The sequence below is a fragment of the Haliotis rubra genome, unplaced genomic scaffold (genome assembly GCF_003918875.1).
Source record: "Haliotis rubra isolate DU_JTF1 unplaced genomic scaffold, ASM391887v1 Scf693, whole genome shotgun sequence".
Taxonomy (NCBI): domain Eukaryota; kingdom Metazoa; phylum Mollusca; class Gastropoda; order Lepetellida; family Haliotidae; genus Haliotis; species Haliotis rubra.
Window position 1 is genome coordinate 403,475 of NW_025767405.1, and position 60,948 is coordinate 464,422.

The 60,948-nt window shown below is 39.8% G+C and overlaps 2 protein-coding genes across 3 annotated transcripts; both read left to right on the forward strand.

Moving 5' to 3' along the window:
• The first annotated feature begins 22,831 nt into the window (after positions 1-22,831).
• LOC124258430 (solute carrier family 23 member 2-like) lies at positions 22,832-33,865 on the forward strand. Its single transcript, XM_046692527.1, has 11 exons — positions 22,832-22,979; positions 24,623-24,780; positions 26,252-26,331; positions 27,504-27,571; positions 27,929-28,110; positions 28,833-28,953; positions 29,198-29,354; positions 30,033-30,286; positions 31,013-31,286; positions 31,767-31,862; positions 33,359-33,865. Exons 1-11 carry the CDS (start codon positions 22,842-22,844, stop codon positions 33,565-33,567), a joined length of 1,737 nt encoding a protein of 578 aa, XP_046548483.1. The 5' UTR covers positions 22,832-22,841; the 3' UTR covers positions 33,568-33,865.
• Positions 33,866-38,630: 4,765 nt separating this feature from the next.
• LOC124258447 (solute carrier family 23 member 2-like) lies at positions 38,631-59,332 on the forward strand. 2 transcript variants are annotated; one of them, XM_046692544.1, is made up of 12 exons: positions 38,631-38,723; positions 39,091-39,231; positions 41,605-41,762; positions 43,574-43,653; positions 45,720-45,787; positions 46,093-46,274; positions 53,859-53,979; positions 54,170-54,326; positions 55,100-55,353; positions 56,026-56,299; positions 56,792-56,887; positions 57,519-59,332. In XM_046692544.1, exons 2-12 carry the CDS (start codon positions 39,094-39,096, stop codon positions 57,716-57,718), a joined length of 1,728 nt encoding a protein of 575 aa, XP_046548500.1. In that variant the 5' UTR covers positions 38,631-38,723; positions 39,091-39,093; the 3' UTR covers positions 57,719-59,332. The 2 variants fall into 2 exon arrangements, with proteins under 2 accessions (XP_046548500.1, XP_046548499.1); XM_046692543.1 differs by lacking the exon at positions 38,631-38,723 and having other exon boundaries at positions 38,984-39,231.
• The last annotated feature ends 1,616 nt before the right edge of the window (positions 59,333-60,948 follow it).

The following is a 60,948-nucleotide window of genomic DNA, read 5'->3' on the forward strand; positions in this document are numbered from 1 at the left end:
CGGCACGCTGATATATTATTGCAATAGGACCGTGCAACCTTGCAACGCCTCGCTTCCACAAACTATCTAGCGTGTAAGTCTTCAGCGTTATAAATCCAATCGTTTAATATTTATGGTGACAACCATCCTCTTTATATACTCTCGTAGTCTTCTCGGCAAAGGTGTTACTGAATTTTTTGGATAGTGTAAAGGGCAGACACAGATCTGGAACACGTCTTGACACGGTTTCGACGCGGTTGTATCCCATCCAGGAGGTTTGGAAAGTAAGTCAATATAACATCACTATTCAAAACTAGGTAAAAGTTATAAAAAACATGTTTCCCAGTTTAATTCCTTCGAAAATCCTGTTGCTGCATACACGTCTTAATCAATCAATCAGTCAGTCAGTTAGTCAGTCTCTATTCACTCAAAAACCACCTACGGTGGTACAAGAGCAAGACACAAAACAGATATATTACACATAATGCATAGTCTTAGGAACTATTTCTTAACAGGCATTGTCAAATATTTATGAATTTAGACAGGCATTTCAGTTCTTTTGTGCATTTAGGTGTCAAAATGTTACAAATGTTATATATAATTTGGGAATATACAACAATCTGCTTGTGAGAAGAGCCTCTAAAGATGTAATGAAACTCCAAAGCGTGTCTCAAGAATCACCTTGTTTCGCGTGTATAGCATACAGCACTATATTTTCACATGTCTTCCTCAGGTATGCCCTAGATATACTAACGTTTTACATGGAGCACAACGACCCCAAGAATGACCTGTTAGTTGTGTGTGTATAGCAGATGTTAATTCTGTGTCTACTAGCGTCGGTTTACAAGCCTTTCGAAGCATTTGAGACGTATAAACCTGTTTTCACGTAATTTACGGGCCCAATAAGTCTACATTAATTAATGTGTCTTCCGCAGATATACATCCCTCGTACGTGTTATCTTTAAGTATACCTCCAGTAAAACGACCTTAAGGCTCCCTTTTGTGCGGTTGCCATTGCTGACAGGTACTGCGATACTGAGAGCGACTGTACCGTGACCAACACAAAGTTAGAATTTCCAGAATACCCATTCACTGCAGTCTCGCTAAAAGCGTCTCTGACTTCTTGGGGAAAACATTTGCCTGGTGGCACCACTGACCCTGGTGGGCACCATACATATATAGTGTATTATGTCCGCGTATGTTTTGGGAGTTGGCCGACCCGATTTTGCTGAGATCTTTTCTCTTCCTTGACGTCGTTCTCTCCGGGAAGCCACCAGCAAGGCCTACTTACCCGTGTGAAACTTCCTGTTAGAACGGGAATACTTTTCAGGAATTACACATACCGACCTGCGCAAGGCACGTTGCACTACACCGCGGGTATATATGAAAAAACGTGACCGATATTTCCTATTCAGTATACTCTTCGGTATCAGGATTACCGGTTGCGACGTATATCTTCTTCTTCCGAGACGAACGTGATAGAAGGACGTCTTCTTTGGCGTCTTCTGGCGGGTATGTCATCCCCTGTATTGTAGCTACAGCATCCGGGTAATACGACATTAAGCCTTTCTTTCCCGATACACCCCCCGTATGGTAGTGACAATCCAGATAAATAACTTTTTAGACTGGTACAGATCGATGTCTGTGTGTTACCTGTCAAACTGATTGCCGCGCACTCTAAAGTCATCATACGTGTGCTTTTAAGGATTTAAATCGGATGCATTCCCCTTGAATCATGGTGTAGGTCAAGGTAGAGTAAAGTCCGCCTGGCTCTTCACATTATTTATTAATGACGCCCGATATGAACTTGGGAATTCAGATTCTGGCTTAATTTTGCCATGGGATAAATGCCATGGGATACTTCTTGCTGATGACATTACTTTGATGAGTACCTCTACCAAAGGCCTGCAAAATGTTCTCCATGTCGTTAAAAACTATGCTCATATGCGGCAGCTATAATATATGCAAGAGTGCGGTTCTACACAATGCACAAACAATAACGTTAAAACCAGTAATGCATCAATTAGTGATGTGCACGTGCCACAAAGGTAATCTATTAAATATGTATTTGTATATCTCAGTACAGATAAATCATGACTTGAACGTAATAAATCTGCATGTGAAAAGTTACGTGTACCCATGAACACTAATCATAATAATGGGTTCAACTTGTATTTTGGTGGTCTTAACCCGATATCTGCAGCACGTATCTGGGAGAGGGTAATCTTATCATGTGGCCTCTATTGATGTAACGTATGGGCAAACCTCCTCTTAAAGAGTATGAAATGCTTGAAGTTGTACAACGACAATTTTGTAAAAAAATTCAGGGACAACACAGGCGCACTAGCAGTATTGTTGTATTGGATGCCATCGGTATCAAGCCATTACAGTATTACATAGATAAAAGAGGAAGGTTGTGTACTGTAAATTATAACTGTGTTTTTAAAGTAATGTTTCCAGTTCGCCTCGGTCAATTTATGAGTACAGATAGTTCTACATGCAACGTATGTTGTAGAAAATCTCCGACATATAATATGCTGCAACTTGTACAGCAGTATAACCTAAACAATATACTTGCTAGCTATGTCAATAGTAACTTATTGATAAGAAATGCTGGTCCAAGGCCGTAAGTGATGCTATTAAATCTATTTTATGTTCATCTTAATTCAAAACATAGATCCAGTAATGAACGCTATCTGTGGATGCTAGCCGCAGAGAAGATATTGCTTGTATTCTATGGATCAGCTGAAATTGTTTCAAGAGAATGTTATTGTAAAACTGTCGCCAATGATGTTGTAAAGCATGTGTTTATGTCATGTACGATCAAAATGAATGACCGAAATGAAGTGTTTAACACCAAATGTGATATTGTTGATGTAAATATTTTTGTTAAGATCTGGGAGAAAGATGATGATGTTTCCTTGGTGGATGTCCAATAGAATTTTCCGGACCACCTGAGTCATCACTCTGTGAGGTCGAATACATGCAGTCAACCCTGGTAGGTATTTTATGATTATGCAAAAGACTTTGTCGCTTTTGTTAAAGGCACTATTTACCACCATACTTCTCTAAAAATGAATAATGCATTTCTCTCAATAATACTAACTATCAACCCTCAGGGAAGCTACCATATAATTCATTCCCAAAATAACTACGCATTTAGATTACAAAATTAATTAAAAAGTTCGAATGAATTAATGCAACGATGCGTTAAATCGACTCTTGTGCCCTCTACCGGCCAAACAATATTTCAAGCGAATCGCACCGAGTCGTCTCACCTAGACTATCGTGGCGATCCTATTCATTACATTTCAGCTTCATGAAGAACAAAAACAGCGACACAAACACCACCCTAGATTATATGGAAAGGTCACATGTACACATACTCGCATACCTAGATATGATAATTAAAAACACGATGAGAAACAGGACAAACTGTCAGCTCACATGCGGCTGCTATAAGAGGCTTAAACAAAGACAGTACTTGTGCAGGTATGTTTACGAGACGTTGCGTCGTTGCTTCAAAGCTTCAGCACCCAGTCCCAGGGGGGATGCTGACACAATCTGAATGTAAGAAAAATAGATAGTTTGCACTTCTAACATTGTCATCGCATAGATGACAAAACCATGTATATATGTCATGATTGATAGATTAAGGAAAATGACTTATTAATATTATATGATTTGCAAACGCCTGTTTACTGCAGTAATTTAAATGTGATTGTTGATAATGTAATCTACATTAACCTGCATATAAACTCGGACAGTATGACACAAGTGTACACGTAACCTGACATTACGCATGTGTTCCCGGGTCCCATGACTTCGGAAACAGTCCACTGAAAAACGGCTTTGATCAGCTAACGTTCTGTGTGTACTTGCTGTGGAATTGCGCAGTCATTGCTGTTATCTCCAGCTGACCTGAACAAGCGATCGCACTGATGCTGATGGCATTGTAACTAAAGTGTCGTCACTGTTTGTGCTACTCTTCAGAGACACTAAACTAACAATCTGTTCTTGTATGTGACATATGTGACGAAACACTGAAGTGCCTGAGTGAGTGAGTGAGTATGGTTTTACGCCGCTTTAGCAATATTCCACAACATCACGGCGGAGGACACAAGTCTGAAGTGCCTGAAGTGAAACAACCCTGTTACGTAAATTGTAATAAAAACGCAAATTGTAATACTTGCAGCAAATTGTAATAAACTTGACGTAAATTGTAATAAAAACGTAAATTGTAATAAAAATTGACGTAAATTGTAATACGCAAATTGTAATAGAAATTGACGTAAATTGTAATAATTTTCGTTGCGGTAAAATGTAATAAATATTTACGTAAATTGTAATAACAGTTTTAATCACTCGTAAATACGCGGGTGTTTGTTTTTCGTTGCATTTCATACATCAAATAAGCTTGTTAGAAAGAAGAAAGAAAAGATGGATTTTGTTCAAATTTGGTACCAAGGTATATTAGCGAGATTCACCGACACCACTTGAATTTAGTGACCTTGAGGTCATTTTAAAGGTCACAGCGAAGGTGTAACAGTTTTGCACATGCCAAGCTTGGTAACCGCGAACTTAGGAAAGAATTAATAGATTTTGATCCAATTTTATATCAAGGTGTATTGGCGGGAATCCCCCTACACCAATTGAAACAAAATATGCAAAAAACATGTTGCATGTTGGTAAAAGTCAAACATAGATATTAAACTGCACAAAAAAATTTAAACTATAATCGCTTGTTCAAGTGACTCCCCCTTCATGTTTACTGAAAGGGCTTGTTTTGGAGACAGTACCCACCCCCTTTCAGTTGACGTCATCATAAGGATATAACTCATCCTAAAGTTTTCACTTATTCATACATGGTGTCAAGGGTTCAAACTAAATACTGAATGGTCACACAAGTGTCAGCTCTCAATATGTTGTATATCTGGACACAATGTTTTTGAAAATTTATAATGAGGGTGTCCTAAAAAAAACAGTCGCCGTCTAAATGTAAATCAAGCAATCCAAATCTTTGAATGTTGATGATGACGGGAAGTCATCCAATACTATGCTGAACATATTTTATATGATACCATCTGAGGGTATACCATTATCCAAGAGATAGCGCAATAGTGCAGTTGTAAGGCGTCTGCCTATCATGCTGAAGGCCCTGTTTCGAGGAGGCACCGAGGTTCGGTTCCCGAGATGGGCACATTTGCGTAGTATCCTTGGACATGATACTTAGATCTACACTGTCTCAGGTCACCCAGCTGTAAAATTGGTACCCGTGAGTATGTGCTGGCAATGTGAGTGTTTAGTTCATTGCGCCTAACATGCAGCATGGCTGTACAGTCCCCAGGGAGTTGAAAAAGTATCGGAAACTACGATAATGTCCTATGATCGGGGATAGTAATGTACGTAGCGCCGTGAGCAGGCAATGTGCCTGGATGTGAGCGCCATATAAGCGGACTATTACTATTACTAGATACCAAATGTGAGATCGTTTTCCATTTTCTGCAAATTTGCAAGAAACATAATACCCCAATGTTGTGATGACTAATATCTCGTTAACCACATTACCCACATGAAATTTTGGATATGACTTTGCTAATGATTCCTTCAAAATAAAATGGAAGCTTCTTTTCAAACATTGGACATCGAGAATATAGTTAGTTTGACTACTTTTTCAACGCCCCTGGTAACATACTTAAAAGAAATGAGAACGTCTAAGGAAAAAAGCATTTCGATCTCTGAATACTTCTGAGCTATTTAAATACAAAAAGCAAAGGAATAAAGTAAATAATCTGAAAAGAATAGCCAAGGGAAACTTTTATTCTAATTTTGCTAACTATTTATCACCTCAGTCTACTCAATCAGGTGGTTAGTACTTCATCTGGGCCCACTCACCTTCTTGTCACTGATGATTCTGGGATACCTTCAGTTTTTACAGATTTGGATAAAGCTCAAACATTAAATGAATATTTTGTATCTGTTTCAAATGTTACTGATGGCGGCAAGACTTTGCCACCTGTTAGCCATGCTGTGTTAACAGTATAACAAATGTCATTAAGACGTCACAATTTAATTCTGGACTCACAAAAGTCCAGAAACTCTCCGCACTGTGGGTACTTTCTGACAAGTGATTTGACCAAATTAAACATGCAGTTGTTATGAATATATGCCAAGGATGAAAAAATGAAAAACATTTTTTGCAAAAACTTTAGATTTAAACTCGCTCGCCCATGGGCCGGCGAACAGTGGCCCATGGGCGAGAATGTTTAAGTTTGCTCAGAATTCATGTGTTGGAGGTTGTAAATGAATGAGTGTATGTTTATAAGCATCATGACACAAAATCCAACTCATTTTGACTTAATTCGACTAACTTAGGGCGATATTAAACAATCTCGCCCATGGGCGAAAAATATGTTGGCCCATGGGCGAGAATATTTAATTTCGCTCAGAATTCATGTTATGGAGGTTGTAAATGAATGAGTGTATGTTTATAAGCATCATGACACAAATTTCAGCTCATTTTGACTTAATTCGACTAAGTTAGAACGATATTAAAAACTCTCGCCTATCAAATTATATATTCTGTGAGACATGAAAAGAAAAATAGTGAAAAAAAAGATTTTCGTAATGTTGCATTGCTGTACCTTTACCCGTCGGAGAAGTCCTTCTCAAAGGATATATATTCCGTTGTTTGGAGCAGGCCTATATGACTTTTATGCCCCAGTGCTGCTAAACAACTCGTAGACCTTTAGTCTGACATAGACGCAGACCTTGCATGTTCAAGTTCACATCTGATAGGGGCCGAAAAAATTGAATCCGACATGAATGCAATATCTCATTGGGTTATTGTTTTCCTAAATAAGTGGAGTGTCTTCTACAACATTGGAGACAAGTGTATCGCTGTCCTTCTGATATTCCCCCGAACGGAAGCTCTACCCATTTTAAGTACAATGTGCATGTTACAGAATAGTAGGGAATAGTCTTAAGACGTTTCAACTTTGACCAGGATTCTCCGAACTTGTAACAGTCGTTTGAGAGATCAAAAGAGAAAGGGGTAGTGCGCGATGTATCTGACGGACGTATGTGGAGAACGTTTGAAGAATGTTACTGTATAAATACAATAATTGAAATACCAGTTATGTTTAAAAAGTACCCTCAATCTGATAACCAGAGAGATTAATTTGAAAGATCGCAGTATTTATCTTCATAAACGAGCCAAGATAAAAGTACATGCCATTCATCCCCATATTATATCCCTTCTATAGACACGGGATATATCGTTGTTACAGGTAGGGCAAACACTTTCTTCTAAAGGTATCTGCCGGTTTCACGCTACATACATGTATACAGATAATTGAGAAAACTAGCGACGCAACATCTCCTCCATCACACATATAATTGTATACATACCCAGTGATTAGTGATAGCGTTGAAGCAACTTATTCAAATTTACGACAGACACTATCAGCTGCAATAGTACTGCCATACCCAGCATCGTATTTATTACTCTCTTACATACGGTGAAATATCACAGGGTTGTCATGGTAACGATAATTTGGCATACTATTTATTGTCTTATTCTTTAATCAGCGATTAGAATTTAAATCGGTTTTGAGGCCAGCATGTTAAGAGAAAAGAAGTTGTAAAACGAAAAGTATTGTGATCGAATCTATTGGCCTTTGTAAAAGCAAGTTTCAAGCCACTTACATAAAAACCTGTTTTCATGATAAATATCTGCTAATCCGTGGCATGATTCCGACCATATCATGAGCATGTGTTTGTGAATCATAATCAAATAGTGATGTTACAAGGCGTCCATGCCGCGTCAACAACACATGCAAACGCACGAGGATTGCAATACGATCCCCTACACCAATGATTCTCCGTGACCTGGAGACACTTGTGATTGAGCGTATGTATATTTTCCAGTTTCAACCAAATGTACATTCGAGGATATATAAAAATCTAGGTTAAGCTATTTGAATCATATTTACAATTAAAAGACCCAAACAATGGTCTGTTGTCCAAATTGTTGGTTTTCCATACCTTGTCCCAGTCTGTATCACAGTCATAGACCGATATTATTTGCCCTTCTGTCCAGCCCTTACTGTAATATGTATACTGCAATACTGTATATATGTTGCACATATACTACACAACGTATTATGCATGTAGTCAATGCTATGCTAAGCAACGTCCACTCGTATTCAAGATTACACCTGGTTAGAGATGCAAACAATTGTGTATTCGTATGTGCATTTTAATGAAATGAGGAACCAAGCAAGCAAAATCATAGTATGCATAAAAATCAAGTTGGTACACTGGGACTCGTTATCATCACTTGTATGGACGATCTATTATAAGTACGTGTTGTCTGTCTGTAGTAGACAGAACCGTTACATAGCATGTAGAGCACGGATACACTGCTCGTGCATCCCACACACTCACGTGCACATGCTTCACAACATTCGCAGCGCGTTCATCGTTGATCATGGAGGGTCGGTTTGCTTGGCTTGTGGTTAAAGCGTTCGCTCGTGGATCCCGGTTCAATTTCCCATATTTGCATAATGTGTGAGGCCACCCCCGAGATATTGCTGGAATATAACAAAAAGCGGCGCAAACCACACTCACTCGCTCACTCGTTGAGTAACAGCATGCTACGAGATTCCTTCTTATCGTTTATTTGCATATCTCCTTAAAGGCATTGTAACTCTTTAATCTTGCATGAAAACGCATTTAGATGATATCAGCTTTTACTGACATTATTGTAACATGCAATTTGTATGTGTCTCTGTATGGTTCATACACGGACATGGGCGACGGCAAAATAGTCGGGGCTGCATGAAATACATGGACAGTGTCGGTTATAATGAAGTGAGTGGGTGAGTTTAGTTTTACCCGCTTTTAGCAATATTCCGGCAATATCACGGCGGGGCACACCTAAAATGGGCTTCACACATAGCAACCATTTGGGGAATCGAACCCGGGTCTTCGGCGTGACGAGTGAACGCTTTAACCACTTGGCTACCCCACAGCCCAAATAATGGCTGAACGTTTGTCAAGTTATATTTATCAATAATACCATTTGCAAGGCATTACATGTACTTGACTTCATACTCATAGGCATATAGGGAGAGATTATTCATATTGGTCAACCCATTTCGATCGTTATTAAAAAGTCATTACTGCAAAATTTACACTAGTCTTTCATGTTAAATACCTGTCTTTGAAACACAGCTTCTATTCCGAGCTGATTTGCTTTTCAGTCACTTCACGTCCCACGCCCAGCGATGACATTGGCATTATGTGATTTACACCAGCCATTAATGTTAAATAGCTGTCTTTGAAACACAGAAAGTATTCCGAGCTGATTTGCTTTTCAGTCACTACCCGTCCCACGCCCAGCGATGACATTGGCATTATGTGATCTGACAACGGAAAACAAATGGAAGTTCTTGTGCTTATTTACTCTTTGAAGTGTAGCGTTTCTACAACTTAACACATGCTAAATGATACATAGTAGTGGATAAAAAGAAACCTTGCTTTTGTAAACTACTGACTGTCTTTTGCTATTGAACACTCACTGAGTACATGTTGTGACAACAACCATCTGTCGTCGTATATCTCATAAAGCGAGAGCGTGTAGTGAACGCCTGTGTTTGTTCGTGCTGGTCTTTCCTTTGGGAACATGAATCTAATCAATGCCCTGTATGGTGTTTATGCATAAATCCATGTTGAGTCACTCACTCAACAACGCTGGGAGTTTTAAAAAACTCTTGTTACCTTTGATCGCGCAGTGAATATCGAAGATATTCAGTCGCAGATGATACTGTGAAGCTAATTCGTGTTGAACATGTAACGGATATTACTTCATACGTTTACACGCGCACCACCCCCTGTACAAACTTGACAGAGAACGGTTCTCTATGAACGGTTCTATGTTCATGATAACTGTCTCTTACAGTAATATGTAGAGTTTCAAGTTTGGGTTTAGTACTACGGAAGCGTAGTAGGGCCACGGTGAAAAAAATGTTTGGTCTCACTATCTCCTACGTAGGACCTAATATCTCCTACGTAAGGCATATTTTCTCCTTCGTAGGACAAATTATCCCCTACGTAGTACTTAATATCTCGTATATACGTAGGAGATGAGCGATATATTAATATATATATATATGTCTGCGGATCTAAGTCGACCATATCAGATTAATGTCTATTAATATATCCGCAGACATATATATATATATATATAAAATATATATATATATAATATATAATTATATGAGTTATATATATATATATATATATATATATAGTTATAGTTATATAGTTATATGATTTTTCTACTGGAGTATATCATCCGAGTATTCAATGTGCTGCACGTCCACGTGAACTCATTATTCTTATCACCAAAAGAGCCTGACAAATAAAGCAGTATTACGCAAGCTAACACGCCTTATCAAGCTGCACTGGCTCTTGCTACCAGTATCAGTTACGTCTTGTCTGCGGTGTTGGCAGATCTTGTGAGGTGCTTGTTTCGAGGGATTAAAAGGTTCAGTGGTGAACAAAGGGCGATGAGGTGCCTCTTTGTCCTCTCAAGTGTCCCTAGGTGTCCCAATAGAATATCACTTTATCTCTCTTACACCCTCGACAATCTCCAGGGTATACGTTACGATCACTATCCACTATACCCTGGATGCATCCACGGCTTAGGGCGATGATTTTATTACCTCAATTGGCTGGCTTTTTATCCAATCAGGTGCCTTCGCTGGGAAGTTGAGCGTACCAATCACAACTCACTTTCGCTTCTTAAATTATCTAACCGTTAAAACTTTGCAACACAATTGATGCAGAGGTACTCTGAAAGAAGTAGAAGGAGTTCTGTCATATATTTTTTAAAGTTTCAGATCTGTCAATTTGTCTTTATTATTTCCCAAAAATCTGAGTGGCACTGCGAACAAACCTTCGCGACTGCGACCGCTATCCTTGTTGACACTGGCAAGCTCGGTTGTAACGGCGGCTTAGCTGATTGGCTACTGTGAGATTGCGGAGCCAGCCAAGGAAGGTAATAAAATCATCGCCCTAAGCCGTGGATGCATCCAGGGTATAGTGGAGAGTTATCGTAACGTATACCCTGGAGATTATCGAGGATGTCTCTCTTAGAGCACAGCCAAATATGCCACACGTACCAACTCGTAATTCTGAAGTCTATTCAGCTCACTACTGTAAAATATTTTTTGGCAGTACATAATTGGAATATTATTGCGCTGCATGTGACCTTTCTTAATAGTCTCACAGTGCCGGAACCATGTTATTTCTCCTTCCGCTCAGCCTTTGCTGTAATAACGCCATACATCAGCTTTAAGTTGTCCACATTTGTTTCAATAACGCAAAAGTATGCGACAACAAAAAAGGAGGTATCTGATAAGACCTTACCAGCAAACAAATCTAGTGGACCTGATGGCATTAACATGAGAGGGGTAAAACGAATTTGTACATCTATAGCTGAACCTCTTTGTTTGTTGTATAATATATCACTGAGTGACTGTATTTCCTACATTGTGGAAAACGGGTAATGTTACTCCTATTTTGAAAGAAGGAAATGCATCCCTCCCAACTAATTACAGACCTATTAGTTTAATACCTATCCTTTGGAAAATCCTTGAAAGAATAATGGTAAAGCATGTGCACGACCATTTCCATGAACATAACATTTTAAGTAAATTCCAGTCAGGTTTTACTGCTAGTCATTCTACTACATCTCAACATAGACATTTATCATAATATATGCTCAGTCCTAGATAATCACCACCTTTACTGTATGCAGTTTTGTGATATTTCAAAAGCTTTTTACAGGGCAGGGCATAAAGGTTTATTGCACAAATTAGAAAATGATGGTGTTCGTGGAAACGTACTCAGTTGGTTAACTAACTAGACGACAGTGTGTCTCTGTTAATGGAACATTATGAAAAACTAAATGTTACTGCAGGGGTTCCTCAAGGATCTGCCCTTGGTTAATTTGTGTTCCTTGTATATATCAATGATTACCTGGAAATTTACAAAATATCACAATAATGTTGGCCGATGACACATCAATCGGTGTTGCGGGAAAATATGTAAAATCCATAGAAGCAACTCTCAACTATGATTTAGCCCAATTGAATAAATGGGCAGAAAAGTGGTGTGGTGTGTTCTAACGGTTATATCTAGCATACTTTAAGACATAGAGGGGGTGGTGGTGGTTCTAACGGTTATATCTCAAATACATGTAGAGGCGGGAGGCCTAACGGGTATGAACAACAATAAAAACTTTCATGCATTTATGACCCACATTTTCGAACCTTTTATCAGTCTCTAAAAGGGAACTGGCAATAGATTTAAATGAGCTTCGTCCTTCAAGCCTGAAAACCTTTTAATATGGTTGATTAATCCTTTGTCATTTATCAAAAAAAGTAGTGAGGTTGTGCTTTATTGTTATAGATTTCTAAAATATATGGACACTATTGGGACGTTGGTAACTGTCTTGGTATTTTCGGAACCAGAGAAGGGATATGCCGATATTTAGGTCGTTAACCTAGCATATTATGGTCACGAATATAATTTTCTATTTATTACCGAAGTCTTTAATTGCGGAAATTACGCGATAATCTACTTTCCAACAAAGGCAGGCTCCCCGTCATCGTTGTATTTAGAAGGCGGCTTCTTAGAAGCAACGTGACGTCATAACATTGTTCATGATGTCATGTCACCATGACAAAGTGATATTTCACCCGGTGCATATCGCATGAAAACAAATTATCCCCGATATGTTTGCCCTCGTATGTTATAAGCATTGTTATGATCATTCTTTGAGGTTAATGCCACCCGTTGAATTCTTTGTTGTATTTTGAGCGGTGAAACTAAATAAATGATTTCTTTGGTCTACCCATAACAATTAAGGTGTCAACTTCCACTGTATACCTTACAGAAAGAAGTTTTGACTTTACTTTGATAACGAGCACATCTGATCGATTCCTTGAAGCAAATGATGCAATTCAATATCATTTCTACATTTTATTTTATATGCATCAATCAAATACAACAAATGAGTAGACAGATTGACTGTTATGTGACAAGCAATAACCAGGCGCCAGCGATTAATGATATCCTTAGTAAATGTAACTTAAAATTCCCTCTCATAAAAATACAATAATATGTAGTAATATGATGAAGAAAATAATACGAACCAGGTTAAACTATGACAACGCAATATATGAATGTATGATCGAAACATAAATCATAATAAATCACATATGATTAAAACATTAAATTAACTTTAAATATGTCATTGCGTCAACATTGAAAATAATTCGAAAATGAAGAAAAAGAAACGTACATTTCAAAGCGTAAACAAACAATATCCTGTTATTTTTGGATATGCTATGAAGAACTTCAAAATGTAATAGAAATAACATTAAATTATTGAAAGCTATTGCTCGTAAAATATGTCCTTGCGTCAACATCGAAAATAACTCCATAATGAAAAACAATTAACTTAAAACATACACAAATTATCTCTGGCTTTTTAAGACGTGTCACGAATAATTTCACAGCTGGTAGAATTAACATGAAATTATAGAAACCATATGCTAACAAAAATTTGAAAATTAGTTATGACAAAGCGTTTGTCACAAACATAGCTATTAACCCCGCCACATGTCGATATCTGAATGTCGCAATTATCCTCTGTCTAACCCTGAAAATTATGTAAACGTTACCGAAACTGTCATCTGATGCCTTGATACAAAATGCGAACAAATTCCATCCATTAGGTTGGGAGATATCGCAAGAATACTCGCTGTGACCTTGAAAATAATCCGAAGGTCACTGAATTCGACTGGCGTTAGATGATACTCCCAACGCATCTTGGCACTACCTTTAAGCAAAACATATTAACTCTGTCTTGTATTTTCGCACTAAAAAGTTAGACATGTGCAAAACACTTTTCACTGTGAATTTAAAATGAGCACAAGTTTCCCAATCAATTGGTGTTGGGGGAATCCCGCCAATACACCTTGATATAAAATTGGATCAAAATCTATTAATACTTTCCTGAGTTCGCGGCTACCAAGCTTGGCATGTACAAAACTGTTACACCTTCGCTGTGACCTTTAAAATGACCTCAAGGTCACTAAATTCAAGTGGTGTCGGTAAATCTCCAATCTCCAAATTTAAACAAAATCCATCATTTCTCTCTCGAGTTCTTTCAGTAAACAGAATGGGGAGTCATTTGAACAAGCGATTGTAGTTTTGAAATTGCGTTTTCGTGAAGTTTAATATCTATGTTTGATTCTAGCCGACTTCTTACAATCTCAAACATAGCATATTTTGTTTCCTGAAGTTTGTGATGCATTTTATTGCAGATTTTACGTTTTTTGGGAGTACCAAGCCAGGATACAAAGTCTCACAAAATGGGGATCGTCAGGCTGCAACATAGCAAAACCAATTTGCTTGAGGCTGACAGATAATATGTAGAAAAATAAAACATAAAAACAGCTGCATTTGTATCATATTCTAGGTGAGGGTGATTACTATTTGAACGTCCCTCGTGGTTATACCCGAACACCCACCCACCTCTCCGACTCTACATGCATGCAAGTGTGTTAGATATACCCGTTAGAAACCCACCCCTACTTTATATGTATACATATCAAAACCTCAAAAGATATTTGCGAAAAGACATGATACAGAGGACAGTTTATTTCGATTATATATCAGGACGAATATCATTTTCGTCATTTAGCTAAGATTTGTCAATTCATTCTTGGGTTATCGCACTAACAATCTTTATATTGGCAAAACCCTTAGATTTTTGCTGTGACCTTGAAAATTATCTCAAGGTCACTCCATTTCACTTGTGTCTGTGAATCTCGCTAATATACCTTCGTACCAAATTTGAACAATATCCATCTTTTCTTTCTTGAGTTATCGCCCTAACAAGCTTATTTGATGTATGAAATGCAACGAAAAACAAACACCCGCGTATTTACGAGTGATTAAAACTGTTATTACAATTTACGTAAACAGTTATTACATTTTACCGCAACGAAAATTATTACAATTTACGTCAATTTTTATTACAATTTGCGTATTACAATTTACGTCAATTTTCATTACAATTTACGTCTTTATTACAATTTACGTCAAGTTTATTACAATTTGCTGCAAGTATTACAATTTGCGTTTTTATTACAATTTACGTCGTAACAAACCCGTTTATTTACTATTCATCTGACTGGACAGGGTTAGTGTCAAGTACGCACATGTTTGTTGTATGAACAGAATCAAACGGGAGTGATTGTGTTGCCTGCAGCTGCCTGAATGTATGCGTGTGCAGCACCATAGTCGCTCATAACATCAACCACTAAAATGAACACTGATGGAATACCACAGATGAGACTGACTGACTGAGTTTGGTTTTACGCCGCTTTTAGCAATATTCCAACGGCGAGGGACACCAGAAATGGGCTTCACACATTGTGCCCATGTGGGGATTCGAACCTGGGTCATCGGCGTGACGAGCCAACGCTTTAACCATTAGGCTACCCCGCCGCCCCACCACAGATGAGAAAAGAAACTGTGTGTGCATGTGTTTGTGAGAGGGTGTGTGTTACTGATGGCATATTATGACATATTGACATACAGAAAATTCATCTTGACGGTATCTAGAGATGGAAAACGTTTTAAATGAGGAACGGAAGTGTGCCACCTGGTAGATTGTGTTGCATCATACCGGACTGTGCTCCTTTTGGACTTGTATTTGAATTTAATCCCTATCAATAATGTTTCTGTTGAACGTGTGATATTTTTGTAAAGATTGTAAACATTCACCCAATATTTACAGTGAATATTTTAAGTGAACTGTAGCTTTGTTGAAATTATAACATTATCTCTATTATTTACTGTTAGTAAACCAGCTAGTAACAGTTGCAGCTTGCAGATGTGTGGACGATTAACGTATCCACTAAATCGGCTGAGTGTGTACTGCGTCAAGCTCATGACGGATAAAATAGAAGACATATACAACAAATCTTACGAACAGCTTCCGACATAACTCTCGATTGTATCTCTCTCCGAACAGTCATATAAATACTTGCTTTAAGAAGAAGCGTTCCAACAATCATAACTATATTTACATTCTGTAGGTATATTCGTCTTGAAAGAAAATTGGTAGTTATGTGCTAAATCCATCTAAACACCATTGCCTGGAATAGTAGCAAACACAACACTGTCGATCCTAGTTGCAACTCACTAAATAGGAGCGAACGTTCATCGTTTCATGTTTGGGTTAAACGGGCAGCCACATGTGCCTGGTTATCAACTGAAGGCTTTAACGCCATGCTGTGGTCCTTACTTGAGTCTCTGCACTGAAAATTCTATCTGGAGTGAGCGAGTGAGCTTAGTTTTACGCCGCACCCAGCAATATTCCAGCTATATGGCGGCGGTCTGTAAATAATCGAGACTGGACCAGACAATCCAGTGATCAACAACAGTCTGAACATCACTCCACGCAATTGGGAAACGAAGACATGTGTCAACCCAGTTTGCGATCCTGTTAGTCGCCTCTTATACGACAAGCATGGGTTACTGAAGATCAATTCTAACCCGGATCTTCACGGGTCAGTTCTATCTGGATTCTCTTGAAATGTGATTGAAGCCAGGAGTTTGACGTAACTGAAGACATCTACACCGGCTGAACTATCATAGCCTTGCATATGATATTTTCTTCGTCGTTATAATTTTGCTTCATGGCTGTATGAAAACAAAGTCAGTCGCTAGCTTCGATTTATAACAATACTGTCGTAACTGGCGCTGGGGTGTTAGTAAACCAGTTACCTATAACGATGGCCGTTCCACATTGTCAGGAGTGATGTAAGCTCAAGTTAAACACTCGCTTGGTCCATGGGGAATGTTAAGTCTAGGAGTGAGAAGTCAGACGACTGTAACTCCTCAAAAACCACATTTCATTCATGAGCTGGCACTCTGGCATACAATGAATAACTCAACACCAGGTTCTATATATATGTTTACTCAATCCCTCTCTTCATTACAAGGTGACTTGGACTGGACAGGACAGGACAGGGCAAGCTCTATACCAGACATGATCGCGATGCGAACGTTCTGCTGACTTTGTAACCCACACCCTTTCTAGTGCTGACGGTATCTTTTTAAGGTGTTCGAGTTTGCTCCACCCTTGTCACATGACCAAATACAATGTTTTTGGTTCGTTTAAAGTTACATCATTCCATGGTCTCATGTCGTACCTCATGATCGGAAATTGCTGTTCACTCTCATCGATAATTCACCGTTAATTGCTACTTTAAGGGACTTTTATGTTCTGTTACCGACACTTATTATGTTCTCTATCCCTTCGTTTATTACTCAAGCCGTGATAGCATTAATTCTATCACGAAATAACCGTAATTCTCAATAATGGATTTGTGATAAGTTTCTTGTATAACAGATGCATTTTAACCTTATAACAATATCTATGTTCCGAAACAGCCCTCGGCCTGAAATCCTATTTTGGTGGAATTGCAGATTAGATGTCAACTACGTCTTCAAGAACTGTCCTAAGGCAATTTGTGGGAATTGGGTTGGGGGGCATCAGCGCAGTGTCCTTGTTATCGTCGCTGGTGTGTTGTTACGACGCTGGTGTTAGTCCTATTAGACATATCTCGTCTACAGATGCCACCTCACCTCAACACACTGACGAGGAGGAACACATATAGAACGCACCCGGGAAGTCTGGTGGGAGTGCCCACAAGGTAGCATGGAACGAGAACAGCACCCCTCTCTCCTTTCCACCCTCTCTGGTAAAGCAACCTCTTGCTCGAGTCGTAGCGCGATCTGTTTTATAATTTGCCCTTGAACCACTTGTGGTGTTTTTATGGGAAAATGCACATTAGTTAGATTAGTCTAATATCATGTAACACCCGGGTCAGTTTCATCAGCAGGTAAATCTGGAGCTTATATTTAGAGCACAGAGACGAAATCTACACTGTCAGTCATGGTTCCACCAGATCTTGTACAGATTATACTACATGAGGGCTGTTTGTATCAATCAATCTTTATTCAGAACTGAAGGCCACAGGCCCGCCCATAGTACAGGTATATACAAAGTTCAAAAGCAGAGTGGGTTTCTCTTCAATATCGCATGGTATATGAACAAAGCTATATTTTCAATCAATATACGATTAGAAGTTGACAACAGTTTGATGAATTTATGTTTTGACGGTTGTTTCGTAAAGTAACTGGGTATATATTTGCTTCTAATGTTTCTATAATAATCACAAATTAGCAGAACATGGTATTCATCTTCCAAGACATTCATTTTACAGTATCTGCACACAGTAGATTTCTTATGAAATTTTCCCTTATAACAACTTAAATCATAATAAACGGAACGAAACTGTGATAAGGCTAGTCTTACTTTCTTGATATTGATACAACGTACATATGGTTCACACAAGAAGTCTTCTTTTAACAGGGAATAAGTAAATGTACAGGGACTATTTTGGAGTTTTGCATGCCACTCCTGTATAAAGCAATCTTTGCTTCTTCTTACAAGTAAATTTAAGAATTGGTGCTTATTTCCAACACCCTGCCATATCCACGCATAACCTAGTCCAAATCTAAATAAAACTGTTTTTACATGTGTAGCCCAATTAAACCTATTACGCTCGGCGCTTGCGTTTAAATCTAGATTACATAACATTTTGTAAGCTTTTAATGGGTAGCGTGAAGAGGGCATGGAGAGGAGCTTTAGCCAGTAAGCAATAAGACAATTGTATTTGGTGTAGACATTCGCACACCAAGGAATCGTTTACATGCATAAAGCAATACCCTTTCCAGACAATCATGTTTGTGAAAGCCCCATAATTCTGACCCATACAATAATATGGGTAGTATCTTACAGTCGAATATTTTCAAATAGACATCATATGACAAGTCTTTAAAGCTACAAAGGCATTTTGTAATAGACACTAAAGCTTTCTTTGCCTTAAGTGAAATGTTTTTGGCAGAGAGGGACCAATTTAGAGTTCTATTAAATGATACTCCAAGGTACTGGTACGATGTAACAACTTCAAGCATAGCTGATTTATATGTCCATTTTTCTGATTTTGATAGTTTAGGTCCTTTTTTAAAAATCATAATTTTAGTTTTATCAAGGTTAACATTTAAGGACCATTTATTACAGTAGGTTTCTAAAGCATTAATTTGCCTCTGTAGACCAATTACTGACTCTGAGAAAAACACCACATCATCGGCAAACATCAAAATAAATATTTCAATAAGATCTGGATATAATTGGACGCCAATGGAACATGAATGGTTAATGAGGGCTGTTGTCAATATTTACCCTACTCCATTTTGCACAAGATGCGGTTACATATGATGCAAGTACACATCACTATTACCGCAGATCATGGCAGACACAACGTCATCACCACGCAGGTTGGTGAATATAAATCATAGATTCAGACATAAAGATAATCTATGAAAAATAGGGAACTCAAATCGTTAAAATAAAATCTTGATATATGGCCACACGTGCGTGAAATACGAAACGTAGACAAATGATTGATCACTATGTTATAGGGAATTATGATGTAAGTAACACTTTGCCAGCATGGATTAAAACGATATTACATAATAGTCAGTCAACCTGCAACACAACAAGGCTGTTTTCTCAGGCAGGCGTGGTTCTACATGATCAATTAGAACAAGAATTTTCAAATTCAGAAAATTTAATAATTTTATTGATGTAAACACAGAAGATTGTGAATGTGAAACTCTTTCAGTTGCACATATATTTCAGAATGTGTGTGTTGATGCCAGGCTCCGTGTATACTTTATACTTGATTACCGTCATCAATGACGGTAGTGTATTAATGATCTAATTAATGCACACTATTGGTTATTGTTCAGTCAAAATGCTAGAAATCTTAAGTAACTGACGTAGCTTAACCAACTGACGCAGGTCGTTTTGGGGAACCGTTGTCTCATTTGGACCATCAGGTTAAAACAGAAGAATTTGCTGAGTGCCTTTGAGTCTTTATTCGTGGCAGTGAGTGAGTGAGTGAATATTGCTTAAAGGAGAATACTAACGTGATTTCTGTTTTCATAGGGTGTGAAAGTATTCTAAAAGTCACCTTCTATTATTAACATTGAACCAAAAATTTGTAAAATCGCAATGAACACGTAAAAAACGAACTCGAATCTCAGCCTATTACGGAAACACCCGATAGTTAATGAGCAGTACCGCGTATCACGGGACATGACGTCATATGTGCCTCGCGCCGATGGCTTCCTCTTTGATTTTACCTGACGCTCCCGATGTCATTTTTGACATGGATGTTAGACTGATTTTACATCTTGCAAGAAAAACTTCCAGTGATGATGAGAAGAAGAATCAAGCGAACGGAGGCACCGTTTGATGTCATAAGAATTTTTAAACTAGACGATTTGATTTATCAGCAATTTTATTTGTCAGCAAAATATGATACAGTTCCAACCAACATACCCGGCCCTATAATAAATGACCAGTCCCTAAGAAAATATTTTAAAAGTTTGTAATTGCTGCTCATTTTGTGTTAAACGGGTGACTGCAGGGTGTCTGGAATTTATTTTACGTAGAAAATCCCAAATGGATTGTCCCAGAAAATGTTTTAAATAATTATGCTTCAGACGGGGGTAAATAGAAATTGTCTGCTGCAAAAGTTACACGATTGCAAGGAATTATTTATTTTCGTTGCAAAAAAAATAGTTCTTATTAATAAAATTTATCTTGTCTCCATATAAGAACTGATCAACGGTCTGTGGTAAGGGTTATGTCGATCGAAAGCTATTTACTTCGTCCGTGGTGCCTATTTCCATTTTTCGATACGCCGTGCAACCCCAGGCAACACAAAACCCCATCTCACCAATTACAAAAACGACAGAAAGAGGCGGTTTACATAACCACAGCGTTTGGTTTTACGCATTATGGCTGACCTAAGTCACATATGACGTCACGAGTGTAAAATGTCACGGACTTGCTAGCGGAATATCCATAAGGGCCGAAGCTAAGATAGCAGTATGAAAAATAACACTTTGCATTAAAAATTGGGGTACATGTTTCTGATGTTTCTTTAACCTAGTCAGTTTTCTAGTATCTCCTTCAACGCAGCATCAGCGATGTTACAGCTATTCGCGACGATATTCTCGGCAGAGTGAAGTATCTGTCACTGGACTCGACATATATAGGGACTCATGCCTTTTGTAGAATATCTGATATACCTGATACCGAAACACGTCAAACGTCTGGTTTTATCAATGCAGTTGAAACAGTGAGCTTGCGCTACTGTCTTAAACCTAGAATTGTTACGGGGAATTAGCTCCGGGATCTCCACGCCTTCAAATACAAACAGAGAGGATCTCAGGCAAAACAGGAATAACTCAGTGGCGAGTTACACCTGTATTTATACCCGAATCTCCCATCCGAATTTGAAAGCAAGTCGAAGACCGCATGAGACACTGGTCATATTACGCAAGTTTGACAAAGCTGGGTAGCCAAAGCTGGGGCAAAGTTAGCTAATTGGAAAACATAATCGCTGCTGGAATGTAACCGGTCGGGTCGGTGTTTTTTGTTAATTATTTTGGGTTGGTCAGCCGGGTCTAGCTCGACAATGCACCTACTCTGATAATTACTGTGTGTTTGAGACACAAAGAGCAGTGACCTAACACTTACTAATCTCCCAGAGTCGCTAGTCCGGTTCTGGCAGCTTGAATGTTATAGATTTGAGAATAGTTGTGTAGGTTCTGAAAACTATGTGCCTTAACTGGACTGAGAATGTAAAATTATAAGATTGTAAAACAAATCCAAAATAGATAAAGACTTGAAGAAAAGTAAGGTAAATTTTGGCACTGTTATACAATTACGGAGTGAGTAAGTGTACAGACCACTTAAAATCATTTAGATTACGACGTATCTGATCTTATCTATTTACAATGATAACGCGTCCGGCCATGCCGAGCATTCTGCCACCTGGGGCATAACCCTAACAGAGTTGCATAAGTCAGAGTTACTGATTTGTGACGGTCAGCTTCGTGGACAGCAAGTGACTAACTTTATCTTAAGAAAGAAATGTATAAATGTGTCTCTAATTGGCAAATTAAATATTAATGTAAATACAAAACCTATATTTGAAATATGACATCTAGTATTTTGGATTAAATAGTGATTTTGATGAATTGAAATATTAGGGTAAAGTTAGCGCCGTACGTCTTCTTCATCACCTGTAACACAACATGCCTGTTTGCTGAGGTTTGTTTGACAATAGTATAATAGCCTACACCGAAACTTCGGATCACAGTATAATATAGGAGTTGTCATCCATAAAGTTACTTTTCTTATCAGGCAAGTGATAAATCAGAACATCCAGTGACACGGTGCATTTGCTGTTTTTCAATAACTAAAACTAAACATAACTAATGATCAGTTGTGAGGGAGAGAGTTTAGTTTTACGCCGCTTTTAGCAATATTCCAGCAATATCACGGCGGAAATGGGCTTCACACATTGTATCCATGTGGGGAATCGAACCCGGGTCTTCGGCGTGACGAGCGAACGCTTTAACCACTAGGCTAGCCCACCGCCCCTGATTAGTTGTGAATTGCGATGGCTTTGTACAGAAATCAATCTCTTGAACAACGCTCAATCATCATGCTCAATCCGCTCTAGTCTTGCGAATGAACTCAGATGCTGCTTACTCCATAGTAGCTAGCTATATATAACGTGTGTCGCACACAAGGCATGACAGTCAACATGTTACCGCAGAACATGGCGGACACAAGGACAGCACCTCGGACGTCTGGAGAAGAGAACTCAGAGATCCAGTTAGAAATTAGACAAGAAACGTTTCTTTACCCAGTGGATAAATCGCCTTCCCTCATCTTTCTCCCGCTGCATGGATTACAGGTATGTATGTTTGTGTCTTCATCTTAGCCGAGTTGTAAGAAGAATATACAAAGGCAAATTAGCAGTGAAAATATGTATGGATCGCTGAATATGAGTGACATCAGGCGTTCTCAATAACGGTAAGCAATCCTCCTCCTCGAGCATCTGCCACTAGTGACACTTTTTAAAACAAAATATATTTCTGATCCCTGACCACCTAGAACAGGATAATTGTTGATGGACATCAAACAACTTCAACATGGCATTAACTAGAAAATCCAGTGACAAGATAGTGGATATGCAGGTCAATATTATAACACTAATAAAAATTGTTACTCGAACTACGTCTATGCACAAGCGCAAGGTACCTCGTTAATTCAAACCCCTCGATGTATTGTTTATGGTGTTGAACTACCTATATTTTACATACCCCAAAGGACACAAGGTAGCTGTGTTTTATTGTAGAAATATGGTCAGACTCATTATGGTTAAAACATGGATTAATAATACCAGATTTATTAAGTCGTCTACCTATCCCCCTTATGACAGGAAATGTGAAGGCTGTTCACCTGGAAGACTACTTGCATGAGATACTCGTCACAGTCTTTGTGGCAAATGCAACTCAATGAATAGTCACGTCGGCAATGTCATACTGTGACCTCCGAATACAAAATGACAGATTTGACTTTATGCAGCTTATACGACGTTATAAAAAAACTAACACATTTTTTAAGACTGCCTTAATGTTTGATGAAGACACAGTGTCTGTACCTTTGGATAGTAATGTACACCCAAGGCCTGGATTGTTGTTTGTTCAGAGCGGATGCCAGAGGCGCCGAGGACAACTCTTGGTGTCATTAATCCTATTCAGTGATCCATTCGTATAATTTCCAACCTTTTTTTGCCTATTAAAACAATGGAATCTGTTTCGTTGGATAATCGAGGTTGCATATTTGCTTTCATTAAAGTTTTATTTTGTTCTCTCTCATCGCACTGTATGTTTGTGTCATCTTCAGTCACATTATATGTTTCTAAAATATTGTTAGACTGGTGTATTTCATAGTAAGCCAAGTTATGTTCATTCTGTGATAGTTTTCAATGTTATAGTACACATTATGGCCACTGTCATATTTTCTAGACATATGGCCGCTAGAGAGAATATCGCAGTTGAGAATGAGATATGATTTCAATTGTCTGTAGCAGATTAGTGACCTTTTCCTGATTATATTTTAATGAAATATGGGCAAGTTAAATACAAATATCATTACACATTTGTTTACATCGTTATCAACCCAGTCCAGTGTACAATAGGATAACTGAGAAAAATAGAATGAAAATGTAACCTTAGCGCCGTTCCACTTGTTTAGAAGTACATAGTTTGGGTCTGTGTTAGTAAAATACCCCCCAAATCGTATTGTCTCGTATCTAAAATGCATGACATCCATAGAGATGATTACACGAACAAGTGTGTCATACGACTTACACGAAACGAGTGTGAAATGTTGTACTGCCCGAGCGTGAGCGAGAGCAATGAGCATTTGAAACATATAATATTTTTCAAATTGGCCAGTAGCAAGATCATTTTCAAATCCAGTACAAAGCGACACCAAAAGTTGATACCACTGGTACATAGCTCTGTCTGACCTTGTATCATTTCTGTTCAGGAAGCTATTGTCAGCATTTCCGGTGCATTGGGCAGTGCAGTCCTCCTCGCCAATCAGATCGGAGCTGGTCATTTAACGGAAGTGAGGTCCCAGATTCTGAGTCTGTTCCTTTTTACAAGTGGCGTTGCCAGTTTATTGCAGGTCTGCATAGGGTGTCGGTATGTAGAGCGTACAACAAATTATGGCTAAATGCGAATATTTGAAAATTTAATCTTTCTAGGCTTCAGTATATTTAATTTCCCTTGAGATCATTATAAGCGAATACGCTGCCAACAAACAATTCCTATTTCTTACACTCTGAGTTGAAATCAAACTTACAACATTTGAAAGCTGTGAAAGTCTAGTTTTTTAACTGTTGTTTGTCGACAGGTATTGATTTTTGTCAAAGTTTGATTTTATCATTCTACAACTCTCATAGTCAAGATATAGCTGAAACACTGCCAATGTGACTTCAACCACAACATTTGATCAGAATTTGTCGATATCAAGTGAAGCTAAGCCTTCAGCTGCATTGCAGCAAATTCATCAAGTGCATGTGGTGTTGAACTAGTATATATACTCATCGAAACAAATAAGGGAACACATGAAAGTACTTGTATTGCACTGTGGGTGAAATTGTGGAAATAAATGAAGGAACACTTGTACTTTCATATGTTCCCTAATTCGTTTCCATGAGTATATTTGACTTCATCAAACCAATTTAATTCTTTTTAAGAAATGTTTTGTTTCATATCAATAGCATACTGGAAATATAGAAACGAAACTAGACTATTTGGTAAGAGTTAAAAAAATTGCCTCAGATATTTTTCTGGTGGATGATGCCAATTTCGGAAAATTTAAACCCAATTCTCAATGGTAAATATTTTGGATGCGAAAAGCAAATCTTGAAACACGATTGTTATCTAATTACAATAACAGCACCCCTAACGAACACTCGCAACGCAAGTCAGCTAAAAAACCTGGATAAGCATATGTCTGAAAATGAAATGCTTGAAAAGATACATACATGTATTCCCCTTCGCAAACTCAAACCAAATGTCAAAAGCACCTCCACATTTTTCACTGGAATGAAAAGATGCTACACGCGGCGTTTTTATCTTGTTGTAGTTAAGTGTAAAGCGCCAAAAAGAAACCCACAGGAGAAAATATTTACACACGTCGTCTGTATTTCAATTGGTATTTCTTACGTCAGACTTCCCATGACTTCGTCAGACTTCCCAAGTCTGACAAACGTAAATGTCACACAAACGTTCACACACACTGGATATGGCAGCGTTAACGTCAGGACTTTCTTTCTTGTGACCACCTTTGGCCTGAATCGCATTTATGCAACCCAGTTTCGTGCTTCGTTGAGCCAGTGGTATTTCGGGCCAAGTCATCCCGCAATGTACTTACGTTCTCACAACATAGACCAGCACGGCCTTCGGGCTCAAAGCGATTGTTAGCGCTGTAAAGTAACTCCCACCCTGTGCTCTCCTTAATTTGGGAGAGGTCACCAAGTTTCGACGAATTCAGAGATGTGTATGCAAAATCTGGTTGTTCCGGTAATTTTGTTTATCATTAAGCGAACCAGAGTCTCATTGATGTGTTTTAGATTTTTAGTTCAATAAAATGACCATTGTGTTGTAGATTACCGGTCATTCACGGTCCTAACACGTCATATCTGATTGCAATAGCTGCCATTCTCAATGCCCCAAAATGGAGTGATGGTAGGTAGAGAAAGACTACATAGAATATTTATAGTGCTTTATGTCTCGAATTTCTGTTCGGAAAGGCAACACAAAACAATTTGTTGAAGCAGTTAAAACTGAACTTCAGGTATATCGATGACCTGATATCCTTAAATAACCACAGGGTGGGTACTTCCTTTCCCACCCGTAAAGATCCGGGTTAGAATTGCTTTCCAGCAACCCATGCTTGGTCTAAAAGGCAGATCCGTAAAGATCCGGGTTAGAATTGCTCTCCAGCAACCCATGCTTGGCGTAAGAGGAAGATCCGTAAAGATCCGGGTTAGAATTGCTCTCCAGCAACCCATGCTTGGCGTAAAAGGCAGATCCGTAAAGATCCGGGTTAGAATTGCTTTCCAACAACCCATGCTTGGCGTAAGAGGCAGATCCGTGAAGATCCAGGTTAGAATTGATCTTCAGTAAACCATGCTTGTCGTAAGAGGCGACTAACGGATCGGGTGGTCAGGATCGCTGACTTGGTTGACACATATCATCGTTTCCCAATTGCGTAGATCGATGTTAGTGTTGTTGATTACTGGATTGTCTGGTCCAGACTCGATTATTTACAGACCGCTGTCATATAGCTGGAATATTGCTGAGTGTGGTGTAAAACGTAACTCACTCACTCACTCGCGTAAGAGTCAACTAACAGGATTGGGTGGTCAGGCTTGCTGATTCGGTTGACTCATGTCATCATATTCCAATTGCGCAGAGCAATGATCACGCAGTTGATCACAGGATTATATGGTCCAGACTCGACTCATCGGGTGAAGAGTAAGACAAGAAGCATACGTAAAAGGAAATGGGAGGAAACTGAGAGAAGTCGTGGATTCGTGGATATTATATCCGGTGTCATTTAGAAGAGCGTCAATCTTTCAAATAGGGTTACAGCATTCAAGGCCATAGCTAAGATTTCAAAACGTTTTATAGCAGAGATATGGAGGGCATTTCCAAATTTACTCTTTACTGACGAAAAGGATGTGCGGTGCATCAAAGCCGTCTAAACCTTATAAAAAAGCGCCAGAGTAACAGGTACCATGTTGTGACGTATTTTGGGGTATTTGAATTGTACACCGGACCCTCCGCTCCAAGCATAAGGTCCTTGTCCTTACATACATACCGTTGATTTGTTTATTTGCCATCTCTCACAACAGAATCTCTGGGCATGGATGGATCTGCCAATGTCACCTCATCTACCAACTGGAAGATCCGAATGAGAGAGGTAAAAGATTGTATCTTCCTTGCTTCGTTAAACTTTAGTTAAGGCGATATGTTTATATTGTAAAAGCACTTCATTCAGTTTTTCAAAGTATGTATGCCCAACGATCATTATCGTCAAGTGCACTTTTTCAAGAAGAGAATATTTACGTTTGCGTATGTGCGTGTTTTCTTGCGCGTGTATCTATTTACACCAATAGGAACACAAAAACTAAAGCCTAAGTAAACTTTGTCATTTCCATGTGAAATTAACTTGTGATACACACAAAAACAAACTGTTTTAACATCAGACAAACAAAACCCACAATTTAGAATAAATCTAGTGAAACAATGGGACTAATTACCATTTATTATACATTAGATCCAGGGTGACCTAATGCTGGCCTCAGGGGTTCAGTTCCTTCTGGGAATAACGGGAATTCTGGGCTTCCTCCTAAGGTTCATCGGTCCTCTGACAGTGGCTCCAACTGTACTTGTCCTCGGATTAACGCTATGTCGTTACGTTATACCGCTGTGTGAACAACACTGGGGAATAGCCAGCTTGTAAGTAGTCAGGTAGTAAATGATACCACCGTGGGAACAACACTGGGGAATAGCCAGCTTGTAAGTAGACAGGTAGTACATGATACCGGTGTGTGAACAACACTGGGGAATAGCCAGCTTGTAAGTAGACAGGTAGTGCATGATACCGCTGTGTGAACAACACTGGGGAATAGCCATCTTGTAAGTAGACAGGTAGCACATGATACCACCGTGTGAACAACACTGGGGAATATCCAGCTTGTAAGTAGTCAGGTAGTACACGATGCCGCTGTGTGAACAACACTGGGGAATAGCCAGCTTGTAAGTAGACAGGTAGTACATGATGCCACCGTGTGAACAACACTGGGGAATAGCCAGCTTGTAAGTAGTCAGGTAGTACACGATGCCGCTGTGTGAACAACACTGGGGAATAGCCAGCTTGTAAGTAGACAGGTAGTACATGAAACCACCGTGTGAACAACACTGGGGAATATCCAGCTTGTAAGTAGACAGGTAGTACATGATACCACCGTGTGAACAACACTGGGGAATATCGAGCTTGTAAGTAGTCAGGTAGTACACGATGCCGCTGTGTGAACAACACTGGGGAATAGTCAGCTTGTATGTAGACCGGTAGTACATGATACCACCGTGTGAACAACACTGGGGAATATCGAGCTTGTAAGTAGTCAGGTAGTAGATGTTCAACACTTGACACATATTCATGTCCGGTGTCTTCGCAGATCGATCGTGCTCGTCCTGGTGTTTTCCATGTTTCTGGCGAAGGTCAGTATTCCCTTTCCTGGCTACAACAGGAAGAAGAAATGTCACGTGACTCACTATCCGCTGTTTCAGCTGAATGCTGTGAGTATAAAGCTTATGACCAGTGAGGTTAACTTGCTTTAACTTCACTATATATACCTTATGCCTCATCGTGTATTGATTCATCAAAGTCTCAAAACATTTGTTTTAATATGCTGTTGAAAATGGTTGACGAATGTGGTTACCACGAATGTGTCTGACTAACGCTGTCTATTCATTGCCTCCTATAGATCCAATCCTTTTCTGCTGTAAGGTTAATTGTTAATCAAACTGTTTCTGTCTTCAGGTGGTTCTGGCAATCGGACTGTCTTGGTGTTTGTGTCATGTGCTAACGGTCACAGATGTGTTGTCTAGCAACTCCACTGTCCATGGTTACATGGCTAGAACTGACGTCAGAACAAGCGCCCTCTACAATGCTCCGTGGTTCTATTTCCCTCTGCCATGTAAGCTCCAGTTTGGTAAAACCTTTGCTCTTCAGCCGGAATTATCTTATAGTGTTTACATTGAAACATGAAGTTAACCTTATTTAGTCATTTTTACTAGATATACAGAATATATACTATTCCTTAATGGATATATTTAGCGCAGCAACACCCCCGCTATAGGCAAATATATGTAAATAAAAGAGTCAGCAAACATAGTGAGTAATTTAGTGAACATCGGTCCTCGAGTTTGATGACACACAATCAACCAAATTACCGAGTAACGGCCTCAAACTGGTATGGACTGCTGCGGACCAGATTTATCCCGGGGTGTTTTAAAGTAGTTTTAACAAAGTTACATCATTCTAGACCCCAGAATAGTATTTAAATATGTCGTGGTAGACTTAAGGATGATTGTCCAAATTTGAAGCAGAAGTGACAAAAATGATGCAATTTCCTATTTTGATTTGTACCACATGTTCCAGTGTTTTCCCATGTGAACAATTGACTTGCCTTTGCATGCATTTGTTATGATCGACATCCTTGAAGCAGCAACAGCAAAAAGGCACCTTATTCTCTCTAAGATGTTTCAGTTAAAATCGCAAGTCTCAATCGTGGGAATCGACGGTCATTATCGGAAAAGATTGTGGAATCGAACCATTTACAGCAGTGCTAACAAACGACTCATATTTTTTCCAGTTCAGTTCGGAACACCGACCATAAGCTCCTCGGGTTTCACGGCCATGTTTATCATCACCATAGTTACGATCATCCAGGTACCAGGCTTTTACTCTGCAACGGCCAGTGTAGTAGAGTTACCTCCCCCTCCGGCCCACGCCTTGAATAGAGGGATAGCCGTGGACGGTATAAGCTCTGTAATCAGCGGCATGCTGGGTGGGGTGTATTCAAGCATCTTGTACATACAGAGCCTTGGGGTGGTCACTGTCACTAAGGTGAGTTGAAGAGTGGATTTCATTTACAAGTGACACAGTATGTGTCTGGCAAATCAGTGGTTTGTAGTGTGGGAGTCATTCACACTAGTTGGTATTGATCACATTACAGGATAAAAGTAGATTTGGGAATTTCTTACAGTCATGGTTCTAGCTGTTCTTTGATTAATGCGTCAAGGACCATTGCACCCATCTTGGGCAATCTCTCTGGCAAATGACACATCAAAACCAGAGGCTAACAGTGTTAACACTGATATAAACCATTGTTTGACAATAAGAGGCACAACCAACAATAATTTACGTTTTAACACGTATCACATTCAGTGATTGAAATGTAAGCACCCATCCACACCAGTAGTTACAAATGTGAACACAGATCTTTTCTTCTGAATAGCAATGAAAGCACCATTCCACACCATATCGTAACAGTGTGAACACCAATCTATAGCAGTCAGTAATTCGCCAAACTCACTACACACTGACTCTGTTCTGGCACATAAACAGAGACAGTCATGATCGGTGGCACCTCTGTCCAGAACTCAGTCACGACACAATTTCAGACCATGTAACTTTGACATACCTGATACCACTAATGATTTATATAGTCAAGTATGTAGACGACAAGGACTCAAGTTGTGAGCTGGATTCAAAAACATATCAAGGAAAATATTAATTACAACTGTTCACTTAGCTCTTTCTAAAACATGTACAGCGTTTTCTGATCTACAGGTTGCGAGTCGGAGTGTGTTTGTGACAGCGGCCTTGATTCTGATGATAGGGGGCGTCGTAGGCAAGGTTGGGGCGGTGTTCACAATCATCCCCGACCCAGTAGTTGGCGGGGTCAACTTTGTGGCAGTGAGCACAGTGACGGCAGTGGGCGTGTCTATGTTGAATGCAGTCGACCTGTCTTCCTCCAGGAACCTCCTAATCCTGGGGATATCGCTCTCTCTGGGTCTCCTCCTGCCAGACTGGATGGCCGCTAACGAAAACGCTATCAATACAGGTATTGTCTCATCTACCCGAGAAGTAGCTTGGTTGGGTATGTTTGTCAGATATCAACCCGCCACGTACTAAGCGTTGTGTTTGAAGGTTCGTGTTGAAGGCGATATGAGAATGAGAATGAGACGTAAGAATATAATACCTTACGGCAACAGCCAAGTCACGGATCAAAGGAGTATTTTTATGGTAATACCCAGTGGGCATCATCGTTACGACCGGGTATTCTTGATACTTTCTGCTTCAGTCTCGCAAGACAAACATTGGCGATTTCAGAAGCAACGACTAGGATATCTTTGATGGGTGAGATGGACTTGACAAAGGAACTATTCTTTGCTGTTGTCGGGATTATTGCTTCACGGATCCGTAGGAAAACATGTAGCACTGTAACGTGACATCTTGATTCCGAGACACAAGTTCACCCTGTCTTCCAGTTTCATGTTTAATTCTGTCAGCTGTTCCATCAGATATATCTTTGTGTTGCCAGGCAACGAAGTACTCGATCAGTTACTGGAGATGCTGCTGGTGACACCCATGTTCGTGACCATGTTCTTGGGATGTGTCCTGGACAATCTGGCTCCAGGTATAATTAGTCCGTAGTTCGCAGTCAGCATCATTTCACTCAGGGAAACACATTATTTGATAGTTAAAATATCGATGATTCCGGCGCACTGAATACTTAATGTTACTGACAGGAGCCTAGTCAGTGTTGTTAAATCAGAACCTGCCTTTTAGTCAATTGCTGAGACAACGAATATATAAACGACGCTGAATTAAATATCAACGAAAACTTCATAATTCTTCTAGCAATGAAACGAACGTGTTCCCAAGCTGTTCCTTGAATTAAAGATCATAAAATACAGTAGGTTCATCCTTATCTTCATCCCGCACTATATTACTATATATCGTACATCAACTGAACGATCAGCTTGGAAAATATCTTACACGAAAAATATAAGCCCAATATTGATTAGGGGCTGTATATACATGGCCGCGACAATAATCACATGAATTACCAATTATTGATAATCACTAATCATATCTAACCCTAGAGTGCAAATCACGCCAAGGGTATGTTTTCATCTAAACGGCTAAAATGGCTTGTAGTACTTGCACCAAATTTTAGTATGGTGCTCACGTTCAACCAGTCTTCTTTAATAGTCCACTCATCTGGGTTTTAGTCAACACAGTTGTATGAAAACAAAATAGTCTCCTTACTTCATAAACACGTTTCGCTGAAACTGCAAACGATTAATGACGTGTAGTTCTCCAAAAATATATTGTTCATTCCAACGACAAGATAAAAGCGGAAAGAAACTCAAGGCTCAGAAGTTTTAGTCTCCCTTTGAAATTGGAAGCCCAACTAGACAAGGAACTATACTTGATGCTAATTTGTGCCGATTTTGTAAAACAAACAGCACGACCTGGACCATGTCGAGGACGAAATGGATTTACTGATTGTCTGCTATATATATCAGTATATCACACATGAACATTGAAAACTTCACCTCTCGAAAATCTCGCAGTTGTCTAAGTGTATATTTAAAGTGATCACAAGACAAAATAGGTTAATATAGGACACGTGATCAATGACATGCTTCTCTTCCTTTGAGGATGGCGTTTGGTAGTTATGTATTGGACATGAGGGTTTTTTCTATACACATACACTCATTATGCGGATAACTTTATTGGTTTGAACACAGACACACACGCACACGCACACACATATTGTATATGCATTTAAGGTGAACATTGTTGCATTTGTCTTCGAACGGGCGTGGCATCCCTTTTCTGTGATCAAGAACTGACATTGATATTGTTACGTCTTGATTCCCAAGATGAAACTACGTTTATGTTACAACCAAGCTATCTCATGATCGGAATGTATCTTCACCCCTTCTTCACGCCAAGGGCAAAATGTTTTGTGGTACTTTCACCAAATTATAATATGCAATATTGTACATACAGATGATAGTATATTTTGCGTTTCACGTTTTAACCTGCCATCAGTTGTGTTATTGTCACTACCAAGCTATCTCATGAGCGGAATGTATCTTCACCCATTCTCATCTCTTACAGGTACACGGGAGGAACGTGGCATGGCCAAGCGAAATTTAGAAGCAGCATGTGACACTCAAGAGACAACAGATGACCCGTACAGGCTACCATACATCAGCACCTTCATGGACAAACTCGGATGCTGTTCATATTTCCCTGCGTCTCCCACGTTCAAACAGGTGTTGGTAACGTGTAACAAGGACAAGGAGGGAGAACACATTGTAGAATAGTATTTGAACAGCCATATTAGACAAATTTATACACACATAGATAATTTGTCAAATCTGTGTAAAATGCTCTCCTGAAAGAACATTAAGAACCAGATTATCACATGTTTGTGAAAGCTGGCTCAAAGATAATAAACAAACAAACAAACCATGAATTAATGATACAAGAAAGAAAGGGATAAGAGATCATTAGCAGTCAAAGTTAGGCCACCGTACTAGTAATATTTGATCGAATATTTCAAAAGAATATCGAGATACGATTCAGGCAAATGTTTCAAGAGCTGATCGTGATTATTATCAGGTCCTGTTGCTGTATCATGAGCCTGCGGTATGTAACTCGTGAACTGAAAATAATTCGTTGTAGTCTTCAATTAGACGTATAATTGAGCCGGTTTTTCCAGTGTTGTTTCTGATACCTTTGATACTCAGGACCACAATTGGACAGTGGAAACTGCTTGTCTAGTGTTACTCCATGTTTATTTGCAATGTCAGCTCTATCAGGTAATTGAGATGATGAACAGTAGATTTTGAACCTTTGTCGTTTATTCTTTGTATTAGGTTCCACACATAAATTGTTACAAAATACAATATTCAATTAGTTCCCCCTTATTGTTTGTGCCTGTACTTCCCCGCTGAGGGTTATATCCGTTTAAATCGCCTATGATGATGCAGGGCTTAGCTCTCTGGTCATACAGATTCTGAAGCTCGGATTGACGAAGGGCATGTGAACATTGTATATACAAAGAGCACATACAACATAATTTATTTTCCCCGGAGGAGAAAATGGCTCGTGATTCTTGTACTGCCTCAGTTACAATCTATCTGTATTTATAAGTTTTCGGGATCGTGAGGGACACTTCTTCCTCTTTCCTGTGATGAAGGAGTCCCCCTCCATATCCAAAGGACTAAACGTGTTGTGAACGGTTATTACCGAGGAGGGGTTCCCAGCTTTCAGCCATTGATTTTGTCTGTCCTTTCCCTTTGAACGCCTGGTTTGAGAAGATCTTGTTCAGTTTGCCCCCAAATAAATCGTTGGATAATCGGGTTATTCAACAGCCTGGACGTTATACATTCAGTTTGAGTAGTAATTTATAAACGACCAGTATCTGAATACACACAATGCCATTGAGAAACTTGTCATAAGCGAATCCAGGAGACATACGGAACTGTTGGTGCAGGACGTCCACAAATTCCAGAGCGGTGTACACTGTGATATGTAACCCGCTTGAGTCCTGCGATTCAACACTCGTTGAAATACAGGTCCCTCAACCGTGTATACGACCCTAAACGACATGGTCAAGACTAAATGGGACTGGGGATTCTGGGGATTACCTACTCCGCCTACTTACCATATACATGTTATTGGTCTTCCAAGACCTCCAGTTCCTTGAATTAATATAGCACAGGTGCCAATTAACAATGACTGATGAGTTTGACGACATCAAAATTGAAGGTCATAAATTATATTAAACACAGAACGAAACGTAAAAGGTGGTGTTGGGAAATATGTTTATTGGTGAAGGATTATAATAGTCGACATGTTACTCTCCTTGACAACGTCAGTTATTTTGATATGTGGTTTGAATTGACAAAGGAACTGATCAACATGATATCTTGTTGCCTTTTTCCTCACGAAGACTCGAAGTATAGTAAGTATATAGGAATTATACGTTTTCAAGCATAAGGTTGGTCATGTTGATCAGCCATAAAGACTTGTCATTCCTATTGCTCACAACGTTTAGAATGCCTCTCAAACAGTTCATTCGCGGTTTACATGGAGACATGGCAATCCGCACCACTCAAGATAAACCAATAATTAGTAATTGTGGTAATAAACTTGTAGATATTTATAAATACTTTAATTTATTCATCTGCAATGGAAAACGAAAGTTGGTTAGGAAGAATACATGTAAAGGCTAAAGGGTGATACGTTGTTGCTTTACCACGGTGTGTACCCGGATGGACATTTTGATGAACATTGTCCAGTTAGTTTTTCAATGCATACGACAAATAAACCAGTAAGCGATGACAAGAAAACTGAACCAGTTACAAATATATGCTGTACTAAACCCTAAAAGTTATATATTTTGAAACATTCATTCTGCGCACAATCGAAATTCATCTTTAGTCTCCTAGTTAAACTTTGTTTTACATGATGAAGATAATTGGCCACACTGTCACCATTTGCTTGACAACGACATTAGAATCTATGTCAAAACGTTGCCTATACAGAATAAAGAAGTTGTATATCCATAAAAATAGTCCTCATTCTTCACAAGGTATTAAGTTTTTTAATTTGTTCTTTATGCAGACGATACTGTTTTGATTAATGATGGCTTACAAATTCTTTAGGTACCTGTCATAATATTGCAAAAAATGGAAACTGTAAATATATCAAAAAATAAAATTGTAATATTTCGTAGTGGACCGAAGAACACTTTAGAGGGAAATGCCAAACATTCTATGACCTCTGCTGTGCCACCCGTAAGTCTAACGCCGTATGCTCACTTTAATCAAAGTCGATAAAAAACAGTTAACGTCTTGGAATTAATCGGGATAGGTTGTCATTTTGATGACCCTTTAATATTTCAGTTTTTGTAACGAACTGGTTTTAAAATATACTCATGCCAATAATGATTGTCACCCCTTTCAATTTTGTTAATTGGAGAGGGTGTGTGGATTAGTGTATGTGTGTGTGGGGGTGGGTTTGGGGTGGGGAGGGGCTGACAACCATTTTAGGCATGAGTATATGTTCATCTACCATTTCATAATACTTCCCAGCATAATTTCAATAAGGGAGGTAATTTATGCCTTTCAGAAGATTGCTTATGATGATGTAAATTATAATAATGAGTCAATTACAATACTCCGATAATATTTAGATTGTATTTATTCATGCATGTGCCCTATTGTACTTATGTTGATAAGGAATTAACTTAACCAAATTACTGACACATGTACATATGTATATGTTTTACTTGTTCATAATATTGCTGTACATATGGTGAGACTTGAATAAACTATCAGTCTGTCATATACGCCTGCTTGTGAAAACAACGACTTCGTGTTATATGTCTTCCAAACCATAATGTATATGAAGTGGAATGATTCTGTTCAAATGAATGAAAAAAAAGATGCAAATATCACCAATTACAACAGACAAAAGTAACATCAGGCATCTATCTTGATGGAGGAATGCATCCCCCAATAGCCACATAAAGGAACAATATCCCAGACGTCTACAGGTGACACAGAAAGACATCCATGTCACGTGTCTTTTAACAATCTAATAATATAAACTATATGGAACTCGTAATAGTATATATTTCAACGGTAAATGTTTGTGAGATTAGTCAGCATAATAGCGCCTGGGACATAGTCCCACTTCTGTTCTTGTCCAATCACAGTTGCGTGTGAATTCTGTTAACGTCAGGACGCAACAAGATCTGGTTCTTTGTGTGATATAAGCCCGTACTAATATATCATTATAACAGAACAATACAACAAGCTGTTCGGATCCGCTGAGGCGTCTAATGTTTAAATCTTCAACTTTGTAACTAGTGTATTTTAGGTCACACTTGTCGCTATTTCGTGTAATATTCATGTCAACAATCCTCCTGTCTACATATAGTCTTCGGCAAGGTGTAATTGGAAAGGGTATACACCGGCTCGCTGATGTATTATTGTAATAGGACCGTGCAAACTGATACGTCCAGTGGGGTCTTCAGCGTTCTAAATCAATTCGTTTTTAATATTATGGTAACAATCATCCTCTCTGTATACTCTCGTAGTCTTCTCGGTAAAGGTGTTACTGAATTTTTTGGATAGTGTACAGGGCAGATACAGATCTGGCCCCAATTTCTCGAAACAAACTTAAGTTTTTACTCTAATTTCAAACTGAGTTTGACAATTTGAAACAGCTGAATTTTTAAATCAACTGCATTTTTACTCAAATTTCAAACTGAGTTTGACAATTTGAAACAGCTGAATTTTTAAACCAACTGCATTTTTAAAATAAAAAAGCCCAAACAACGTCAGTATTCTATTCCCCAAACTCAAATTGTCTTCTATGTTTGAGTTTAATATCAATTTCAGTTGAACATGGGAAATGGGTTTTCTCAAATTCGAACTTAAGTCAAAACTCAGACTTAAGTTTGCTTCGAGAAATCGGGGCCTGGAACACGTCTTGGTACGGTTTTGAAGCGGTTGTATCCCATCCAGGATTGATTGATTAATTGAGTTTAGCTTTACGCTCAGCAATATTTCAGCTTTATGGCGGCGGTTGAAGAAGAAGATCATTGGAGATTCCAAAATAATCGAATCTGGACCAGTCAATCCAGTGACCAACAGCATGAGCATCAATCTACGCAATTGGGATACGATGGCGTTTGTCAACCAAGTCAGAGTGTCGGACCACCCGGTCCCGTTAGTCGAATCGGTTGACAAGCATGGGTCGCTGAAGACAAATTCTGACCCGGATCTTCATTGGAAGGAAAGCTGAAGAGGGTTTATGCAAAATTCAAAGACACAAACGTCAACCCCTTTTATGAGTGACTTGCTTTGCCCCACACGTGTATGTTGACAAAAGACCAAATTAGTCGAAACCCGATACCTCAGTCATGATAACCACCGGAGGTCCAAAATATGGGCCGAGTGGTTAGCATCTGAAGCGAAATCGAGGTCTGAGTTTGGATCGTGAAACGTCCTCAGTAGCGGTGGTGATGTTGATAACGACGACGAAACAGAGGCAACATAACTACCACAAGGTGGATATCTCCCGAGACATTCTATTCAGTATGTATGAGGGTAGACTGTCAAGGAGAGCTGGCCGAGAACTCATACATGTTTATTAGGTTTATGCTTCCCGTTTTCGTCACACATGGATTTGAAATATTAAAGAGGATACTTAAACTATAGTCCAGGCGATCCCCGTCTTTGAAGAGTTCGAGAGACATGACACCGGTGCGAAGTCCGAGATGACACCGAGAAGCCCCATCACCTTGACCCGCATTTCGTCAGCGTTGCACTAAATTCTCACCCATTCATAGACCTTTGCCCCATGTGGCATTGCTCCGTTATTTACTTGATACCCGTATACACACCCGCCACCTCACCGATACAGTCGCAGCGACCATTTGTGCTGATTTGATGCTACCACTGTGAGTGTTCGCATGGGAACCACTTGCTGTAGAAAAGCCAGGTAATCAACAAGCGTGTGTAGTGAAATAATATTTATTTCACGTGTCAAACTCGCACACCTGGCTGTTCTACCAGCAAGTGGTCCCCCCTCGTAAGAAATAGCGAAACGTCACAACAAAATAATGGTCGTTTGTTTAAACAACTTTTTTTTCCCTGTGTCCAAAATTTGTCTGTCGATTTCATGTGACTGTGGAAATCTTTTTTTGGTTGTATTTATTACATTTTGTGTTAGTGAGCAATTCATCGGTCTCAAATGAAATCAAACGAACTATAGCAATATATAACGTGTGTCGCACACAAGGCATGACAGTCATCATCTTACCGCAGAACATGGCGGACACAAGGACAGCACCTCGGACGTCTGGAGAAGAGAACTCAGAGAATCAGACAGAAATCAGACAAGAAACGTTTCTTTACCCAGTGGATAAATCGCCTTCCCTCATCTTTCTCCCGCTGCATGGATTACAGGTATGTATGTATGTATGTTTGTCTTCATCTTAGCCGAGTTGTAAGAAGAATATACGAGGCAAAACTAACAGTGAAAATATGTATGGATCGCTGAATATGAGTGACATCAGGCGTTCTCAATAACGGTAAGCAATCCTCCTCCAACAGCACCTGACTAACACCATTTGTAAACGAAGTATATAAGTCAACTTCGACATGGGATTTACTAGAAAATCCAGGTCATTTGCTGGTCAATAGTGTAACACTAAATAGAATTGTTACTCGAATTATCTTACATCGGTAATTGAAATTCCTCGATGTATCGTTTATGGTGTTGAACTACCTGTATTTTACTAACCCCAGATGTTATCCTTTTAGGTGTTTTATTGACGAAAACTGATCAGACTGATTATAGCAATGACATCTTGTAATAATGTTAAATTTATAAGGTCTACCTACGCCCCTTATGCCAACAAATGTGAAGGCCATTTAGCTGGAAGACGGGACCACATGCATGAGATACTGGTCACAGTCCTTGTGGCAAACGCAAATCAATGAATAGTCACGTCGGCACGGTAGTTATACCTCGTAAACAAACACAATTTTATAAGATTCCTTTAATGTATGATGAAGACACAATGTCTGTTCACGTATATGTACTCTGGATAGGAATAAACACCCTAGGCCTGGCTTTTTTCCAGAGCGTATGCAAGAGGTATGGAGGACATGTTTACTGTTTTCGGTGTCATAATAGCCAATCAGTGACCCACTCGTGTAATTTTCACCCTTATTTTGACTTTTAAGACAATGGAGTTTGATGGTAGCAAGACCCGGCTATACGTTTCTCGTTGTATACTCTCCCAAAAAAGAAACGCACCATGAAAATAGCAATTTCATATAGCAATGAATTAAACAAAAGGTTTTGCTCTGTTTATGAGTCCTATGGTGTTTATGTTTTCAAACATCACAACAAAACGCACCATCCGTAAAATACCCGTATTTAACAGCACGATTTTGAATTTCGGCGTGTAGTGTCACAGAATACACAATTCACATGTAATGCACGTGAAAGTTGGGGATCAGATAGTCTCAATGATGGGTATAAAAGTTTGATCGCTGTCTGTCGATTATTCACTGTATTTGGAATATTGTTGACGAACGCAAAATGCCACATCTAAGTGAAGCCAACCGTCATATCGCCATTGGTTTGCTTGAAGCTGGCCAGTCTCAACGTGCAGTTGCCCGACGCATGAATGTTCACCAAAGCACCATTTCACGGCTCTGGGAGAGATATCGCAGGCAGAATGCGGTAGCAGATGCCCCTCGTAGTAGGCGACCTCGAGCGACCACTGCGGTGCAGGATCGCTACATCCGGGTACATCACCTGCGTCATCGAACAGCTACGGCGACCAGTACCTCTCGACAAATACCCGGATTGAGGAGGCTTTCTGCACAGACCTCCAGGAACAGGTTGAGAGAGGCTGGTTTACGTGCTAGAAGACCTTATTTTGGCCCTGTGCTTCGACAACAACATCGTCGACATCGAGTTCAATGGTGCACCAACGTTCAGGCCTGGAACCTACCGATTTGGCGTAGAATCTGGTTCAGTGATGAATCACGATTTCTATTGGAACGACGCGATGGAAGAATGCGGGTGTACAGACGTCGACGTGAACGTTTCGCCGACGCTTGCGTTCCCCAGGTGGACAGATTCGGCCGGGGCAGTGTTATGATGTGGGGAGCGATCAGCTGCCGTAGGAGAAGTGATTTGGTGATGATCCAGGGCAACCTGACAGCTCAACGGTTCTGTGACGAAATCCTACGCCCACACCTCCTTCCAATCATTGATCGCCAGAGGGAGTTGTTTCAACAGGACAATGCCAGGCCCCACACAGCACGTCACACTAGATACTTCCTCCAGTTACGCCGTAACCCCCAGCCCCAGACACTTCAGCAACTCGCACAGGCACTACAGGCAGAGTGGGCTGCGATTGGGCAACACGAGATTCTGAGACTTATTCGTTCGATGCCGAGGCGATGCCGAGCAGTTCTCGATGTCCACGGTGGTCACACGAGGTATTGACTTCAGCGCCACCACACTTCTCCATGTGACACTCAAACTGACTTTCCTCGATTTTGTGCCAAAGACGGATAAGTCTGCATTCCCAGTGTGCAAGTTCGCTATATTTCATTGACTCATAAAGCCTACAAGATGTTTCAAAATAAACATAAAAAGACAGTCGACATTTCTATATGCGTTTCTTTTTTGGGAGAGTATATAAACGTATATGAAATGCAGTCCAGAAGAGGTATGTCTTCACGTTTTCACGTGAATTCAACAGTTGATATCACTGGTACATAGCTCTGTCTGACCTTGTATCATTTCTGTTTCAGGAAGCTATTGTTAGTATTTCCGGTGCATTGAGCACTGCAGTCCTCCTCGCCAATCAGATCGGAGCTGGTCATTTAACGGAAGTGAGGTCCCAGATTCTGAGTCTGTCCCTTTTTACAAGTGGCATTGCCAGTTTATTGCAGGTCTGCATAGGGTGTCGGTATGTAGTGCTTTCAACAAATTATGTCTAAATGCGAATATTTTAAATTTCATGTTTTCAGGCTTAAACGTATTTAAATTTTCTCGAGACCATTATGAGCAGAAGCACTGGCAATAAACGATTCCCATCTTATACTCACTATGAATAAAGTAGAAAACATTTGAAACATGCTAGTTTTATGTCTAAATCCGTGATAGTCTAGTTATTTTACTGTTGTTTGTCGACAGGTATTGAGTTTTGTCAAAGTTTGTTTTTATTCAAATCTTTATTTCTGATACTATGAGGCCACGGGCCTATGAGTACAAAAACACCTCATCGGTGTAGACATGAAATAAAATGATAACAATGAAAGCATGTATAATATATACAGTCTTAATATGACAAAATTGATTTCCTTTTTTCGAATGCATAAAACAGATACTTAGCAGTATTCAAGGAAATGTCTTCATTTTTGGATGATAACAACGAATTGAATTTTAGTATATTGGGGAAAACATAGAATTGCGACAAAAGATATTTACGTCTTAATTCAATGTAGGATGGACAGATAAGTAAGAAGTGATATTCATTTTCAATTACGTTTAAGTTACACATTTTGCATGTTCTTTGTTCCAGGGGAATGTTATAGTAACGTCCTCTTTCAATTTCTAAACTATGGGAACTTAACCTAAATCGTGATAAACAAGATCTATATTTGGATACAGTAATATGAGTTAAGTATGTTTATTATTCTACAACTCTCATACTCAAGATATGGCTGAAACACTGTCGACGTGAATTTATATTTTAACTCACTCACTACAACATTTAAACATAATTTGTAAATATCCTTCATCTGCATTACACCTTATTCATCAAGTACACGTGTTTTTGAACTGATATATATGACTTCATCAAGCAAATTTAAATGATTAATGTGTTGCTTCACCATTAGCTTACTAGAAATATAGAAACGAAACTAGACTATTGGGTAAGAGTTATTTTTAGAATTTGTAACAATGTAACAATCAATACCTCAGAACTTTTCTGGTGGATGATGTCATTTTCTGAACATTTAACCCCAATTCACAATGGTACATATTTTGGATGCGAAAAACAGATCTTGAAACACGATTGTTACCTAATTACAATAACAGCTACCCCAACGAACATTCGAAAATCAAGGCATCTGAAAAACCTGGATTATCATGTTTCAGAAAATACAATGCTTTTTTTTATCTAAGATTTTGTTTCAACTCTATTTTGTATGTAAAAAAATGTTGGAATTAGGACAGTGTGAATACTCTTCAACCAAAAGAAGCCAACAGGTGGAAATAATATAATTACAAACTTCGTCTGTATTTCAAATGATATATCTTGCCGGAAACAAATATCTATGAATGTCAGACTTGGCATGTTGAAAATCACAGTGTCCGTCTTCAAATCTGACAAGCATAAATGTCACCCAACTGGATATGGTAGCGTTAACGTCAGTACCTCTTGTGGCCACCTTTGGCCTGAATCGCATTTATGTAACCCAGTTTCGTGCTTCGTCGAGCCAGTGGTATTTAGGCCCAGTCATCCCGCAATGTACGTACGTTCTCACAACATAGACCAGCACGGCCTTCGGGCTCAAAGCGATTGTTAGCGCTGTAAAGTAACCCCCACCCTGTGCTCTCCTTAATTTGGGAGAGGTCACCAAGTTTCGACGAATTCAGAGATGTGTATGCAAAATCTGGTTGTTCCGGTAATTTTGTTTATCATTAAGCGAACCAGAGTCTCATTGATGTGTTTTAGATTTTTAGTTCAATAAAATGACCATTGTGTTGTAGACTACCGGTCATTCACGGTCCTAGCGGGTCATATCTGATTGCAATAGCTGCCATTCTCAATGCCCCTAAATGGAGTGATGGTAGGTAGAGAAAGACTTCATAGAATATTTATAGTACTGTCTCGAAGTATAGGTTAAAATTGTATCAGGTATATCAATTGGAATTTCTGTTCGATACGTCAAAACAAAACAATTTGTTGACGCAGTTAAAACTGAACTTCAGGTATATCGATAACCTGATATCCTGAAATAACCACAGTTTCTTTCTTTCCCTCCCGTAAAGATCCGGGTTAGAATTGTTTTTCAGCAACCCATGGTTGTCGGAAGAGGCGACTAGCAGGATCGGGTGGTCAGGCTTGCTGATATGATGGACACGTCATCTTATCCCAATTGCACAGAGCAATGCTCATGCTGTTGATCACTGGATTGTCTGGTCCAGGCACGATTATTTACAGACAGCCGTTATATAGCTGTAGTATTGCTGAGTGCGGCGTTAAACAACAAACAAACAAAACTTATCTTCCCCTGATGTACACAAACGTACAAGTGAAAAGGAGACCAGCGAAGACGACTCAGTTCGTCTGTTTCATAATTATGTAGATCTATGCATACAGATTCAGAGTGACAAAATACTCCCCACGAAACTGTATGACACGAGGGATGACTTTACAGTAACGTTTTCCTTTGTGTCGAGCAAAATTCCCGGAGTTCAAGCCTTTGATTATCCACGGAACACTGCATTTAACTTCAGTCGAGTTTCCATTTACTTTATACATGGAACTTGAACATAACTTTCACTCACAATCTTACTTACGGGATGGTGCTTTAAATTGGCGTTTCAACTGGTGATATCGTGCAACACAAGTCCTTGGGATAGAATATTAGAGTATTCGCAATATATTACACTAAAATTTTACTATTGACGTTCTACAATCGCGATAACTTTTGTAATGAATATTAGTGAGTGAGTGAGTTTGATTTTACGCCGCTTTTAGCACTATTCCAGCAATATCACGGCGGGGGACACCAGAAATGGGCTTCACACATTTTACCCATGTGGGGAATCGAACCCGGGCCTTCGGCGTGACGAGCGAACGCTTTACCCACTAGGCTACCCCACCGCCCCTTTAATGAATATATTAACATACCTTAATGAAAGTAGACAGATAAAGGGACATGCCTGTAAATATATATCAGCAATGTCTGTTGATGCTCAGACGAGGAACGAAAAACAGAAAGTGACATTTGAAAGTGTCTTCGCCACAACTGAGGTATGTGGACGAGATACTGCTGGTAAGACGAGAGAGAGAGAGAGAGAGAGAGAGAGAGAGAGAGAGAGAGAGAGAGAGAGAGAGAGAGAGAGAGAGAGAGAGAGAGAGAGAGAGAGAGAGAGAGAGAGAGAGAGAGAGACAGAGAGAGAGAGAGAGAGAGAGAGAGAGGAGAAGAAGCGTACGTAAATGGAAATAGAGGAAACCGAGAAAAGTCGTGGATTCGTGGATAATAATCCGGTGACATTTAGAAGAGTGTCAATATTTCAAATAGGGTTACAGCATTCAAGGCCATAGCGAAGATTTCAAAACTTTTTATAGTAGAGATGGGGAGGGCATGTCCACATTTACGCTTTACTGACGAAAATTATGTGCAGTGCATCTCATGTGTATGAATCACTATCAAATACCGATGGTGTTGGGAGCACCGTTTGATTGCTTGAACACCTAGTATGATCACAACGTCATACAGATTCATGAACACTCATACTATACAATCTGCTTTTAGTACGTCTAATGAATATGGAGAGGGCAATATTGCTAATATGTAATGTCGCTGATTAAAACCAATGCATTAAGTTAGTGACGTAAATGCACGTGCGTGTGTTGCTGTTTGTACCAGCTCGGACTAATTCCGGTTTGCAGGGATCAGATACCATGCCACAATTTAGCATGAATATACCACTTCGAGTACAGACTCAAAGCCGTCTAAACCTTGTTTCGTATTCTTATAAAAAAAAGCGCCAGAGTAAAAGGTACCATATTTTAACGTATTTTTGGTATTTGAATTGTACACCGTACCCTCCGCTCCATGCATAAGGTCCTTGTTGTCCTTACATACATACCGTTGATTTGTTTATTTGTCATCTCTCACAACAGAATCTCTGGGCATGGATGGATCTGCCAATGTCACCTCATCTATCAGCTGGAAGATCCGAATGAGAGAGGTAAAAGATTATATCTTCGTTGCTTCGTTAAAGTTTAGTTAATGTGAAATCTTTATTTTGTAAAAGCACTTAATTCAGTTTTTAAAATATATGTGCGTAACGAGATTACACATATTATTATCGCCAAGTGCACCTTTTACAGAAGAGAATATCCGCCTTCGTATGTGCGTATATAATTACGTCCACGTGAAATGAACTTGTGACAAATTCGAAAACAAACTGACTCAGTATCAGAAACACAAAATCCAGAAATAAGAATAAATCTAGTGAAACAATGGGACTAATTACCATTTATTATACATCAGATCCAGGGCGATCTAATGCTGGCTTCAGGAGTTCAGTTCCTTCTGGGAATAACGGGAATTCTGGGCTTCTTCCTCCGGTTCATCGGTCCTCTGACAGTGGCCCCAACTGTACTGGTCCTCGGGTTAACGCTCGGCCGTTATGTTGTACCGCTGTGTGAACAACACTGGGGAATAGCCAGCTTGTAAGTAGACAGGTAGTACATGATACCACTGTGTCAACAACACTGGGGAATAGCCAGCTTGTAAGTAGTCAGGTAGTACATGATACCACTGTGTGAACAACACTGGGGAATAGCCAGCTTGTAAGTAGTCAGGTAGTACATGATACCACTGTGTGAACAACACTGGGGAATAGCCAGCTTGTAAGTAGACAGGTAGTGCATGATGCCACTGTGTGAACAACACTGGGGAATAGCCAGCTTGTAAGTAGACTTATCAGGCAGAAGTAAAGGTAGTACATGATACCACCACTGTGTGAACAACACTGGGGAATAGCCAGCTTGTAAGTAGCCAGGTAGTAATACATGATACCACTGTGTGAACAACACTGGGGAATAGCCAGCTTGTAAGTAGTCAGGTAGAACATGATACCGCTGTGTGAACAACACTGGGGAATATCCAGCTTGTAAGTAAACAGGTAGTACATGATACCACTGTGTGAACAACACTGGGGAATAGCCAGCTTGTAAGTAGTCAGGTAGTACATGATGCCACTGTGTGAACAACACTGGGGAATAGCCAGCTTGTAAGTAGTCAGGTAGTACATGATACCACTGTGTGAACAACACTGGGGAATAGCCAGCTTGTAAGTAGACAGGTAGTACATGATGCCACTGTGTGAACAACACTGGGGAATAGCCAGCTTGTAAGTAGCCAGGTAGTACATGATACCACTGTGTGAACAACACTGGGGAATAGCCAGCTTGTAAGTAGACAGGTAGTACATGATACCACTGTGTGAACAACACTGGGGAATAGCCAGTTTGTAAGTATACAGGTAGTAGATGATACCACCGTGTGAACAACACTGGGGAATAGCCAGCTTGTAAGTAGTCAGGTAGTACATGATACCACTGTGTGAACAACACTGGGGAATAGCCAGCTTGTAAGTAGTCAGGTAGTACATGATACCACTGTGTGAACAACACTGGGGAATATCCAGCTTGTAAGTAGACAGGTAGTACATGATACCACTGTGTGAACAACACTGGGGAATAGCCAGCTTGTAAGTAGACAGGTAGTACATGATGCCACTGTGTGAACAACACTGGGGAATAGCCAGCTTGTAAGTAGACAGGTAGTACATGATACCACTGTGTGAACAACACTGGGGAATAGCCAGCTTGTAAGTAGTCAGGTAGTACATGATGCCACTGTGTGAACAACACTGGGGAATAGTCAGCTTGTAAGTAGCCAGGTAGTACATGATACCACTGTGTGAACAACACTGGGGAATAGCCAGCTTGTAAGTAGACAGGTAGTACATGATACCGCTGTGTGAACAACACTGGGGAATAGCCAGCTTGTAAGTAGTCAGGTAGTACATGATACCACTGTGTGAACAACACTGGGGAATAGCCAGCTTGTAAGTAGCCAGGTAGTACATGATACCACTGTGTGAACAACACTGGGGAATAGCCAGCTTGTAAGGAGTCAGGTAGTACATGATACCACTGTGTGAACAACACTGGGGAATAGCCAGCTTGTAAGTAGTCAGGTAGTACATGATACCGCTGTGTGAACAACACTGGGGAATAACCAGCTTGTAAGTAGTCAGGTAGTGCAAAATGCCACTGTGTGAACAACTTTGGGGAATGGCCAGCTTGTAAGTAGACAGGTAGTGCAAAATGCCACTGTGTGAACAACTTTGGGGAATAGCCAGCTTGTAAGTAGTCAGGTAGTACATGAAACCACTGTGTGAACAACACTGGGGAATAGCCAGCTTGTAAGTAGTCAGGTAGTACATGATACCACTGTGTGAACAACACTGGGGAATAGCCAGCTTGTAAGTAGACAGGTAGTGCAAAATGCCACTGTGTGAACAACTTTGGGGAATAGCCAGCTTGTAAGTAGACAGGTAGTACATGATGCCACTGTGTGAACAACACTGGGGAATAGCCAGCTTGTAAGTAGTCAGGTAGTACATGATACCACCGTGTGAACAACACTGGGGAATAGCCAGCTTGTAAGTAGTCAGGTAGTACATGATACCACTGTGTGAACAACACTGGGGAATAGCCAGCTTGTAAGTAGTCAGGTAGTGCAAAATGCCACTGTGTGAACAACTTTGGGGAATAGCCAGCTTGTAAGTAGACAGGTAGTGCATGATACCACTGTGTGAACAACACTGGGGAATAGCCAGCTTGTAAGTAGTCAGGTAGTACATGAAACCACTGTGTGAACAACTTTGGGGAATAGCCAGCTTGTAAGTAGACAGGTAGTACATGATACCACTGTGTGAACAACACTTGGGAATAGCCAGCTTGTAAGTAGTCAGGTAGTACATGATACCACTGTGTGAACAACACTGGGGAATAGCCAGCTTGTAAGTAGACAGGTAGTACATGGATACCACTGTGTGAACAACACTGGGGAATAGCCAGCTTGTAAGTAGACAGGTAGTACATGATACCACTGTGTGAACAACACTGGGGAATAGCCAGCTTGTAAGTAGACAGGTACTACATGATGCCACTGTTTGAACAACACTGGGGAATAGCCAGCTTGTAAGTAGACATGTAGTAAAGGATACCACTGTGTGAACAACACTGGGGAATAGCCAGCTTGTAAGTAGCCAGGTAGTAGATGATACCACTGTGAGAACAACACTGGGGAATAGCCTTCTTAGCCAGGTATCCGCTGTGTCGGTAGATGATGCCAATTTGAAATAAGAACACTAGGCAAAGTGAACCAAAGTCTTTAGTTGTCTTTGTCTCGCATCTCCTGCTTGCCATAAATGTTCATTCGACGTGCAATAGTGAAATGTTTTCCTACCTCAATTCGCACCTCGATTGATACAAAATAAACCTATCATGACACACTCATAAAATATACAGGTCACTTTTGCGAAGTAGTATTTCTTGACGTATTGCTTCCTGGGGACAGAGACTATATCTAAGTTAATTTAAAGATTATTACCGTCTTCTGAAAGTTAAAATTGCGTTAATTTAGTTTCAATAATGGAACAATAGTTATTTATGGTTTGCCCAACAGCTGTTTACCTGGTTGAGATCGGTGATGAGAAACACATATCAACGAAACAGATATGGATGGCAGTCAGTGAATACACGGGGTCAATTAAATTTGTTCACCAGTTCGTTTGTAAGGATACAAGCCCTTGTAAAACACCGAAAATATGCAATTAGTTCAGCAAAAGGTCTGTATTTTGTAGCACAACATTTACTGCTTAATAAAACAGAACTCAAAAGTCATAGATAATAAATAAGTAAGAACACGTTGTGCTTGAACAGGTTGTAGGTGATCAAACAGTACTTAGTTCGACTTATGGCACAAAGGTTCTGTTACCGTATTTCAAAGATGGTAAAACAAATTTTAACACGTTTGAAAGTCAAAGCTCGCAAGCTCTTATGTGTAATTCATTTTAATATCTTATTGAAGCGGATGTAAAAGTCACGCATTTACCCAGTTTTAACATACCAATTGTCGATGTTTTTGCAGTGTGGTGATCTGAAGCCGTATCATTTCGGATATAACATATAACAACACGTATACATGGTGATGTCAAGAGAGGAATACGAAAAGGGCTCAAAGCACATCTCTTTGACATTGCCTATGCTCAATGATTATTATTATGTTTTACAGATTAAGATGAAAATGCAGCAGAGAGGGTTCGGGTCAGGATGGCAAGGCTCACCATCAGGTCAGGGCCCTTGCCCCCTCCACACGCAGCCCCGCACAGCGAATGGGACTTCTCCCAGGAAAAGGCTGCCTAGTCGAACCCACCAAGGACATTCCGGAGAATATGTAGACTCCACAACACTGCAGCCTTCTGCTTTACCCAGAGTGTCAGAAGGGCTGTGCTCCCGGTGGAGAACGCGGGTACCAAACTAAGGGCACATAGAACAATCGGGTGCCTGACGACAGTGTACATGAGATGCAAGCGAGACATTTCAAAGGCGAGGTCCGCATATTTAGAATGCTTCTCCTGAAACTTGCCAATCACGTTGCTGTCCATTCTCTTCCCACAGAGGTTACTCCTGTCATATCTTCCTACGTAACCTCTGTTCTAATACGGCCATATTTCCCGGTCCTCGTAAAATCCCCTAGCGGCAAAATATCGCAACACAAATTATCTCCCTTCTTTCTATCCAATCAGAACACGTGTTAAATAGACTTAGATCCAATATGGCGGCCTCCATGGTGTTAGTTGATCAACGTGCGAAGGAAAGATTCGGTATTTCATGTTTAACTGAAAATCAGAAACTAGCAATAGAGAGTGCAGGAATTAATAGACAAGATGTGTTTGTCGGGACTAAAACTGGTAGTGGCAAGTCCCTAACTTACGAGATTCTCCCATGTATCAGTGAAGCCAAAACGATCATCGCTATCATTTATGATGAGAGGCAGACAAATTTACATCCCAATCCCTGATTCTTGTTAATATTTCTTCCAAACACTTGCTCAACTTGACTAATACAAGCAAATGTGGGGCCACAAATATCCCTCTTCTGCCGGGGACTTGTCGTGACACACGAGACATTTAATGGCGAGCTTGTTCGTTGTCAACGAGGGCGATGGAGACGCCATTACATGACTGAGTTCTGTCTAGAAGAAACGTTTGTGCATCGCGCTCGGGAAGAGGTTCTAGTTTTCCCGATGCATGCGGAAATTACCCAAGCCTGGCGAATGATCACTTTTGAAACAACGTCGCTGATTGCACAACTAAATCTGATTGCCTCCAATCACGAGTCTTGAACGCTCACACCCTGAAAGGGCCGTATTAGAACAGAGGTTACGTAGGAAGATATGACAGGAGTAACCTCTGTGGGAAGAGAATGGTTGCTGTCAAAAGGGACAGAAAATTCAATGATATTTCAAAAATTCATTGGCTTTATCAAAAAGGACATCATGAGTCTTGACATGCATCACCAGAGGATCATCCGAAAAATACATATGCGTAAAAGTACACAATGAAATTCTGTCATGAAGAGCCTCCACATTAATCCGACCCCGACCTCCCGATCTGATTGGCATATATAAACGATTAAGAGAGGAATGAGGGTGGTGGGCTCTGTTATCAGACAAGATCCTTCTGGTCAGGCGGTCAAGACTGTGGATGTGTTGTTTTGTCCAAACAACTAATCCAAAGGAATAGGAAAGGTCTGGCACAGCAAAGGTATTGGTGGCTTTGACTTTGTTTCGAGCAGTTAGCTCCGAGCTCCAGATTCTCTTTAAGCGAGATTTATACTCAGCCGAAGTTTTTCTTGAATTTGGGCATTCTGGAGCTTGTCTCGAATTTGATAGGTGTAGGCCTGATCTTCCACAAGATGCTCAATAACTCCCCGCCACCCCACCCTCACCCCCCTTTAACTTGACAGATCCATCATTAGTTACCTTGCCGGGTTACAAATGGAGAGTATTACATTTGTCGAGTCCAAATGTCATGCCAAGATCATTAGAAAAGGACTCGACAAGGAGAACCTGCTCTTTCAGATTGGTATCTGCTGATACTGCTGTGAGTATAAAGCTCGATGTCATCCATGTAAAGGAGATGAGTAAGAGGTGTTAGGGATCTGTGCTTAGGCGGTCCGGGATGGTATTATTATTATTGTATACAGTCATGGTGAATGCCATAATAAACATGAATACATCGAAACTTGATACTTATGTTCAACACTTGATACTGGTGTTCAAGACTTGATACTTGTGTTCAAGACTTGATACTTGTGTTCAACACTTGATACTTCTGTTCAACACTTGATACTTATGTTCAACACTTGATACTTGTGTTCAACACTTGATACTTGTGTTCAAGACTTGATGTTCAGTGCAACACTTGATACTTGTGTTCAACACTTGATAGTTGTGTTCAACACTTGATACTTATGTTCAACACTTGATAGTTGTGTTCAGCACTTGATGCTTATGTGCAACACTTGATACTTGTGTTCGAGACTTGATACCTTTGTTCAAAACTTGATACTTATGTTCAACACTTGATACTTGTGTTCAACACTTGAAGCTTATGTGCAACACTTGATACTTGTGTTCAACACTTGAAGCTTATGTGCAACACTTGATAGTTGTGTTCAACACTTGATGCTTATGTTCAAGATTTGATACGTCTGTTCAACACTTGATACTTCTGTTCAACACTTGATACTTGTGTTCAACACTTGATACTTGTGTTCAACACTTGATGCTTATGTGCAACACTTGATACTTGTGTTCAGCACTTGATACTTGTGTTCAACACTTGATACTTATGTGCGATACTGGATACTTGTGTTCAACACTCGATGCTTATGTGCAACACTTGATACTTATGTTCAACACTTGATACTTGTGTTCAAGACTGGATACTTTTGCTCAAAACTTGATACTTATGTTCAACACTTGATAGTTGTGTTCAACACTTGATAGTTGTGTTCAAGACTTGATACTTGTGTTCAAGACTTGATACTTCTGTTCAACACTTGATACTTCTGTTCAACACTTGATACTTGTGTTCAACACTTGATACTTGTGTTCAAGACTTGATGTTCAGTGCAACACTTGATACTTGTGTTCAAGACTTGATACTTGTGTTCAAAACTTGATACTTTTGTTCAACACTTGATAGTTGTGTTCAGCACTTGATGCTTATGTGCAACACTTGATACTTGTGTTCAAGACTTGATACTTTTGTTCAAAACTTGATACTTATGTTCAACACTTGATACTTGTGTTCAACACTTGATGCTCATGTGCAACACTTGATACTTGTGTTCAACACTTGAAGCTTATGTGCAACACTTGATAGTTGTGTTCAACACTTGATGCTTATGTTCAAGATTTGATACGTCTGTTCAACACTTGATACTTCTGTTCAACACTTGATACTTGTGTTCAACACTTGATACTTGTGTTCAACACTTGATGCTTATGTGCAACACTTGATACTTGTGTTCAGCACTTGATACTTGTGTTCAACACTTGATACTTATGTGCGATACTGGATACTTGTGTTCAACACTTGATTGTGTTCAACACTCGATGCTTATGTGCAACACTTGATACTTCTGTTCAACACTTGATACTTGTGTTCAACACTTGATACTTATGTTCAACACTTGATAGTTGTGTTCAGCACTTGATGCTTATGTGCAACACTTGATACTTGTGTTCAAGACTTGCTACTTTTGTTCAAAACTTGATACTTATGTTCAACACTTGATAGTTGTGTTCAACACTTGATACTTGTGTTCAACACTTGATACTTGTGTTCAACACTTGATAGTAGTGTTCAACACCTGATACTTGTGTTCAACACTTGATGCTTATGTGCAACACTTGATACTTGTGTTCAACACTTGATACTTGTGTTCAACACTTGATACTTGTGTTCAACACTTGAAGCTTATGTGCAACACTTGATACTTTTGTTCAACACTTGATGCTTATGTTCAAGACTTGATACGTCTGTTCAACACTTGATACTTCTGTTCAACACTTGATACTTATGTTCAACACTTGATAGTTGTGTTCAACACTTGATACTTGTGTTCAACACTTGACACTGATGTTCATGTCCGGTGTCTTCGCAGATCGACCGTGCTGGTCCTGGTGTTTTCCATGTTTCTGGCGAAGGTCAGTATCCCCTTTCCTGGCTACAACAGGAAGAAGAAATGTCACGTGACTCACTATCCGCTGTTTCAGCTGAATGCTGTGAGTATAAAGCTTATGACCAGTGAAGTTAACTTAACACTGGCTTGAACTTCACTATGTATATAAACATTGTAGAGTCATCGTGTATTCATTCGTCAAAATCTCGAAACATCAGTTTTAATATGCTGTTAAAGATCCAATCCTTTTCTACAGTAAGGGTAGTGGTTAAACAACCTGTTTCTGTCTTCAGGTTGTTCTGGCAATCGGACTGTCTTGGTGTTTGTGTCACGTGCTAACAGTCACAGATGTGTTGTCTAGCAACTCCACTGTCCATGGTCACATGGCTAGAACTGACGTCAGAACAAGCGCCCTCTACAATGCTCCGTGGTTCTATTTCCCTCTGCCATGTAAGCTCCAGTTTGGTAACATCGTTGCTCTTCAGCTGGAATTATATTATACTGTTGATATTGAAACATGAAGTTTATCTTATTTAGTCCTTACAACAAGACTGACTGATTGACTGACCGAGTTTGGTTTTACGCCGCTTTTAGCAATACTCCAGCAATATCACGGCGGGGGACGCCACCAGAAATGGGCTTCACACATTGTATCGAATGTATATATTTAGCGGAGCAACATCCCTGCTATACGGCAAATATATGTAAATAAAAGAGTCAGCAAGCAAAGTGAGTAATTTAGTGAACATCGGTCCACGAGTTTGATGACACACAATCAACCAAATTACCGAGTAGCCGCCTCCAACTAGTATAGACTGCTACGGACCAGTTCTACCCCGGGGTGTTATAAAGTAGTTTCATCAAAGTTACATCATTCTAGACCCCAGAATAGTTTTTTAAACATGTCGTGGTATACTTACGGATGATTGTCCAAATTTGACGCAGAAGTTACAAAAATGATGCAATTTGTTCAATATGTTCCAGTCTTTCCCTAATGAACAATTGACTGATATGTATGCATTTGCTACGGGTGTGATCCGTGTAGCAGCAATTACATATAGGCACCTTATTTGGCATTGATCTTTCTGATGTTTCAGTGAACATCTGGAGGAAAGACCAAAGTGACGCAAGTCTCAATCGTGGAAACCCATGGTCATTATCGGAAAAGATCGTTTAATCGAACCATTTACAGCAGTGCTAACAAATGACTCTTATTTTTCCAGTTCAGTTCGGAACGCCGACCATAAGCTCCTCGGGTTTCACGGCCATGCTAATCATCACGATAGTTAATATCATCCAGGTACCAGGCTTTTACTCTGCAACGGCCAGTGTAGTAGAGTTACCTCCCCCTCCGGCCCACGCCTTGAATAGAGGGATAGCCGTGGACGGTATAAGCTCTGCAATCAGCGGCATGCTGGGAGGGGTGTATTCAAGCATCTTGTACATACAGAGCCTTGGGGTGGTCACTGTTACTAAGGTCAGTTGAAGAGTTGATTTCATTTCCACGTGACACAGTTTGTGTCTGGCAAATCAGTTTGAAGTGTGGGAGTCATTCATATCAATTTGTCATTGATCCCTATACACGATATAACCAAACGTGGGAATTTCGTCCAGTCATGGTTCTTGGTGTTCTTGGGTTAATGCGCCAAGGAATATCACACCCATCGTTGGCAGTCTCTCTGGCAAAAACCACATAAAAACAGATGTTGAAAGTATGAACACTGATACAAAACCATTGATTGACAATATGAACAGTAATCCAAGTTCTGAAGAAGTATCATAGTCAATGAGTACAATGTAAGCGCCTATCAACACCAGTAGTTACAAATGTGAATAGCAATGAAAGCACCTGGCCACAACAGATCGTATTAGTGAGAAAACCGATCTATAGCAGTGAGTAATTCGCCAAACTCACTACACACTGGCTCTGTTCTGGCACTTAAACAGAGACAGTCATGATCGGTGGCACCTCTGTCCAGAACTCAGTCACGACACAATTTCAGACCATGTGTCCACATACCTGATACCACTATGTGGACGACAAGGACTCAAGTTGTGAGCTGGATTCAAAAACATATCAAGGAAAATATTAATTACAACTGTTCAATTTGCTCTTTCTAAAACATGTACAGCGTTTTCTGATCTACAGGTTGCGAGTCGGAGTGTGTTTGTGACAGCGGCCTTGATTCTGATGATAGGGGGCGTCGTAGGCAAGGTTGGGGCGGTGTTCACAATCATCCCCGACCCAGTAGTTGGCGGGGTCAACTTTGTGGCAGTGGGCACAGTGACAGCAGTGGGCGTGTCTATGTCGAATGCAGTCGACCTGTCTTCCTCCAGGAACCTCCTAATCCTGGGGATATCGCTCTCTCTGGGTCTCCTCCTGCCAGACTGGATGGCCGCTAACGAAAACTCTATCAATACAGGTATTGTCTCATCTACCAAAGAAGTAGCTTGGTTGGGTATGTTTGTCATATATCAACCCGCCACGCACTAAGCGTTGTGTTTGAAGGTTCGTGTTGAAGTCGATATGAGAATTACGACGTAAGGATATAATACCTTACGGCAACAGCCAAGTCACGGATCAAAGGAGTATTTTTATGGTAATACCCAGTGGGCATAATCGTTACGACGGGGTATTAAATGTTACTTTCTGCTTCAGTCTCGCAAGGTAGTCATTGGCGATTTCAGAAGCAACGGGTAGGATCTCTTTGAGGGGGTGGGGTGGATGTGACAAAGGAACTATTCTTTGATCTTGTCGGGATTATTGCTTCACGGATCCGTAGGAAAACATGTAGCACTGTAACGTGACATCTTGATTCCGAGACACAAGTTCACCCTGAATAGTGTCCAGTTTCATGTTTAAATCTGTAAGTTGTTCCATTTCCGTTTCATCAGATATGTCTTTGTGTTGCCAGGCAACGAAGTACTCGATCAGTTGCTTGAAGTGCTGCTGGTGACACCCATGTTCGTGACCATGTTCTCGGGATGTGTCCTGGACAATCTGGCTCCAGGTATAATTAGTCCGTAGTTCGCAGTCAGCATCATTTCCCATAGGAGAAATAATTAATCGACAATTAAAATATCGATGATTTCGGCGCACTGAATACTTAATGTTACTGACAGGAGCCTAGTCAGTGTTGTTAAATCAGAACCTGCCTTTTAGTCAATTGCTGAGACAACGAATATATAAACGACGCTGAATTAAATATCTATGTAAACTTCATAATTCGTCTAGCAATGAAACGAACGTGTTCCCAAACTGTTCCCTGAATTAAAGATCATCAAATATAGTAGGTTCATCCTTATCGTCATCTCCCAGTATATTACTATATATCGTACATCAACTGAACGATCAGCTTGGAAAATATCTTACACGAAAGATATAAGCCTAATTGTGATTAGTATAATACATGGCCGCGACAATAATCACATGAATTACCAATTATTGATAATCACTAATCATATCTAACCCTAGAGTACAAATCACGCCAAGGGTATGTTTTCATCTAAATGGCTAAAATGGCTTGTAGTACTTTCACCAATTTAAAGTATGCAAAATTGTATATACAGATGCTAGTTTTCGCGTTTCACGTTTACAAGTACCTGCCATCAGCTATCTTCACCCCTTGTTGTCTCTTGCAGGTACACAGGAGGAACGTGGGATGGCTAAACGAAATTTAGAAGCAGCACGTGACACTCAAGAGACAACAGATGATCCGTACAGGCTACCTTACATCAGCACCTACATGGACAAACTCAGATGCTGTTCATATTTCCCTGCGTCTCCCACGTTCAAACAGGTGTTGGTAACGTGTAACAAGAAGAAGGAGGAGACCATATAGCATATGGTATTTGAACTGAGCGAAGTGTGCGAGTAAGTTAAAATTTAACGTCACATCGTCAATATGTCGTGATCGTGACGATACAAATTTATACAATATACAAATTTATATATAAATAGCTAAATGTAACAAAACTTGATAAAATGCTGTCCTTAACGAACACTAAGAACTAGATTATCACATATTTGTTAAAGCTAGCTCAAAGACAATTTATATAGTAATAAACTATTAAAATAGACGATAAAGGGAAAGGATATCACCAGCAGTCAAAGATAGACCACCATACTAGAAATATTTGATCGAATATTTCAAAAAGAATATCGAGCTATGGTTCAGGTAAATGCTTCAATAGCCTATCTTAATAATAAAGTATTAATTAACGATACAATTAAAAAGAGGCAATAGATCACCAACAGTCAAAGATAGGCCACCATACTAGAGATATTTGATCGAACATCCTTAAAAAGAAGAGCTAGATCGATTGAATTCCTTCAGCTGATCGATGATCCCTGTTGCTGTGTTATAAACCTACTCAAAGGCGGTATATAGCTCATAAAGTGAAACTAATTTGTTAGAAGTATTATTCAGCTATTTGTTCTAGTGTTGTTTCTGATACTTTTGATACTCAGGACCATAACTGGACGGTGACAAATGCTTGGCTAGTGTTTCTCGAAGTTTATTTGCAATGTCAGCTCTGTCAGTTGTTAACCGATCACCGAGATGTTGAGCAGTATATTTTGAACATATGCCTTTTATTCTTTGTATCATGTTCCACATACAAATTGTTACGAGATATAAAGTTTTCAAAAGTTTCCTCTTATTGTTTGCGTCTGTACTTCCCCACTGAGGGTTGTGCCCGTTCAAATAGTCTGTGATGATGCACGGCTAAGCTGGCTGGTCATACAGATTCTGAAGCTCGGACTGGCGACGTGTGAAGGTGGTATATATAAAGAGCACAAAGTTTATGCAATGTACTGGGTTTACGCGAATAGCAAGGACTTCAAGATTTGTATTTATACGTACACGACTTTGAATAAAGTCCTGTCTAACTAAAATATTAGCGAGTCCAGTTGCTTTATCACCCGGAGGAAATAATGGCTTGTGTATATTAAGATACGTCCTTGGAGACACATTGCTGATGGACATTGCTGATTGCGTTATGGAAGCTCAATCGGGGCGGAACTACTTCGGGAACGTGTGGAAGGAACACTTCTTCCTCTCTCCTGTGATGATGGACTCACCTCCGTATCCAAACGACTAATGGTTATTGTGAACGATGTGAAAGCGTATTTCCGAAGAAGAGGAGTTCCCAACTTTCAGCCGTTTGTTTTGTTCTTTCAACCTTGCCATTTGAACGCTTGGTTTGACTACCTCATGTTCTGTTAAACGCACAAACACGTTTGGGTTTTTGAAGTCAAATGCTTTGGCTAAATGTTGGTAGTGATTGTAAAAGGCTGATCTGAATTTACCCAAGTTAACTCGGTCTGACACGTGATGGTGTTGTTTGGACAGAGCAGCAGAATGTCTTAATGTTCAAGGATTTTTTTGTCTGCTTTGCGTACATGTTTTTGAAATGTGAGGTCTGATTGTACAAAATAAATGGAACAAGACATATTTGTAAGAGTTTCAAGAGTGAATGAGTGAGTGAGTGAGTTGGGTTTCACGCCGCCTTTAACAATGTTCAAGTAAGATCACGGGGGACACCAGAAATGGGCTTCACACATTGCACCCATGGGGACAATCAAACAAAGTCCTTCGGCATGACGAGCGAACGCTTTGATCACTAGGATTGGGGCAAATACAGTCATATCACAAGAAGGGAAAGAACCGATTTTTATATTTGTTAAAAAGCTAGAGGTGTTGAAAACAAGTAATTAGACGACCTATTTCAACATGAAGTGCAACTTTGTACATTATATATTATATTGAATACTCAGCTGTTGACCCTGAAAAGGTGCACATATTAACGGACGGAACGGTTATTTTCCATTACGAATGTAAGGAAACGTATATGCTCATCGCCATAGTTCATAGTATCACTAAAAAATATTTTTTTTAACAAAAGAGCAAATTAATTCATGCCAACTTGTAACTACAAAAGAACTTCACTTCAAATCAATGGTTTAATTGCAATTATGTTCCCAATTGTACTTGTTGGCATCAATTAAACCGGATGGAAACACAATATTATATTTGAAAACTCAAGCTGATACCTAACAGATGCCAGATTCCTTTAGGCGATATTCCTGCATCCTCTTTGAATCTCTTTCACGCCTGGATATGGTTGAAATACTGTTACTAAATCCATTCGCTCCCTAGTATTTATGTTAATATTAAACTAAAACACCTTTCTATAAAATATATACATACGAAATTCTAAAAAAGTAAATATTAATGGTTATCGATGGCTGCTCAACAATTATGATATTTTTCTTACATATTATAACAAAACTTTACTGTTGTCCATCCACCCTAATCGGGCACTCATGAAGAGCAACCTCCTCGTGGTGAGTGCTGGGTAACGCTAATAGCTCCTCCCCCGTGTGGACCCAGGGTAGAATGTGTCCACAGCATCCCGTGGCTGGTCGTAAGAGGCGACCAAATTGGGCAACCTGTTTGCCGTGGGTTGCGCCCCTGTGTCAGTGGAGGAAGGGCGGTTGAGGGAACTGGTCCCAGGAACAGCGTTCCTTTACCCAACACACCTTTGACCCTGACTTCACCCAGACGGATGGTAGAATGGGCCCGGTTCTATCATTCGGCTGGTCACGCCAGGCCCTGTGCCTGATAAATATTTTTGCACATTTTTATTATTGGGTCTTGGTTGTTTCAAATTTCAATGTACAAATTATTAATATATTTCAATCTAGAGTCCTATGCCAGACGGCGGTGGCTCATGGGTCAATCTGGATATACGGACCTCTGAATTCTGTATTTCTTGGGGAAAGTGTCATGGACCGAACGATTTATTCTTTTAGTCATTACAGCTTTTCATGCTTTTATATCTAGAGTATAACATCCCTGTAGCCCTGATGTTGTTGACTGGCTCCCGCTGCAACATCGTCCATGTTGGCACTCCATGGTGCGTGGGTGTGGAATATGATACGGATTAAAGGCAGAGGCTCAACATATCAAGGACGGTGACAGTTTACTAACTGATAAAGCTGACCATTCCGAGTAAACTTGGTGAAACTCTCGCCAAGCATTCTTCTTTGTCAAATTATGTCCCCGAG

Excerpts from the sequence above, each read along its gene's own strand:
- LOC124258430 (XM_046692527.1), top strand. The coding sequence starts at position 22,842 with ATGGCGGACACAAGGACAGCACCTCGGACGTCTGGAGAAGAGAACTCA. Across the intron at positions 26,332-27,503 it reads TGCCCCAAAATGGAGTGATG|AATCTCTGGGCATGGATGGA; the intron begins GTAGGTAGAGAA and ends CTCTCACAACAG. Across the intron at positions 28,954-29,197 it reads CGCTGTTTCAGCTGAATGCT|GTGGTTCTGGCAATCGGACT; the intron begins GTGAGTATAAAG and ends TTCTGTCTTCAG.
- LOC124258447 (XM_046692543.1), top strand. The coding sequence starts at position 39,067 with ATGACAGTCATCATCTTACCGCAGAACATGGCGGACACAAGGACAGCA. Across the intron at positions 56,300-56,791 it reads CGAAAACTCTATCAATACAG|GCAACGAAGTACTCGATCAG; the intron begins GTATTGTCTCAT and ends TTGTGTTGCCAG. Across the intron at positions 56,888-57,518 it reads CCTGGACAATCTGGCTCCAG|GTACACAGGAGGAACGTGGG; the intron begins GTATAATTAGTC and ends TGTCTCTTGCAG.